A 72,089-nucleotide genomic window follows, 5' to 3' on the forward strand; every position below is an offset into this window, starting at 1 on the left:
GACTTTCTAGCTTACTGATTAGAGCTGTCACTCAGAAGAAAAGACATTTGTGGTTTAGTTTCTACTTCAGTAGCTCTGTAGGTTTCTCACTATTAGTTTTTCAAAAGTAATGGTACACAAGATTTAAACTTTATATTGTCTTTCTGAACAGAACATATTCAAGCAGAAGAAATATTTCAAAGCAAGTTTTTAAATCATAACTTTGAGATCTAACTATTTAGTTCTTGAATTAATAAAAGTGATGACACTGACTTGGAACTTATTTTGATTATAAGTTTCAGACAACATAGGACATACATAGGACATTCAGACAACATAGAAGGATGCTAAGTCTGCAGTTCCTGAGGAAGCTGGGAATGAGTTATGCAGTGGTCTAATAAACTCTATCAATGTTGCATCGAAGCAGTGTTTGACATGCCCAGAAAAGATATCAGTAACACTATAGTGTAAAAAGAGGACTTTTCCAGGATTCAGTGACATTGAATTAGGGATTTGAAGATGGCAGTTTTGGACATCAGTGGCCAAAATCAGAATAAATAGGAATGTAAATGTCTCTATTCTTTTATACCCTTAGCCTTTGACATCTTTAAAAATAAATAATTAAAAAAAAAACCCAAAACATTTCAGCTTTGTTGTGACAACCATTAAAATGGTGAAGAGTCATGCTCTGTTCATTTATTATTACACAGCAAAATCCATGGGAGTTACCCATGAACAGTTGTAAATGTGTCTTGTGAAAATTGATAAAAAAATAAATCCCATCAGTCTGCTCAGCTGGCATGCTTTCTGAGGTGATGTCAATAGCAGAACACAAGAACAGAATAGACTTCTATGAGTCACTTGGTTAAGTGCAGAAGACAAAATAGGTCAATAAAAAATAAGAAAAAATATTATCTAGTAAATTAATTGTAGGAAGCACATTTTCCCAGGTATTATCAGAGAAAGTCCTTATGCCAGTAAGCTTGATATCACTAAAGCAAACCAAACTGGAAATGCACAATAAGAAGCTGGAAAATGGAAAGATAGGAAGGTGAAGTTATTTGCCTATGAATAGGAGATCAGTAGGAAAACTGATCTCTGCTCCAGCCTTGTGTCTGTTGATTTTGTAAATTAGAGGCTTGATTCAGAAAACAGCTACCAGGTAAGGAGAAGACAATGAGAGCCACAGAGATGTGGACCCAAGTAAACTCTAATGAGCTCAATGGCTGCTCTTGGCTCAAGGGTGTGTTCAGCCTTTGTTCTAGCTGACATCTGATTAGGGAGGGTCAAGAACCCTCTTAGATGGTGTTACAGTGATGCCAATAAAAAAAGCTAGGCCATGAGCCTAGTTCCCAGCCTGTATCTAACAAAGCACTTAACAGATGCAGTAGTTCATACAGCAGGGTATAAAAAGGTGGTCTCCTCTCAGTTCATAATCAGCATAATATCCTCAGGTAATCAGTAATATCCTCAGGTGTGGTGGTGGTGGCACACCACACCACACGGCATATTCCTGAGCAGGTGTTGGAGCAGCTATCCCTGTCAGAGCAGAGGTTTCAATCTGACTAGAGCTTCAGATGGAGGATGCAGCCCTGTGAGTCCCAGGCTGCAAGGAGTGTCTGGGGCCTCTCTCTGAGGCTGGAGACAAGGTCCCATTTCCAAGTGGAGGAGTTATTGAAGGGACTGGACAGTCTGCAGGGAACCAGAGGGGCTGAGAGAGAGACTGATGGGATCTTCTTAGAGACCCTACAGCTTCAGAGCCCTGAACTTCAACTGCAGTGGAGACACAGACAGATTCTGTCCCAGGAGGCTGGTAAGTGGAAACATATATTCACTGAAAGGAAAATGCTTTGTGAAAACAAAGATTTAAAAATGCAGTAGTCTAGTGTTGACCTTGACAAAGATAAAAATAAATAAATATGGTAAAACACAAATAAAATTGAGTTATTTACTTTCATTTCAGAAATGGTAAAAATGTGGGAAAATGAATTTTCCTGTAAGCTCTTGTTCACAATTTCTATAAAAGACTTTCTATAAAAGGCCATATTTTGGAAACAGAATGCTATCAGTACATTAGGATACTATGTTTAGGTTTTTTAAGAAAAAAGTTGATGGAAATGGACATCTGTGAAATATTAGAGGATAAAATGGTATGAAACATAGAAAAATGGCCACTACAGTATCTGAAAAGTATAAATTAATCAGCAGATACCTTAAGGTAAAGGGGAAAAAAAAAATCTTCCTAGTAAAGAGCTAGAGCTCCAGTTGTTGTTAATTGTCAATGGTTCTTTTGACTTCACTTGAGGGTCTGGTCCAATGCATTTCCTTTCAATTAATATAAACTAATTTGGTACCAAAACACAGCAGTAAGCAAACCATTTAACGTTAAAGGAAGTAAAAAATTTTTCTGTGTATCAAGAGGCAGAAAGTACTGGAGAACTTCTGGAGAGCCAAATCTTTATTTCTAATAAATGTTGGGAATTGTATACAATTATTTTAAAAATTAATAAATAACAAAATCTGACTCACACATTCCTAGAGATACTAACCACCTTGTATCTCAACTAGGTAGGTCTTCATACTAGATACAGAAGAGCACACTGAACTAACCGTAAGGAAAGAATTAAAAATGACCCTTTAACTCACTGCTGAAATATGGGAACATGAATTTTAGACTCAGTAATGCTTACTATTCCTTCACTGAAAATACAGCATAGTTTCTCTGAATTACTTTATAACAAAGTTCCACCTGAATTTGCCATTATGTCTTCTGTGTCAGAGACTATTTCCACTTTTGCCTCAGAATTGAGGAAGAAATAAATGAATGCTGATATACAATAGCTTTTCAGAGTTCAAACACAGCTGTTCTTACAGAGGGAGTGAATACTTATTACTGTCCACTGCTTCCACTGGAAATGATCAGCTATTTCCTTTGGAGAGTCACTTTAATTTATTTGGGAACATGTTTCTCAAAAAACTTTTGTCTGAATTTTGGAGGACTCTTAGAATTTAAAAGCATGATATCCAAGAAAGAAGACTTCTTTTAAAAAAACGTGTTGGGAGAAGAAAACTGGCTCATGGCCTCTTTAAAGTTTACAAACAAATCCAGATATTTTCTCTCTTTAGCTTCAATCTTGAACATATATTTTGTATGTCATGCTTTCAAGACTCCACACCGTAGAGCTTTTATGTATAGGATATCTACAGGGCAGCATATATATTTCAAGTGCTGTATGTTTCAGCAATTAATTTTCTTAGTGGTATTGTTTCTTACAAAGCTGTTAATATTTTAAAATTACTATTTGAGAAGAATAAAAAGACTCAACTAAGTGGTCAGACAGTAGTAGTAGGCATGGTACAGAACTTAAGGGGGATCATCAGCCTCCTGGCGCAGCAGCTCCAGAGTGGGGAACTGCTAAAATGGGAGAGAAGGAGAGGTACTATCCAATAGCACTAGTCACCTTTCTTTAGATAAATAAATTTAACCCAACTCTCTATCTTGCAAGGTCTATACTGAAGGGGCAGAGAGAAGGTGTTTCACTGTCATGTCTTTAAGATAGATATAAAGTACAGTCAGAAACTTGGGCAGAACCTTGGGTCTGTGACCGTTGATTCTAAATATCATTCATACTGGTTAATGGAGACCTTTCATTGCACTCCCAGCAGCCGTGGAGGACTTTATCAAGACCTTAGAATATTTCTAGAACTTGTGACCTAATTAGTCTTTCAAACACACTTTCTGCATGATAGTTGTCTAGGAAATAAGGGGTATGACACATCATGGTGAAATGCTTTAAATGTTGGGCAGCAGGATAACCCAGCTAAAAGAATTGGGTGTATTCTTTCATTTTCTTTGTCTTATTTCCCTTAAATAATTGTAAGAAAAATATTTCACTTTTAGGACCATTATTTCAGTAAGAATAAAAAAGAAAATGTTGCGTTAAAATAAAGTGCTGGGCTTTGTGTTTTTTTTTCTCTTTCCATGCTCCCACCTAAGTTTTCCTTCAGCAACTGAACTGGAAAATTGATTCTCCTCATGTCCTTGCTTCTGCAGTTTAAATCTTCACTCCAGCCACTTTGTTTTGCCTGTTACATATTCTGTGAATATTGAAGTTGAGGTGTCTGTTTAAATGTAAACACAACTGGTGGAAAACACAGGTAAAACAGGCCTTCAGTGTAGATACTGGACTTGAGAAATCTTACTATAGTGTTGCTGCTAAAGGCAATATAAAGACATTTTCTGTGGGAGTTTATGTTACATCTTAGCATTTCTTAAGAAAAGAATCATAAGTGCACCATACTAAGTGACTGGTAGAATTTAGGAAATCCAAATGTCTACCAGGATCTGCTACTATCGGAACTGGAATGAGTTTTTCCAAAAATAGAATATTGTGATGTAATGGAGGTAGTGTCTTGAAGAAGCCTTCACAGCATTCAAGAGAAACAATTTATTAAATATTATTTGCCATGACAATTCTGCATGAAACTGCAGCATCTGTACTGTGCTCTTGTGTGCAGGATGGTTGAGATGGAGTTAATTTTCTTCTTAGCAGTGCATATGATACTGTGGTTTAGGCTCATTACGAAAGCAGTATTGGTAACAAACCAGAGTTCTGGCTCCTGCTGCACAGTGCTTGCACAGCATCAAGGCTTCTACTGTTTTTCAGTCTGACCCCAGCCTGCTTGGCAAGATCTTGGAAGGGGACATAGGCCAAACAGCTGACCCAAAATTATGGAAAGGGTAGTCTGTACCATATGATATCATGCTCTGTAATAAATCTGTGAGTTTGGTCTTTCAGAAGTAGCTGTTGATCAGTGACTGGCTGGGTATCAATATGCTTGTAGGAAGTAGTGAGTCATTATTGGTGTATCACTTGTTGGTTTGGGGTTGGTTATTTTTTAATCTTAATTTAATAAACAATCTTTTACTTTACCCACCAGTTTTCTTGCTTTTCTGATTCTCTCCCACATCCTGCTGCTTGGGAAGTGAACAAGTGGATGTGTAGGTGCTGGCAAGGGTCAACCCACCACAGCTCACAACAGAGATGCAATACAAGGAGATGAAGATGAGAAAATAATAGGCCATGTTTATGACATGCATTGGATGTGAGAGTATTTAAGCAATGTAACATTTTTACTGCAACACTGGCATATGCAAACAGCTCAGAGACAAAAAAAAGGCAAAAATAAGAGACAATTCATGTATAGTTTACCTTTCAGAAAATAATGGGAGGTGTACTGCTTTTGGATGTCTTACAGTTAAATTTCTTCACAGTAGCTAGTATGGGACTATGTAGTGGATTTGTGATGAAAACTCTGTTGATAACACAGGAGTGTTTTCCTCACTGCTGAGCAGTGCTTACAGTGTCAAGGCCTTTGCTGCTTCTCACTCCACTCCACTAGTGAGTGGGCTGGAGGGGACAAGGCTGAGACAGCTAACACCAACTGACCAAAGGGGTATCCCATACCATGGTGTTGTGTTCATCAATAGAAGCTGGGGGAACAAGAAGGAAGGGGCGCCATTTGGAGTGATGGCGTTTGTCTTCCCAAGTAACCGCTACATGTGATGGAGCCCTGCTTTCCTGGGGATGGCTGAACACCTGCCTGCCCATGGGAAGGGGTGAATGAATTCCTTGTTTTGCTTTGCTTCCATGCGCAGGTTTTGCTTTCCCTATTAAACTGTCTTTATCTCAAACCATGAGTTGCCTCACTTTTACTCTTCCGATTCTCTCCCCTGTCCCACCAGGAGGGAGTGAGCGAGTGGCTGCGTGGTGTTTGGTTGCTGACTGGGGCTAAACCACAACAGATGTCATGCTCGGTATATAAGCTGGGGGGAGTTGGCCAGGGGACAGCAAACACTGTTCAGAGATGGACTGGGCATTGGTCAGTGGGTGGTGAGCAATTGCATTGTGCATCACTTCTTTTGTACCTTCTTTTATCATTTTTATTATAATTATTTTATCTTCCTTTGCTGTCCTAGTAAACTGTCTTTATCTCAACCCATGGTTGGTATTGGTTTTGTTTTGCTTGTTTTTTTTTTTTCCTATTCTCTTCCCCGTCCCCATGGGTGGGGTGGGGTGGCGGAGGTTGGGCAACCGGCTGCATGGTACTTAGTTTCTGACTGGGTTTAAACCACAACAAATGGATATAGCTAATTAGCACAACTGTGTGATAGAAGGACCTAAGCTAGTCCTAGATGAGACAGATTGGTACTGCTAACACTCTTGGTGTTTTAGGATGGCTAATTAGGAAAGCACTAACTACTCTTCCTGTAAACAGGGAAACTTTCATATCTGCATGTAATATATTTTGAATTATTGCATAAATAACATCAAGTGCTAGAAGACCAGTTTTTGCATATCAGCATACTCTTGTCTACCATTTAGCTAATACATATTATAGTAGATGAGGAGCTGAATTTTGTTTTTACTGAATATTTACATGTCAGAGGCTACAACAGGAGGAAAAAAAAATCTCACTAAAGTACTTGGAAGTGTAGTACAATCCTGTGCAGTAGCCCAGTTGATGCTGTAAACTACTAGTGTGTATGAATACGTAACTAGACCTGCAGTGAAGCGTTGTACCAATTTTCTGACATAAACCATTCAGGTCATTTTGAGGACCATGAAAACACAGTTCTCATACAAACAAGATCAAACTAGACCTTTAATTCAGATTCCTACTAATCACAAAAGAAATTATAAACAAGTTTAAAGAAGACAGGAAGCTATTCAGAATAATGGAGGGTTTTGTCATAATTAGGCCTGGGAAAATACTTTATTTTCTGTTTTGAATGCCGAACTTGAAAAATTACATAAGGGTTGGTACAATATAAACCAAATTAACTGTTTTCATCTAGTTTCTTTTGATGAGAGAAGTGGTTTGTTTATGCATAGATCTACTTATAACAAAAGATTAAGGTGTGGTTTTTGACCCAAAACAAAGTATTTGGCTTCCATTTGGAAACTTTTAAAAAAATAAAACAATAGAAATTAAAGTGTAAAAATTAAGTATTAATTCTAAGAACAAAAAGCAGGAAAAAAAATTTACTAATTTACAGTCTTTACTTTTTCTACTTTTTGCTTTGTGGAAATAAATCAAAGGAGTTCATGTGAATTAGGTCCTTTAACCGTATAATAACAAGGTGGTTTTCATGAGAATGTCTGTTATTTTTACTCTTTTTGGTTTTCTATTTTGTATTTTGATGTTTGATCATTAATTAAAGACTGGAGTCCATATCTTCTAACTCCTGTGTGACTGTTCTGACAGGAAGGTAAAAATCAATCTTTTTACAAGACTTCTAAATTTCTAGCTTTATGAATAGTCTTGATGCCCTATAAAGTGGAGCAGTGTTAATAACAGAGCTTCAACTTTCCTATCTGTGGTCACCTTGATGCTTGAGAGCTCAGTAGTGGAGATCTCATATTTAGTTTCAGAAACCCTGTTAATAAAGATGTTGAAGCTGCGCTTCAACAACATGTGTCCTCAGCATGTATAATGATCAATGGGATGGTGAAAAAAAGTTTAACTGAGTTATGAATTCATTTTTTCACAGCCAGAATTATTCAGGGAACTCAGCCTAAATCCAGAGGTGGAGTGACTGATACTTCGGAGTATTAGTACACCTCAGGAAATTACTTTCACATCTTGGTGTTGCATCTCTTAAGGAGTTAAAAACAATTCTAGAACACTGAATTAGAAATTTTTCAGACAAGTTAATAAAATTACAAGAGTATTACATATTTTTTCTTTTTTAACTTTTTTGTATTTTTTAAGAAAGTGAATCCTTATGGTTATATCCAATTTACTAATTAATTGCCCTTTCCTGGAGTTTAGTACCTGTAGTGTTACTGCTCAACAGCCATATTTTGAAGGAAAGATGTCTGCGCAGCTCTGCAGTTCTAAACTTCTCATGAATTCAGAGGGGAGGAAGGCAACAGTACTAAGTACTGCAGCCCACTCAGCTATCCCAACAGCCATCATGCATCTCTAAATCTGCAACTGTTTATAAACTATTGACACTGGTTTTTGTCCTCTCTTGCCTTGAGGTCTTTTTGTACACTGTTGCTTCATGAGCAACTCCATCATATTGAGTAGGTATGTTGTAGATGTGTAACTCTAATGTCTTGATTTTCATGTGTTTAGACTGCATTTTTTTCATTCCTCCAGGGATTTTTTAAAATGTTCTATTGTTACCCTATTTACAGCATCTCCTGTAGCCATTATTGTAATAATATTTGACACCCTATACAAAATAACACTTTACACTAATCAAAGAGATTTGCAAACATTCATTGATTAATCAGAAGCATTATCTGTAAATTTAATTAATGTGTGGCATAGCCGTGGCTTCTTCCAGGTTATTAATAAAGAACATACTAAATACAACGGGAGTGAACGCTGATTCCTACAGTGCCCTAGCAAATACTTTGCAGTAAATCTCCATACAGGGTGATTTTTCACACCATCTTTATAGATACTTAGCCAGGTTCAGGTCTGTCAGACTATCAAAAGAGTTTTGTTGGGTATATTCTGATCTTAGATTAACAGGGTTAAGACTTCTTTAGTTATATATGTATAACAGATATATATGAGTGTGTTTGGTGTTCTTTTTCCTTTTGTAAAATCTTTCTATTATAAATTAAATAGGAACTGAGAATGGTTTATTAAAAATAATCAGACCTGAGCCTCTCATTTTAGAAGACTGGAAAGACTGCATCATATTCAATCCTTTCAAGCATTTAGATGTTAACCATCCGTAAACTGTACTTCCCTGAGCATTGATTTCAGAACAGTTGCCTCTTTTTAGGTGAATGCTCATGTTTTAATATTTTGTATTAATTTTTTATTTCATCAAATTATTAATAAATATTTTTTAAATATTTGTATTAATATTTTGCTGGCTGATGCTTATCTTTGTGAGATTACTTTTACACCTCTGTTAACATGCATTTATGAACATGTTTTTTGTCAGTTTTTCCTGAAATGTCTTTAATGAATTATTCCCTTTTCCCTATCCCTTTTTTTTCCTGTCACATTGTTATTCTATTCTATGTTATTCTCCCAGTATCCCCTTAGCTGCTTTTACCAAAGCATCATTCATTAAAAGTATGATGTAACTGATATAACTTCGCCACAGCAGATTACTTTTTCTAAATACTTAGTCCTCTTCGTCTTTCCATCAAAGGCTGCAAGTGATATTTTAGTGTATTTCCCTGAAACAGGAAATCCTGCCTAGAAGCAACTGAAATAGACCATTTATTCATTTCTCATAGGCCACCAAACACTCATCAGACAGTGTTGACAGGAGATATTGCTGAGCTTGGTTGGATTAAGACTGGCAAATTAGAGATTAAAAGTTCTGCATCTCAGATGAATTTACTTTGGTCGTCTTTTGCAATATTTTGTTCTAAAATCATTGACAGTATTATCCTCTGAATATGTGCTTTTCTCTTGGGCATAAGATTTCATGAACAACAGAGGCTAAGACTGATTCTGATTCATAATGTACATATGGAAAGGGTGAAAAAAGAAAATTGTAAGAAGCCTGAAAGCTTGCATACATGCTTCTCTGCACATGGACTTTGTTTCTGACCTTTGCTGCTGAAAATCATTACAGAAACAGAACATACTCAGAAATTGGGGAAAGAAAAGGGGGGGTATTTGAGGATAATATATGGGCCAAATAAAATTCAGAATTTAGGAAGAACACTAAAGATCAACAAACTTTTCATAGTTATAAATGTCTATTTCTGCAAGGAGTGGAACTAAACCATACAATAGATAAAACATCAGCATATTGCAGGGTATTTTTAGAAACATACCAGAACAGTAGGTACACATGATCAGATGAATGCAATCTTTAATATCACTAGTATTTATTAATAATGTTACCCCATTAATGAAAAATAATGTTGAAAGTCATGATGGATGTTGTTCTTTAGATGATAAATGCTGTGTAACCTCAGTACGCCATTATAAACCACACAATTCTAAGAATTACTATGGTAAGTGATGCTTCACATATTTTGGTTGAGAAGAGCTGTTAAAATTGAATTATAACTAAATACTTAGTTCTTGAATAATTAGTTCTCCACTTTAAAAAAAAATTATATATTTCCATTTGTGAAAGTATTTTTGTTGTGATATAGTGATGAGAAAAGGAGTCTAGAAGTGTTGTGTTAAAATATTTTTAAACTCTATTTTTAATTGATTGTGAAGTTCAAAGTTGAGAGGCTCTTCAAACTTGACATAGTTATAATTTATAGTAACCCATATTATATGTAATACTGTCATAAAACTTCATAGGAAAATCAAAAGGTCTTACAAATTTAGTGAAGCGCACTGTTTCCATCTCGATCCAAAAGATATGAAGTACACCACTTGACACTTAAAGATTTCACATTGAATCCTAATTGAATCTATAAAAAAACTTTGTTTCTATCTGTAGTTCCATGTCTACACAAAACTAACTCATGGAATGAAATTATTAATTATCCATAACCTATTAAAATTAATGATTTTATAATTATTAATAGTATTATAATTAATTACAATATATCCATAATCATCCAGACAGTTGGAAGTAGTTATTATCATCATGTGTTACATTTTAAATGTCGCAATTCAGATTTGTTCTAATTATACAGACATCAGTAACATGTAAGAGCTTTACATTAATCTATTTAAGTATTACAATATTGTAGCAGTGTATTCCAATTATTATACCTGATACAGCATGACAGTAGGTAGACATCTCACAAAAATATTTGTTTGTATATAAGCATATTTTCATATTTTCAAAACTTTGTTTCGGGATTCTGTTTTAATTTAATAAAGATACCAAAAAATCTGTCAAAAAGTTGCTTTGAACTTTATTTATTTTACCTGTGGATAATTTACATATATATACATGATATTTTGTTATCTAAAATATGTTTAATTAGTGTATTTTTATGCTGAAATTGAGGAAAAAAATTAAAATATTACATTTTATTAGTGGAAGGTTCCTAGAAATCTTCCATCAATGAAAGGTTAAACATAAAGTTTTCTCTTGCCAGTAACATATGACCTTGATTTTTGATATTTGTATCATTATAATTAGAATACCTCCAGAAGAGAATATTACTTAATGATATTGCAGGATGTACTTGTCCAAAAGTTTCATAAGCCTTCCCAGTTGTACATTTTAAATAGGAAGCTGTTCTGTATTATGACCTTGAGTGTTAAAAGGAAAAAGGAAGCAAAAGTTAATGTTGTATTTTAAAAGGTTATAGCTAGATTTCTTCCTATTTTAGAGGTAAGAAATTTCTCTCTGGGGTCAAACTTTTTCCTCTTCCCAAAGTGGTCTGCAAGAGATTCTTAGGGAAAAGCAAAAAATAAATGTGAAAATAGTTCATCATATGTTTTGAATTCATTGTCTCCAAGTTCTTTTAAAATCAGGAAGTTTACATGCAAAAAACGAAAAAGAAAATTTACTTTTCCATTTCAGTCAGATGTGTTAGATGTGCCCACCAGGAATGAGGCGCTGCTGGACTTGCTATTCAAAAACCGAGAAAGCCTGGTTTGTAATATCTTGGTTAATGATAGCCTTGGCTGCAGTGACCACAATATTGTGGAGTTCGGGGTCCTGCTGAGCATGCTGACGGTCAGCTCTAAGACAAGGGTTCTGGATTTTAGAAGAGCAAACTTCAGTTCACTCAGGGCTCAGTTGGGAGGGGTTCGGTGGGAAGCTTCCATGGAAGACAAAGGAGCTAGTGAGTGCTGGGAGTTCTTCAAGAACTCTCTGTTGGAAGCACAAAGCCAATTTATCCCCTACAAAGGAAAAGGAAGTCAGCAGAGCAAGAGGCCCCCTTGGCTCAACCATGACCTCCTGGGCCTACTCAAATCCAAAAGGGAGGCACACCAAAGATGGAGAAGTGGAGGATTATCTGCCGAGAGCTACAAGGGCATAGCCAGAGCGTGAAGAGATGCAGTTAGGAAAGCAAAAGCCCAGCTTGAATTGAAACTGGCTGTAGATGTCAAAAATAACAAGAAAGGTTTCTTCAGGTATGTCAGCCATAAGCAGAAAAAGAAGGAAAACATTGGCCCACTGTTAAACAGAAAAGGAGAGTCAGTCACCAACGATGCAGAAAAAGCAGATGTCCTCAACACTTTCTACACCTCTGTCTTTATCAACGCTGTTGGGTCGCAGACTTTGGGAACAAAATTCCTGGATGATCCAAACACCGACCCACCATCAGTGAAGGAAGAGTTAGTATATGAATTCTTACAGGAGCTTGACTCCTGCAAATCAATGGGCCCTGATGCCATCCACCTGAGGGTGTTGAGAGAGCTGGCTGATATCATTGCAAGGCCACTCTCCATAATCTTTGAGAAGTCGTGGAGAACTGGGGATGTCCTAGAGGACGGGAGGAAGGCAAATGTTACCCCTATCTACAAGAAGGGCTCGAGGGAGGATCCAGGTAACTATAGGCCCATCAGCCTTTCTTCAGTCCCTGGGAAAGTTTTGGAATGAATCCTCCTGGGGGCCACCACAAGTCAAAACAGATTTTCAAAAATTTCAGATAGTGATAGCAGGATTGTTGTATGAACACGAGCGAGATCACACAACAACTCTAAGACCCCACATCTGTCTGTTGGCATGGCCCACTGACTGAGCAGTCATTGAGTAATGCATCTCAGAAAAATGCTGGAGGAGATTGCAGCATGTGCTGCCCTCCTATTTCACTCTGATCCTTTCACTTCAGTGGGTTTCATGGTTTTGTTGCTCCATCTAGTTTCTTCTACTTTGAACTTCCATCCTGCAGTATGTAGAAACTATAGTTTCTACGCCCGCAGATAGCGTTAACCTCTGCATCTGAATTGACATCAAAGGCACAATTTATGACTGTGGACATTGCCCCAAGGTAGGTTGTAGGTAGCATTCTGGCACCTACTCAGACCCACCTACACAGAGAAGTAACATTTGCTACAGAGAGTGAAGAAGCATTTGCAGATGTCAGTCAGCTCCCTTGGCTCTCTGCAGCCAACAGAGAGAAGGTTGTTTCACCACCAATGTAGTTCAGACCTTGTAAAGCTCAGTTCCTGCTTTGTCTTTCCTTGGAGGAATATACGTCTTCCTACTGAATGAAAGAAGTCCTTGAAGGGGTTAGTTTAGGCTAAAGTTAGTGATAATGAATGTCAAACATAGTAACCTGGTTTTTATTGAAATCACAAAGACTATGAAGATGACATTCTGGAATGTTCCATTTTCTCACTGAAGCTGTCTTGTTTGTGTGGAACAGGATTACCGAAAGGTCAGACTGTTTTCTCACCATGTCTAAATATTTATTTCAAATTGCTGATGTGTTTGTGCAGAACAAGGATTCAGAATTCATCACCATTCTAAGTTCTTTTTTGGTTATGTATTGGGTCTGGCTGAGATGGAGTTAATTTTCCTCATAGCAGCCCTCATAGTGATGTGCTTTGTATTGGTAGCTAGAAAGACGTTGATAACACACCAGTGTTTTGGCTACTGCACAGCATGAAGGCTGTCTCTCCAACAATCCCCTCTCACCAGTAGGCTGGGGGTGGGCAAGTTCTTGGGAGGGGGCATAGCCAGGACAGCTTATCCAAACTGACCAAAGGGATATTCCACATCACATGACATCTGCTCAGCAATACAAGCTAAAAGAAAGAAGAAGGGCTGAGTGGCATTTGTTATTTATGACGTTTGTTTTCCAGAGCAACTGCTACACATACTAAAGCCCTACTTCCTGGGAAGTGGCTGGACATCGCCTGCTGATGGGAAGTAGAAAATAAATTCCTTGTTTTCATTTGGTTCTGTGTGTGGCCTTTGCTTTATTAAACTGCCTTTACCTTGACCCATAACGTTTTTTCCATCATATTTTCTCCCTGCCTTATCATGCTGAGGAAGGGAGTGATAGAGCTGCTTGGTGGGCATTTGGCATCCAGCCAAGGTCAACCCACCACAGGTAAAAATAAAATTGGTAGTATATGTTACAATTTACATAAAGATGCATTTTAAGCATATAGGATCAATATGACAATTGTAATAATATGTTGACTTAAATAAACAAACAAAATTATACTTAGACTTGTATTTCATCAATGATCTGAGAGGCCATAGCTTTGAATTCCTAGAGGTTACAGTGTTTAGGAAAATGTTAAGCTTATAATGGAAAGTCAGTTCATTACAAGTCAATTAATTGATCGACCATGGCTAGTTACAGAACAGGCTAGGATAAGTTTGTAGGTTTAACTTCCAGTTTCCATCCTCTGATCACAGATTTTCTGTAGTCTGTCTTCCAACCAGCTGTCACACAGCCAGTAGTGTATTATGCCAGCTTTTAGGCTGTGATAACTTCTGTGCATGGCCACAGATGGGTGATGGATGGTTCCTGGCACAAACTCCAGATGATTATGTATTAAAAAAAGATAATGATAATTACCTAAGCATTTGGGGGATCTTCTTTCTTCTCTACTTGCCAGAGGATTGAAGGAAGTTCCTGATCATCATTACTGTGATGTGTCAGTTGGAGAATTCTCTCTTCTATATTTTACAGTTGTTTCTCAGGGTTTTTCTTCATCAACTCTAATTTAAAATATTATTTCACAGTATTCAATATCCTGAAATCCATACTTCCTCCCTTATGTCGGGAATAGTGTTATTTACCAGAGAGGTCTCTTGATGCAGGTTAAAACTTAGAAGCAGATTAGTATTTTCTCAGCCATCCATGTTACAGTATCAGATAATCACAGGGGTTGGAAAGAGCATCTGGACATCATCTTCTCCAACACTCTTGCTTGAGCAGGTACACCTAGAGCAGGGTGCACAGGACTGTGTCCAGGTGGGTATTGAGTATTTCCAGAGAAGCAGACACCACAACCTCTCTAGGCAGGCTGATCTACTGCTCTGTCACTCTCAAAGTAAAGATCTTTTTCCTCATGTTTAGGTGGAACTTCCTGTGTTCCAACTTGTGCCCATTGCCCCTTTTCCTGTCATTGGGCACCACTGAAAAGAGTCCAGCCCCATCCTCTTGACACCCTCCCTTTAGATATTTATAAGCATTGATGACATACCCCTTCAGTCTTTTCTTCTCCAGGCTAAACAAACCCAGGTCTCTTAGCCTTTCCTCATAAGAAAGGTGCTCCATTGCATCATAATGTTTTCCTGAAGAAAGCAAAGAGTTATTGACTGAACTACAATGAAGCCTGAGTAGTATATCCTCACTGATGTTAACAGATCTGAAGTCTTCGAGTAGTAGTGATTAACAATCACAGATTTTCTGTTCTGAGAAGTAACTGTGGGATGGTCTTATCAAAACAAAACCTCTCTGTCTCTTGTAAATGTCCAGTGGCTATTGCAGTTATGACCATTACAAATCTATTCCTGTTCGAGTTATATTACTGTTTGGTAAAAAAATTCAAAATCTCTAGCAGCTTGTAAGACATTAACAGGGATGTAGAAGATTTCAGATTCTAAAATAATCTGTTTCTTGGGTGAAAGTTCATCTTATTGAGAACGCTAAGGATAGGATTTGTCTAATTTTGTTATGTGAAAATTAGACATCAAATTCACCTTGGTAATTGGTCTTGTCTCCCTAGGTGGTAATACAGGGAATCTTCAAAAAGGCAATTCATATATTGGTTTCAGTGTGAGATAAATCGACCTATATATTCATTGACTGTACAACTAGATTGGATTCCCAATTTCTAAACCTAGTAAAGAAGAGTCTTATCCCTGCAAGTAAAACCTTTGAAAAATAATGAACCCCCTGAAAGTTCTACTACTGAATGGTAGAGTCAGGATTTTGATGTTTTCTTTTACCTAACAAGCTCCTTACTTCAGTGTTTGGGAAGTTAAAATGAGTGTTGCTCTCAACAATATCTTGTCTGAATTTTGTTTAGCAATTTCTTATCTCTTATTTTAAAGACAGCATGACCAAAAAGCTGCTCATCTGTTTGATTTCTTTCTTTAATGAATACTAATTCTAGAGACACACAACGAGCAATATACTGATGTTTTGACACAGGAATCTAAGTCCCTTTGAGTACATAAAAAGAATGGATTAAAACCAAAAGTGCCTTTGGACAGCAATGAAACTAGGTGATTGTCTCCCAAACCTGTCTAACATCAAGCATTTAAATGAGAATATTGAATTAACTAGAATTCAGACATCACATTTAGGTTTTCCTTTGATTTCCAGGTAAATCAGTGGGATTTTTGTCACTAACACTTTGGGAGCAGCACCTAACAATATACAATAGACCCTTTTTTTGCATCATTTTTCAAACTTTCTGTTCAAGATTAATTTAAATGGAAAGTCATAGATGTAATTTTATCTCCTCCACACTGTTCAGTCATCGTTCCCTAATAGATTAAGTTTCCAGTCATTCATTAAAAAAAAAAAAGAAAAGAACAATCTCTGCAGATTTGCTTAGATGGTGCTATATGGCAAATAAACTCGATGCTCCTATTTGCAAGTAACAGTATCTACTGGATATTATTTTCCTCTATGAACTCCCTATCAGCAAAGAATCTCTTGTTGTGACACAAAGAATTTTAAAATATATAAATATATAAATTTAGCTCTTAACTAGTTGTCACTGTATATAAGGTAGTTATTTTAGCTAGCATTCTGTATGATTTTTTTTACATTGTTTTTCACTGAAGAGTATGCTGAGCTATCCATTGCATACTGAAAGATTTTAATACAATAGAGAAAATTCAAAAATTTCAAGAGGTTAAACTTTTGACTACAGATCTATGTTTTGATTGATGATAGCTGTCGGAGAAATGTGTAGAAATTTACTTTTGACTTGCTGTAAGACAGCAAGTTTTTTTTCAGTATGTCATCTACATAAGTAGAAAAAGTGACAGTGACTTTAAACCTGCATGTGCCTTTTTAGTACAGTTCTTCATCTCAGTTGTAAGCAGTCTTGAAAAAAAGAAAAAAGGTAATTTTGTCTGTGATACTCTTAAATAATTATTCCAACAGTATTTGAATCAAGCTTTAGCTCAGTAAGAACAGACTACTTTTGAGATCATGCAAAAAATATGGGCTGCCCAGCATTTACCCTTACCTAGGCTGTATATTGCACATTCTGAAATACACATGGATGCCACTTGTAATTTTTGCTATCCATTGTGTTGAAAAAAGTCTTTCCAGGGAATTATCATGGAGGACTGTAACAAAGTGTTGGCCATTTGCTTTTAGAGGTGTGCTTGAGGACTCTAGGACAAAGTTAGGCCCTGAATACGTTTGTCTGTTGTCATATCTCTACACAGACTTCTTCAAGCTTCATTCATTTTCAGTTTTATTTACCTTGTTCCTTTAGGATGTTTGAAATCATCAAGCACCTAACTGAAAGCCAACTCAATCTCTCAGATAGGAGTCAGTTCACATATTTTCCTTATTCTTTGTCTATTCCTTTGTGAGTCCATCATCATCATCATTATAAGTTTTCATGTTTGACATATGTTATGACATGCTAATGTACAGTATAAACATGTTGCACATTAACCTTAATGGCACTGGGTCTAGTATGCTAACTGATGACATTAGGCAGATGAAGTGCCAAGATAATGTCATTGAAAAGACAACAGGATAACATTTTATTTTAATAGCATTTTAATTGATGCTTAATTATGTAATGGAATTGCGCATAGTGCCCAGTGGAAGTGTAATGCTCCCTCTCAACTAAGGCTATTCAAATTCGCTATCACAGAGATGTGTTAAACTGCATTTTCAGCCTCCTGCTGCTGTCATTGGTAGAAAAGTGTTATTGTGAAGAATCCCAGGTATAATGTCACTAAGTGAGCATTATTCCCTTTGACTGAAGAATCAAAGACTAACGCCAGATTTGTTCCAAATAATCCTAGATTTCAGCATGCAATTGACTCTAGATAATTGTTTTTCATGAATACATGGTAGTCAGCTTATACAATGTGACACTTTCAAGGGTGTCATAAAATGAACAGGACTTTGTACACCAAATATTAACAAATTATACGTCTTTCTCTGCAATAAAAAAAAAAACAACAAACACACACAAAAAAACCAAACAAACAAAAAAAAAAACACAGGAAAATATCCATGAGCAGCTGTGTAGATAAAAAATCTTGTAATTGTACAAGGCCCCCACTCTGTATAAGTGGAAGGGGAATATTTGTTTCTAATAGGCAAAAGAAAAAACGCCATTTTGAGAACAAATCCTGCTTACAGTACTGTAAGACTTCTACCATTGTCAGTTGGATTTTGAACTATGCAGAAAAGGGTTGAATATAATAATAATAATTAGTCTAACATATTCTAAGCTATCACTAAATATATCTATATTAGAAAGAATGTTCATTGGATTATAGTAAGTAATGGAGTTTGCCAAAAAAGTCTAGTGTCATCTGTCATGGAATTTCAATGGGCCTCAGGATTTATAGATTTTGTGTCCAGAAGAGACCATAAATTCCTCCGTTCTGATCTTTTGTAGGCCATGTTGCCAGTACATTCCCCATGTTGTTCTCATATTAGGTTCCCAAAGTTGCGTTTGTAAATCTTACAGACTGGCAACTATTCTTCCATTAAAGAAATCGAAAGAGAGATCATTCAATCTCCTAGACTGATTGCCCCATAACTCTTAAAAGTTTGTATTTTGCTTTTAATCTTAATTTGTTTGCCTTTAGACCCTAGTCACAGATTCTTGCTATGGCTCACCCTACTGCATCACAATGGGGTGCCTCATCAGGCAGATCTAAACCCATTAACATGTATTTTATACAATTCACATAATTATTTTTGTCAGAATATTATGCAGAAGTAAACAGTTTAAAATATATTGTTAAATACTTCCTATGAAATCTTGTCTTTAAAAAATTTCCAGCTGCTGACATAATGATATAAAAACATTATGCAGAAAATAACACCATGGTGGGGAGAATTGTTTGATTTGTGTTGAACCCTGTGTGACTTTTGCTGTATCTGTTATGTTGAATACTACTACTAACCAGCATTTATTTTTAAAGGCAAAAACTATTTATGTGAATATTGTAAAAAGAATTATTCTATAATATTTTAATATGTATTAGAATATTATTCTGTAGTGTTTATATATCTTATATATATAATCTATTACCTGTAAAATATAATATCTTATAGAAGGTAATTCTAATATCTTAATTATGGTTTTCAAGTGGAGGCGGGGGGTGCCAACAGGTAGAGTTGAGATAGAGTTGTATTGATATCTGTTTCTGCTTTTAAAAAGACCCAGCCAAGCAGGCAAACACAGTATTCCATATAGGTTCTGTACTCTTTCCTAGTAGACTATCATTCTTCCTACTATGGAATCTCAACACATTAAGTTAGTTTCTAAATAAAAGCTTGTTAATGCATTAAACTCGTGAAAAACAAATCAATATAATACTGCTTATAATCACTGTGCTTTTCTGTAAATCAACAGATCTTCTATTAATTAACCAGTGATTAAAGTCAGCTTGTGAAAATTAATCACAGCCTGGAAAAACCATTTGTCCTTGTGTGCTTCATTAGGATAGTGTTTGCCCTTCAGGCAAGAAAGCAGCAAGTAAATGCCAAAGAATGCACTGATTAAACTAGAGCTGCAGTGAGCTGTTTGCCAGAGACTCAAGCTCCTACAAATGCCCATTTCTAAGTTACAAGCTTTCTGCAGTTTGCCTGTTGGGCAGGGGGTAACATAACAAATGAAAATTCCTTGTAGATCCCCATAACATTTCAATGTAATCCATAGAATAAACACTTTGTACTGCTCAAGGCATAAAAGACAGGTAAGTCCAGAAATGTTGTGAAACTTGAAAGCTGTAAAGCTCTCCAAATGCTTACAGACCATTTATCAAAGTAACATTTCACATAAAATTGAACATTTCTTTTAATTTCAATCTAATTACATAATAACATGATTTTGATTAAAGTACAAAACTTTGTTAATTCATGCCTACTATACTTTAGTCCTGAAGATAAGTATTATGAAATGTATTTGTATTTTGGAGGAGAATCTGGCAGTTATTACATTCAATAAAGGGTAAGAGAGCTAAGGTCCCAAGATCATGAATTACTGCCTTCTGACAGCTCATAAGAAAAAGAGTTAAAAATAAGTGCAAAGAATAAATAGCAATAACAAAAAGACCTACACCATGTAAAATACAATTAGTCTTCACTAGAGTTAATTCTATTTCTTTACCTGTTAAGAAACAGAAAAATGTGCTTAAGAACTGATGAGGAACATACCTTGATATGGTTTAAGCATCATGGAAATTAATTAGGAAAAAAAAGGTCTCCTTGTAGAAAAAGACAAACGGCTCTCCCCTTCCCAATCCCACCTACCTTTGTTTCTTTAATAAGAAATAAATTCACTTATACTGTCAGAAGTTACATTAATGAAGCCTGGTTTGTCCTATATAGAATTGTATTCTATGTGTCCTACAGCATCTGTGACTCTCTTCCGGCAGATACCTAGGGGTTACCTTACAGTGGTAACTGTAATTCTCAGATTCCTTTTATACCCTATGCCCTTCACTGTGCACCATGTCATTCCAATGTCCTCAGATGCTCCTTTATCCTAACAGGTGTTTCTTTTCCTCTCCCTAGACTCCAGAGGCTTCTGCCTATTCTCTTATTGTGTTTCTACTGTCTTCCATGTTCTGTGGTTCAGACATGAGGCTTGGGCTCACCTGTCCTAATTGGTTTGTGCGTCAAGGCTTGGTAGCAGGGGGGCTACAGGGGTGGCTTCTGTGAGAAGCTACTAGAAGCTTCTCTCATGTCTGACAGAGCCAATGCCAGCTGGCTCCAAGATGGGCCCACTGCTGGCAAAGGCCAAGCCCATCAGCGACAGCGGTAGTGCCTCTGTGATAACTTATTTAAGAAGGGGGAAAAAAAACCTGCTGCACAATAGCAAAGGTGCCATGGTTTTAGCTGGGATAGAGTGGATTTTCTTCACTGCAGCTGGCAGAGTGCTGTGCTTTAGACTTAGTATGAAAGCAGTTGAGATGACAAACGGACGTTTTGGCTGTTGCTGGGTAGTGCTTGTACTAGTCAAGGACTTTTCCAGCTTCCCATGCTCTGCCAGATACACAAGAAGCCGGTAGGGGAGGGGGCACAGCCAAGAGAGCGGATTCAAACTGGCCAAAGGGATACTCCGTATCATGTAACATTATGCCCAGTATGTTAACTGGGAGGAGCTGGCCGGGGGAGGGAGGCAGCAGTCGTGGTTCGGGTACCAGCAGTGTCGGTCAGCGGGTGGTGAGCGGTTGTATCGTTTGTGTTTCTGGATTTATTTCCCTTTTCTTTTTATTGTATTATTGTTATTATTATAATAATCAATATTATCATCAATATAATTTTATTCTAATTATTAAACTGTTCTTATTCAATCCAAAAGTTTTCTTTCATTTTTGCTTTTACTCTTCTGATTCTCTCCCCCATCCCACAGGGATGGGGGGAGTGACCAAGCAGCTGCATGGTATTTAGTTGTTGACTAGGGCAGAACCATGACAAAAAGATAGAGGAGAGAGAATATGTAAGAGAAACAACCCTGAAGACACCAAGGTCAGTGAAGAAGGAGGGGAGGAGGTGCTCCAGGCACTGGAGCAGAGATTCCCCTGAAGCCCATGGTGAGGAAGGCTGTGCCCTGCAGCCCATGGAGCTTAACGGTGGAGCAGATATCCACCTGTAGGCCATACAGGACCCCATGCTGGAGCAGGTGTATGCCCAAAGGAGGCTGTGAGCCCATGGGAAACCCATGCTTGAGCAGGCTTCTGGCAGGACCTGTGGCCCCATTGAGAGAGGAGCCCGCACTGGAGCAGGTTTGCTGGCAGGGCTTGAGACCCCCTGGGGGACCCACACTGGAGCAGTCTGTTCCTGAAGGATTGCAGCCTGTGGAAAGGACCCATATTTGAGAAGTTTGTGGAGGACTGTCTCCTGTGGAGGGGACCCCAGGTTGGAGTAGGGAAAAAGTGTGAGGAAGAAGGATCAGCAGAGACAAGGTGTGATGAAGGGACTGCAACCCCCTTTCCCCTCCCCCTGTGCCACTCGGATGGAGGAGTTAGAGAAAATCAGGAGTAAAGTTGAACCTGGGAAGAAGGGAGAGGTAGGGGGAAGGTGTTTTAATATTTGATTTTATTTCTCATTACCTTACTCTGATATGATTGGTAAGAAATGGAATTAATTTCTCCAAGGTGAGTCTGTTTTGCCCATGGTGATAATTGGTCAGTGATCTCTCCCTGTCCTTATCTTGACTCACAAGCCTTTTGTTACATTTTCTCTCCCCTTGTCCAGCTGAGGATGGGAGTAATAAAGCAGCTTGGTGGGCACCTGGCATCCAACCTAAGTCAACCCACCACACCTGTCTCCTACCTGCTGATGCTGGTCTGGATTTGCTGGTGATTATTGACTGACGAAAATTGAACAAAATAAGACCTGAGCTCTTCAATTTTCTCTTAAGAGGAATACTAGCAGGATGTGTCTCCTAAGCAGATTGTCAACCTCACCAAACCTGGAGAAACAATATTTCTGAGGTCTCTGTCCTGCACTCAAATTTGGTTTCAATTAGCTTGGAAGATTAAAAAGTTATTAGTAACACTAATAGATATTTCTGCAAAAGCTTCACTTCCACAGGAAGTAAGCTAAAAGTGAAGAAGGGAATAATGCTTCCTAACTTCGCTGTTATTAGAACTGGAATGAATGATGGAGACTCCAGGAAACAAGGCAGGTTAGGACAGCCCGTGTGCGAGAGCATAGTTAGGATATATGCAACTCACTAAGCAAATACACTGTGATGTCTAATAAATACTGCATAAGATCTTGATATGAGTCCTTTTATCTGCTGAAAATAATGTTATAACTATCCAAAGATTTTAATCAGGATCTGAATGAGTACACATTCTTATTTTATATTAAAACAAATATAAGTAAAATTGTCTCATACTAATAATATTAATTATAGTATGAGAAGTATTCCTAGAGGTTAGGAAACAAGACAAGCTGATCTGAAAAAGTATAGAAACCCAGAGTCTGGTCAACACATTGCATGTCTTCCAAGGAGCCTTAACACAGGGAGTTTAACGAAAAAGAGTGTCAGTCTTCTAATTCCTGACTGCAAAGGCTCAGAGTCTAAGTGTGTAACTTGCTCTTGAAGCATCCTGTCTTCTTTGCTAATCACTTGATCAACTCTCTTCTATGCACTTTAAACTCCAATATAACAGACTTGTTTAAAAGTTAATTTCTCTGTGTATGTATATGGCCCCAATTGACACAAAGACTACTGAGTGGTGTCAGACATCACAAACTAGAAACAATAAACTCTGAGTACGGTATGATTTGAAGGCGAGAGCAAGAGTACTAGATAATTTGGGATTAAACATCTAACTACATCACTGATTTGTTGTAGTCCTTAGGCAACCATTTTTCTGCAGTCCATATTTTTGTATGATAGACATAAAACCAATATAGGGAAATGTAATGACATTTTTTCTCCACTTCCTAGTGCTTTCTATAAATATCCTGTATGTTACCCTTCACTACAGAAATTTTAAGGCTGATGCCTTCAATTGATTCATTAATCCCAAATATTATTTTAACCCCTAAAGGAAGCCTAGGAGCTTGCACAACTTTGGAGTGCTGCATTTTCAAATAATTATGGTGCTTCAAAAATAACAACAAAAAATAATGCAATGTGACGGGTTTCATACAAATCACATGCACAGAACATATCGGAATGCTCACTTATGAAAAGATAGATCCAAAGACATGGAAGGGAAAAAAATATAGCAACAGCCTAGCTTGAAGTTTTTCCATTCTATTAGTGACACAGTAGACCTTCATCTAAGCATTTTAAACATTTATCAAAATGAGGTCATTATTTACTTCTTAGGGTAAAGTTGTATTCTTTACTCCTATTTTGTGAAACTAATAGCTATAAATTCTCTATTTAATCCCTGAAGGAAAACAAAAAGCTCATTCTAGTTGAATAATTAAAAGTTTAATAAATGTAGTCCTTTAACAAAGTGACTTCTGCACTTTTCTAGCGTATCTGCTCAGAGAAAGCAAGAGAAAGAAGGGGACTGAATAATAATTTCTTGTTATGACATTGTGTTATTAATTATGGTTTCTGATGAACACTTATGCAATTTAGATATCTTTAATGTTTATTTCATTTATTACTTTTGCACTCCTGTTTTAATTTATTAGATTTAATAAAATCTTACTCTAAGGTTGCAAGGCTGCAAGAATACTACCAAGGCTGCCAAATCCCACTGAAACTTAAAGGACCTCCCAAGGTGTAAGAGTCATCTGCACAGATGCATTGAATGATTAGGTTTGGGGCATTATCTGAGTCTTAAATTGATGGGGAAAATTCCTTGTGGTAAGAATGATGAATGAATTCAGAAACAGTTCAAAACACAAACAAACATGGTGTTACCATGAGAAGCACAGGGACGTGTACCCCTCCTTCCTTTACACGAAAGTAAAAGCATGAAGGAGGACAGGAAACAAGCCTAATAAAAGTTAAGAGAGATCTCTTCCTTTATTCCCTCTTTCCACTCTTACTATGTCTTTTCTGATTGATGGATTCAATCTCTGGTGGGTTAGTAGGGTCCAGCCCTGTCCTTGTAGCTGTATTTCCCATCTGTCACCTTTTACAAGCACACTGTTATACTAATAAGTTTCTGTGACTATGGGGCTGCTCTGGCTTCAGTAAAGCAGTGTTTATTTAATAATAGATCACGGACTGTAGATAATTTAGTAATGGAAGTGTTCCAAAGATGCACAGACATATCTATAGGACCAACAAGGTACTTGTAAAGAGAAATGGATTCAAGTGGATAAAAGGCAGTGGGGATAACCATGAACTCTCTAGATCATGATGGAGTGAATAAAACAGTCACTTAAAACCTTGGGGAAGCAGGATACCGCTTGAAAGAGCAAAAAGAGTTCTGAATGCTGGAGTTTTTAATCTTTATTTTCTCTGTTCATGACCTTGAGTTTTTTTGCTTTAGTTTTCGTTTGTCTTTGTTGAAGTATAAAGAATAAGAAAAGAAGTATAAAGAAAAAAAGAACCAACAAAAACCTGTTTTCAGCTACACATACTGTTTTTCACCACCAGGAAAAAAGCAATCAAAAAATAACTCAAAGTCATCCATCGCCTAATGCATCAAACCACTGATCATAATAGAGATCCTTCAAGAGATATGACATATGACACACTACGCTATTCACAATTTGGTTTTAACCTGTAAACTGAAAACTCTGATATGGTAATGATTTTCCAAATGATATATCAAATAAACTGCTTCATTGTAAGAGAAAGAATCATAGAGAATGATAAAGCCATAGATTCAGGTGATAGGCTAGACTTTCAAATTGCAGATGAACAACCCTTACCTCTAAAGCAAGCAAAGAAAAAATAAGCATAGCCAACAGACACAGGCAGGAAAAAATAACAGGAATTAAAGCAAGAGAATGTCTTGGACTCTAGGGAAATTTCATGCATTTATCCTGCTGTATCATGATTCCAGACTTCTTTAGGAGTCTTTTCACTAACAAGGCTTTTGTTCAATGAAGATACGCATTCTAAAATATTAACAAAATTTGAGCAAACACAAATAGTAGGAGAAAGAATTACCTCCAAAATATTCTGTTTTTTACAGAAATCAATCACAAATCTTTACCTGGAATCATTTGACAGTTCCAAACAACTGATGTCAAAACTTCCAAGGACCTAGAAACAAACCAAAATAACGAGCGTACCAGAACAAAAAAAATGCATGGAATTTCAAAAGTTAATATTGTTTTGTGCTGATTTTGGCTGAGAAGGGGTTAATTCTCTTCACTGTGGGGCTCAGCTACCTTTCTAGCAGCTTCCTGTACTCCACCGTGTCAGCAGGAGACTGGGAGGGACAGGGCCACAGCCAGGGCAGCTGATCCTGACTGGCCAATGGGATTTTCATTGCATACCATGTGACACCATGACCAGTATATTTAGGGGGGGAGTCATGGTGTTGGGTTGGTTGGCAGTGAGTGGCTGTGTTGTGTGCAGTTTGTTTTGGCAGTTCATTCCTCTTCCCACCCAGGGTTTTGTGCTTGTTGTTTTCCTTTACATGGAATTTCTCTTGTTTTTTTTTTTTTTTTAAAATCTTAATTATTAAACTGTTCTTATCTCAACCCATGAGTGTTACCATTCTGATTCCCTCCCCCATACTGCTGTTGGGGGAGTGAGTGAGCAACTGTGTGGGGCTGAGTTTCCAGCTAAACCACATCATCTTTAAACAAGAATTATTGTAATAAGTAAAAATATACATGGCAGAGTGCAACAGAGTATTAAATGACCTTGAGAAGGTAGAAGGAAAATATGTACCTATCTTCTTTTTTTATTTTCTGCATCTGCAGATCTGTAACTGCAGAGTATCTTCAGTGTCCTAGTAGTAGGCCAGAAGGAGGAAACCATGTTTGAGATAGAGTCAGAGCCAGCAGAACCTGAAACACACATCTGCATCAAGACAACGTGATCAGTGCTAGTAGAGGGAGACTCCTGTGGGGATAGAGGGGACCCATCCATCAACCTGACTTGCTATATTCAGCTCAGATCTGGGGCATCCTGTTTCCAGGGACTGTGGTAAAACTTACCAGTTTGTAGTCCCTGGGTTCTTCTTTTTGCCTTTCTGAAGACAGCAGTGGTATTTGCTTTCTTCCAGTCTTCATGAAGTACTCCACAGTCACCATGAACTTTTAAAGACAATTGAGAGTGTTCTCATAACAACACTGGCCACCTCCCTCAGCACTCATGGGTATATCTCATCAGGTTGTTGTGGTTTTGTGTATGTCAAATTAGTTCAAATATTTTCTCCACTTAGAGTAAGCCTTTACAGGTCTAAGGGGCTTGAGATTCTTGAAGGCAAATATTATTAGTAAAGACAGAGTTGAAGAAAGCATTGAGTACCCTGGCTTTTTGCATGTCTGTTGTCAACAGCTACTCTGCCTCATTCAGCAGTGGGCCCACGTGTTCCTTAGTCTTACCTTTCCTACTGGTATAGTTACAGAATCCCTTCTTGCTGCCCTTCACAGTCCCTACCACATTCAACACCAAGTGGGATCTCCTAACCACTTTCTGATCACTTGCACATTGTCTCTAAATTTCTGCTTGTTCACCTGTCCCTGTTTCCACCTTTTGAATGTTCTTTTTTGCATTTGAGTCTAATCAGGATCTTCTTATTGATCCATGCTAGTCTCCTGCCACCTCTGCTTGATTTCCTGGTCTTTGGGATAAACCATTGTTGAGCTTGGAGGAGGTGAACCTTGCAAATCAACAAGCTCTCCTGGACAATCTCCCATGTCATTCCTGCAAGCAGACTCTTAAACAAGACAGAATCTGCTCTTTTCAAGTCCAGGACTGTGGTCCTTCCCTTTGCTTTGTTCCACACTCTCAGCATCCTAAATTCCACAACCTCATGATGACTACAGCCAAGGGTGACCCTGATCTTCACGTCCTTGACCAGCTGTTCCTCGTTTGCAGGTGTGAGGTCCAACAGCACAAGTCTTCTCCTTCGCCCCTCCATCACCTGTATCAGGAAGTTGTCATTAAATTTCTTCACCATGAGGTGAAGTATGCAGTATGGCACAAATTGTCTCATGCAGACTTAAATGTCAAGCACAGCAAGATCTAATCAAAGAGAATGAGTTTGATACCTGGAAAGGAACTGTGAAAGTGAGATAAAAAAATCTAACATGCAGTGGGATGAGATTCTTAGTACAGCCCAGCTATTGGATAAGATGACGTCTTCCTATGGCCAAGAATTGCCTTTCAATGGAGAAGTTCATCAGGAACAATTTCTAATCATTTAATCATTTCAAAGAGGCAAAGGTGGAATTTGGACTTCCTTACACATGAAAAAGTGATAAAACGACTCTGACAGCAACTGCTGTCTAAATCATTCCATAATCTTGAAATGTTTAAAGTGTAATTCTTTTGAAAATATTTGTATGGTGAACGTGGTGGGAAGAAAGGGACAAAGATCTGGCAGAGAATGCTAAGAGTTGTGCAAGGGACTATATACACCCATTAAAGCATCAACATGAAATCCCTTGTGCTGAGAAGCAGCCACTGATCCAGTCCTTGCTGCCTGGATTTTTGCCTAGCTGGATGGCTCCTTTTCTTTTATCTGTATTATCTCCTCACAGATTCATCACTCCAGGGAGCACTGAGAGCACAGCTGGAGAGGAAATACCCCACAGGTAGGAAAGGAGGTAAGAGGAGAGAATTCGAAGGCTCAACACAATAAAGGAAAAGGATTTAGGGAACAAGAAGCAAGTAAAGAATACACATCATAGAGAGAAATTCAAGGGAAAAAAGTACATGCACAGGAACTATGCAGCAGGAATTTTTTAAGTAGAAATTTTTAAAAAAATAGTAATAGTTGCAGAGCTCTTTGTTAAAAATAAAATATTATAAGGTTGAACCCCAGAAGGACAATGCAAAATTTGAGGTTGTTAGCTAATCTGAATGGGTTTTGTTTGTGCAAATACAAATACAATCCATATCTTCATCTCTTAATTTTTAAGTACAATTTTTGCTTACATGAAAAATGAATATTATTATTATTATTTAAATTTATTTTAAATAATTATTTTAAAATTATATTTTGTTTAACTTTTATTTAACTTTTTATTAAAATAATAATAAATTTATGGTTTAATTTTATTTTAAGTTAATATATTAATGGTTTATTTTATTATTTTATAATATATAATATATAGAATATATTATATATTACATATTATATTTAATATGTTATATCATTTATACAATGTACAATATATTGTGATATATTTATAAAACATATTTGTTTAATGTATAGTATGATATATTTTTAGTAATTTAATTACATTTTAAATAAAATAATAAAGATAAAATAAAAATTATTTTATTTAAAAATATTTTTAAAACATGCTTACATGCTTTGGGTTCTGTGGGGTTTTTTCCTCCCTATAGCACTTGTGGTGGTGGTGGAGAGATTTAAAATGGCACATTTTGTAGGTTCTTTATACCATGTATACAGGATGAGGAGGAGAACTGCTGTGACAAGAAAAGTCTGTCTGTATATTAAGCTGTACTAATTACCTGGCACTGGATCATCATACACTTTCTACTTCTCCTTCTGCAAACCCACATCCCCTCTCCCAGTCTCTTTAGCTTTTTTCTGTATCCTGCAAAAGAGAACAGGCAATTTTTCTCTTGTTTTTCTTAGCATCTGTGCGTTAATCATCAATCTAGAAGAGATACTCTTCCTATTTTCAGTCCTTATTCTTGACACTTAAGCTACCCTACCTGCAGTAAAAATGACATGCAAGGACAGACCAGTCTAGTTTCTGCAGGCTCATGATCCATGTGTGCTCAGTTCCTTTATAAGAGGAGGATACGTACACTCTAGCTATAACAAAGCTGTTTGGGTCTGGAGCATCCCAAGTACAGATGAATTCTGAATAATTGATATTCCAAACTCCAAATCTCAACATGAGTCATTAGAAATTTTCTTAGGCTGAAATCTTAGCTAAGTTTTGGTTGAGTTTTACAGTAAGAGCGGAAAATGGTTATTCAAATAATCCCATAGCACAATTTCACATATTCAGTTATCATAGAACCAAAGATATCATGAAGTCTCAGGAAATGCTCTCAGTGGCATGACGTGTCAGGCTATTGCTTCTAGTTAATATTTACTTCCTTTCTAGGATGTTCTTATTTCCAAATCTACCTCATTATTACGCTGGGCACCTCACATTATGTCATATGCTTAAAGAGTGAAAACCAATACAGTGATGTGAGTGAAAGTGTAAATGCATTTATTTAACTGGAATGTGAATTTTAAGGAATTAGCTTTTGTATTTGGAAAGAGGTATCAATGAAATAATTATGTACTTTTTCCATTTATGTCTTGCTACAGTGTGGTTTCAAAATCATTCAGTACTCTATGTTATTAGCAGACTGTCAAATCCAGACAGCTTCTATAATACTTTACTGGAACTGAAAACTAATCCTAAGGATGTGTCTAAATTAGTTTTATAGTAGTTCTGATCAGGGGCTTGCTTTCAGGCAAATTCTAATCGTCAAACTTACCACACTTCCTTTTGTGTAACAGCCTCAGACCATGCAAACTGAATGCCTTTGGGAGGATGCTGAAGCAGAGGATGTGCTCCAGAAAAGCACACCACCATTGCACTCAGTGAGCACTGAGGAACTGAGCGTAACCAATGAATTCTCAGAATATCCTGTAATGTTATTACTACTTTTTTTCTTTATTAAAAAGGAGAATAAATTGGAATACAACTGGGACAGAATAGGAGAAGCTTGAATCAAAGCTACCAAGGAATTAGTGACAAAAAGGAGTGAAAATAAAGGTTTTTCTGACCTCAGAGTTATTCTTAGACTGCTTTTTTCCATACCTATATAGACAACCCAAAATACATTCCATTTGTTTATGTAAGTGAACGCCACTGGTAGTGGGATGTGCACAATTAATTTCTTCATAAATATTGCTATAATGCCAGGGAATGACTTCCATCCTTATTACAGAATCATAGACTAGTTTGGGTTGGAAGCGACCTTTAAAGACCATCTCGTCCAAAACCCCTGCAATGAGCAGGGACATCTTCAATTATATCAGGTTACTCAAAGTCCTGTACAGCCTGACCTTGAATGTTTCAATTATAAATGTAATTTTATAATTAAAAATTAAATAACTTTAAAATAAATTATAGAATTATTAAAATTTGCTTAACTTACAATTAAGTTAAATTACAATTTCATTGATTTGAAAACATTTTCTTAAATCTAAAATGGAGCCTGTAGAAATGGAATACTGCTTGAGACAATAAATATGTACATATTGGAAGTCAGGAGATATTTCCAAGTAGTAGCATATGGCCTGATAAAAGTTGTCAAAGCTCAGCAAAGAGTTGTCACTTAAAGAATCACTCCAAAGAAAAGCAAAAAGAGAGAGATTCTGAACTTTTCTCACAGTCTGGATATTTTCATGTTCACAGAATGTAACAGTCACATATCTGTAGGCTCTGAGAGGATGACATGGTATAACATTAACAATGCTATGGAAAACATCTGTACTATTTTACTGTTACTTTTAATTTTCACATTTGGTCATCAAGAACTGCATGGCTAGTGATTTTTTAATTTGGCATCTGTGTAGAAACAGCTAGGGAGAAAAGCAAACAGCATAATCCTGGTCAATCTCCAGAGACCCATTTTCCCAAGGAATTAATAAATGTCCAGAGTCTTGCTTCTACACTAGCAAAAAGTACCACGGATTGTAAAATCTCCTAGTGATAGAAATTCTCTTTGGAAATTCAGTAATTCTCTTTGGGAAAAAAAGGTATTTGTACTACATTTCTTTCAAAAATCTTTGGGAACCGGTATCATTCCTCCTGCCTCTCAACGGACAGCCAAAAAAGCATGGGTGTTGGAAAAGGTGTATCAGCAACAGGAATCTTTATTTCATACCAGGGAATTAGAATGGGCTTTTTAGCCTGTCTTCTGAAAAGAGGGAGATGAAGTAATTCTGAAGCTCCATCACAAGTCAGGCTTTCAGACTGTCTGCAGTCTGCACTTGAAAGTGCAGAAAGGTTGGTTTCAGCCAGAATTCTTTGGTACAAAGACCTCTTTTATAGTTTTCTACATAGGTAAATTAGCAACATGAGATGACGTTTCCTAAATAAAATGTCTGGGTTCTCTTGAAATATTCAGGTAAACCAACATTCCTGTAAAATATTTCTGTTTTGTTAGACTAGCATATTTCCAGAGAATAAAAACTTTCTTTTCATTAGCTTTCTATCAGATATCTTATCTCTCTTACTGTCTTCCAAGTGTCCTGTCTTATTAGTCCAAATACATTCCACTTAAGCTAGAATTCAGCAGCCTGCATTCCAGCTGCTGCTCTGACAACTGTCCAGCCCCCATATATGCTGGCATTGCCTAATCCTGAAGATGCTAAAATCCCTTTGCACTTTGCTGTTTAGCTTGTAAACTTCCTGATTATATAAAAAACCATGGTTCCAAAACCATGTAGATATGCCCAGTAGTGAGGAGATAGGCATCTACCCTATGATCCTGTATATTTCTGGCTTTGGTGAAACTGCCTACCTTTACCATAAATGAAGTAAAGGTCAAACAAAAAAATCCAGGTTTTCTGCTTGCTGTGAAAATGTTTTAATAATTTAGATTAATTTAAAAAGTAGGTATCCACCCACACACACACATACATATTCACATGTGTGTACATGTGTGTATCTTGTATGTATATGCATATGCAGGGCTATTACCCTTGTCCTCAGAACAGGCAATCTGGATGCCAAGTGAAGGAAGATTTTTTGCCTAATATTTTTCTAAACAGCTAGTGGAAGCAGACGCTTAACTTCTGTGATCTGGATTGCAATGTCAGAAACCATATCTTCCTGGTTTGCTTTTATTTCCTCATCTTTGGTATTATTTTTAATTAATAAGATTATATATATCACTTACGTTGTCTCCAGGTAAGGATTATCTTTCAAAAGTCATTGTTATTGCTATTATTATTACTAACAGGTCACATATGAAAAAAATAAATAGTCCTCCCAAACAAAAACAGAAAGAAGAAATGAGGCAAGGTCAGCTGTAATATCATGCAAGGAAAACCAACTAAAAGCAGAATTCCTTTGTCTACATTGTCATTAGCTTCCTGTTTTGCTAGTTTCAAAGTCACATTTTGAGATTTCTTTAGTATAGTCATCAAGGTGCAATAAGAAGAACATGGAACAGAGGATGCCACTATCATCACAGAATAGACAGAATGCCTTTGATTTAGCAGTAGTTCAATAACTGAAGCCAAAGCCATAAATTTTTTAATAACTGGCTCCCCAGAAGCTCCTCTGAAAATACAGTAAAGAGACTGAGATATATATTCTTATATAACAATATATTTCATGTCTCAGGTTGAACTGAAATCCCATTTTTATGTATTGTTCACAAACCAACAAAAACACGAGAGTAACAAAAACAAAGACAGAAATTATATCAGAGCAAAGAATTCCTCACGGTGCAGTAACCAGTAAAGAAATGATAGATGTGCTTTCTTTCCTGATAATGAGCCTACTGCAAATATGAAACTAATATTTGAGTATGAGGAGAGTGTTTTAGCAAAGAAACAAAGAAAACTCTCTAAAAATTAGCATTTCACCTTGCTGACAAGTTCAAATTTGAAAATTTTGCTGGAAGCTTTTCATACTGAAAGACAGTTTCTTTTTTCTCCCCGCCCCCCCCCAACCCCCCTCCCCCAAGTTTTAAGTTTTGGATTTTTACCTTAAATAAAGATCTACAAGAAGGCAAAATAGTCACACCCAGGAAAATGTGTTGTTATTATGATAGCTTATATCTTCTGTGGTCCTCTTCTTCCAGTATCTCTAATTTCTTGTGTTTGCCTACTCTATAAGCCCTTAGATCTCTTTAGACTGCATAACTGTACATAGAATTTATTTTCCCTAAAGTAAGCATTAAAAAAATCAGTCACCATATGTCCTATTTAGACTTAAAAAAAAGAGTAGTCTTTAAAAAGTTCATTGCAACCTCAGAAAGATCTCCAGACAGGTGAGGTAAGTCACCTGTTGGACATAAAACTCTTCATTGGTTATAAACTGACAGCAGGTTTATTAGGTCACTGATGTAAGTACAAGTAGCTTATATTTAAGACTACCCTTCAGCCAGCATTCACTGATATGAAGATCTCCCTTTCAGTTCACCGTGCAGGCAAATAAGCTGGAAAGCCTATCAGCAGGTGACAAATAATCTATAAATAAAAAAAAAGATGGGCATGGTCATAGGAATCCAAGCAGAAGCATTTTGAAAAAATTAGTTCTGCCTACTACTTTCAGCAACAGTAAATACAAATATACTCAGAAAATAGAGCAACCTGGTGTTCTCAGAAGAGTAGTATGTCTCAGAAGAGGAATCAGGCAATCATCATCTCTGGAAAATCTATGACATTGAAGAGACTTAGGTGACTGAAGCACTAAGAAAAGGGGAAAAAAAATCAGCCAGAATCCATGTATCTTTGAAATCTACATAACTTCATAAAAATTCTTTTATTGGTCACAAAATATCGTAAAGAACCAGTGAGACTGACTCATACAGAACCTTGCACAAATGTCCATTACAACAGAAACCCTTTAATTTTCTAGGATTTCTGTGACGGCATATTGTAATAACCATGGTGCTATCTGCTTTTGTTAGATCTTTAGTGTAGTCGCACTAGTTTGCAGTCAGATGTACTGAGAACTGTTGACTGACCCAATGGAATAGAGAGATATGTTTATCCTGTTTATCTATAGTCTAACTAGGTAGTTTATAATTTCTATCTTCCCTGCTACTCTCCCTCTGCCTTGCTGCTCTCAAGCATCTCAGGATCCATCTCCTATTGGGAGAACCAGTAGATATGATTTCCAGCACAAGCAATAAGTTTAGGATGTTAAGCAAGAAAACTCAGATTTTTTCTTTTCTTTACTTCTGCCATGCGTTTGTATTTACCATTGAAAGGAACCAGTGAGCAGAGTTAATCACTTTCACATGCTTCTATTATACAGACCAAAATCAAAGTTCCTTAATACTCTAGTAAATCATCCTGGTTTTTATATTAGTGTTGAAGAATTTATGGTTTTGCTATTTCCTCAATAGCACTGTCAGCACATTAGAACAGTTCAAACTGAAGACTGGATACTCTGTCCTAGACAGCTTGTGCAAGTATCATCTGATAGAAGAAAACTTGTGCATATGCTCTTGCTTCTTTTTATTTTTGTCTTTATCTTTTGTATTTTTTTTTTTTTCATTAAGCACCTGATTGTAGAAGACAAATTTGTGACTTACTGTCTTGGGATTCTTCTAAGCAGATGCTTGGACTTTTTTAGGAGGCATCCATGTGGACTGAAATATTTCTATTTAAAAACTGTGACATATTTATACTCAAAAATAATTCTCCATATTTGGTCAGGCTAATTAAAATACTTATTCAGGGTTGTCGTGGTTTATCCCCAGTTCGCAACTAAGCACCACACAGCCACTCACTGGCTTTCCCCAACCCAGTGGGGTGGGAGAGAGAATGAGAGAATTGGAACAGCAAAAGTAAGAAAACTTGTGGGTTGAGATAAGAAAGGCTTAATAATGAAAATAAAACAGTAATAGTAACAGTAACAACAGCAATAATAAACAATGATAATATAATGAAAAGGAAAATAATGAGAGACAGAGACACACATAACCTGGGGAGATGGAAAAAATCAAACCAACAAGCGATGGAACCACTTACCACCTGACACTGCTGGACCCTGAGCCACGATTGCTGCCTTCCCCGGCCAACTCCCCCCAGGTAACATACTGGGCATGACATCATATGATACGGAATTTCCCTTTGGCCAGTTTGAATCAGCTCTCTTGGCTGTGCCCCCTCCCCTACCGGCTTCTTGTGCACCCGGCAGAGCATGGGAAGCTGGAAAAGTCCTTGACTAGTACAAGCACTACCCAGGAACAACTAAAACATCAGTGTGTTATCAACATTATTCTCACAGTAAGTCCAAAACACAGCACTATGCCAGCTACTGTGAAAAGCTACGTGACAAGGATCCAAAGAAGGAACTGGAAATACATTAATCCAAGAAGCATCCAAATTATTCTTGCAATATTTCTGTTGTAGCATTTTAATACTTATGTCATCCATGTAGGGGAACAGATTATGTAGCTGAGTATTCTCTGAATTTGGCTAATGGATATAAAACTTAATGTTCTGTACTGTATAAGCGTATATACATATATATAATTATGATACGGAATTAAAAACTCTGTACTTCATTTCTCAAGGCACTATAAGACATCAAGCATCATGAGTTCACAAATAGTTGTAGTTCCTCAGTGGAAAAAAAATAAATGAAGAAAGAAACAAACTAACACCATATTAAGCAGCATAAGCTTGCTGAGTGCATGATGATCAAAGGCTCCATTGCTCGGACTCTTTAATGAGTTGTGCAAGTTTTGGTTCATTACAGTTTCTGTGCGTTTAAGACAAAGCACAAGTTTAAATACCTTTTTGAATGAATCCCTGATGAAATCATCTGATTGCAGAAGACAAAAAGAATTGGTAGCATTTTATATTTTCTTAATACTGCAGGAATATCATCAATATACTTTCATAAAATTAATAATAGATAAGATTTGCTGTTGTTGCTTTGTCTTAGGTTGCAGGTTTTATTTCAGTACCTAATTTTACCTGTTGAGAATTCCTGTGATGTTTACAATGACAACTGACACACACATCCAGAGAATGTTTCATTCTGTCTTTCCTAGCCCATAGTTCTCATTTTAGGATCTAACACACTATCATAAGGGATGGGGAAGGGCTGTTTCTGTTCACCGACTCTGAAGATAAATAGAATTCTATTCTATTCTATTCTATTCTATTCTATTCTATTCTATTCTATTCTGTTCACCATTTTAATTTAGACCTGCCTCAAGAGAAATCTGTTTGGTCTGATACATCAGCTTGATCTGAGTATCACCCGTGCAATATAAAGCCAATTGCTCTTTAACTCACTAAACAGGTACATGTTGTGACTCCTGCAGTCTTGCATTTTCTGCTCTTAGAAAAAATAACAGAATACCAAAAGAGTGTATTATAATAAAATAAAAATAAAAATGGAGCTCTCCATTTGAACGTCTGAATAATATTTATTTCTCTAGTCAACACAGATGTTCCAGCTGACACTTTTCTCCAATGACTTGTGAAATGGATATTATTTTATCCTATGCAAACTGAGTATATAATGTTACACAACAGAAAGTGACATTTAAACAAATTTTGCCTGCTGTACTATAAGAAATTCAGTATAACTTTCTACAGACCTTAGAATTTAAATTACTGATTTTTTTTTATGTTCATGAATCATGACAGTAAATTTTTTAAAGACCGTTCAGTAAATTTATTTTTACAAACTATATTTTTATTGTTATTTAATGTTTGTTTGCTTATTTCATGGTTACGCAAATTTTTAATTAGCCAGTTCTGATTACTTAAGATGTTGAATGAAGACAAGATGGTTCATCGTATTCATTTTCCTTGGCTGGCAAATTTATAGATTACCTATAACAGCCCAGGAAATATGAATTAGTCAATGGGACTAAGTCAGCAATAAAGGAAAATTTTCACTTACAAAAACATAACAATGTATAAGAAAAATTTGAGAAAGTTTAAATTGTTATTAATTCATTATCTTGATCAGACTATTAATTTATTAAATCACAGGAATGTAAACCTAAGAGGATTTTCATTTCTTTGAGGCTGAAAAGATTTTAATCTATGTAGACTTTTGAATATTTTTTTCTTCACGAAATTTAGTTATGGGATAGAAACAAACAAAAAAACCCACCCTATAAGCCTACCAACTCTTCAACAGCTATTCAAAAGATGTCTGAACATCGTCCTTGGGCAGCCTGCTATGAATGACACTGCTAGAACAGGGGCATTGGACCAGATGACCCTGAAAGTTCCCTTCCAACCTTAACCATTCTGTGATTGTGTCAACCTTTCTGGTGATGTATGAACAGGTATACATATACACACACATAAAGAATATAAAAAGCCAGTTACATAATTTTTAAATATTAATAGATGACATTAATGAAAAAATAGAGAAATAAATTGGAGAGGATGCAAAAATTATGCAAGCTGAGAACATCCATATGTGCAAAGTTAAAGTATTATTAGATCAGAAAGAAATAGCTATAAAGCTAACAAGCTTACTCTGAAGGACAGCTTTGCACACAAATACTTCTCAATGCCAGATTAATGTTTCAATAGAAAACAAAGATAAAATTTATGGGCAGTGCTCTGTTATACACTTTTAAAACTCAGAGAGCCTCTCTTGTGTTATGTGTAAAGGTTTAATCACAAATGCACAATAAACATCCTGGCCTCTTGGGCTTTACATAATGGTACTGGACCTTGGGTGTTTCTTTGGACTCCTGAATTTCTTTGGTATCAAATGAAGGAATAGGTCAGTCTGTATTTCATTATTTTCTGCAGATTCCCAAGAGCAACATAACAGACATTAGCAGCCACAGCCTGCCATGGTCTTTACTGAGGTTATGTACAAATGATGCTGAGTATTCATTGAGGTATTTAACTAGTGAGAAAAAGGAGAGGACAACTAGAAAAACTGTGTAAGATTAACCTCAATCCCTCTTTGGCCAACATTTGCATGAGGAAATGGAAGAGAATTGAAAGTGGAAGTGGAAAATATAAGTCTACCATACTAGAAAATTTTCATATTTTCTTGCTTCTAACTTCAAAAAAAAAAAAAAAATTTACATTAAAAGCTGTTGTAGTTTCCTGGTTCTTTTATGCTTTCTAACAGTTTCTCCATAGGCAGAAGTTTTATCACTGTAAATTGTTAAGAAACAATCTGGAAAAGCTGTACTGGAAAGAAGTAAAATGCACTGGGGTATTTTAATACTGGCTCTCAGTACAGCAGTAAGAAGCATAATAACAAAAATAATAAAGCGGGTGCTTGGGGGTTTTTGTATCTTCTGTTAAAGTCATGTCTAAAGATCATAATTTTGGGTGGAAAAAAGTCTGCGGAGTTTCAGATTTATTTTTCTTTCATGGTACCATCTGTACCTGCTCAGAGACAGTACATCTCTACATTTTGTGGTTTTCCAAAACAGATTTTTTGTAATAATGCATCTAGTATTATGTTAATTATTGTTTTACTTCTGTTTAGTGCTTGGATGACACCAGTAAAATATTTCAAAAGATTTAGATGGTGTTTTTCTCAGGAGAGCCGTGTGCTTAATTCAGAGTTTTAAGGAAGGCATCTTTTTTGCTTTGCATTCATATAGACCTCAGATTCCTCCTGATTTCAGCAGTCTGATGCAATCCTTCTATCAGAGAGAAGACAAAGATACATACACACAGAAAAAATTATTACAGAACCTTTTACAGCCACCCATTTTCAGCAGAGGTCTCACCAGGGATGAATTATATAAAGAATTAATCATTCTGGGTCTGATGAGTTTTGGACCCATGTCTTCCATATTTCAATAAATTGAAATAACCAGCATTTTCTATAAAATTATCCTTAGGGTTTGGTCTTTACCTATTTTATTGAGATCCATCTTCTCTACTTAAACATTCATTTGAGCAGTGACAAGGGATTTTCCAACAACTCTGATGGTTAATGTATCAGGATGAATATGAGAAGTAATAAAAAGCACTGTAGTCATGCCTGCAGGAAAAAACAAAACAAAATAAAACAAAACAAAACCCCTCTGATTTCTGTTATACTTATCTCAGATAATATTTTGGTTTATGTTTAGAATACACAGACCAAAGTTTGTATTCACTGAAAATGATACAAATATGTTGAGCTCAGTGGGGTGGCAGAGGCTTGCTGTGAGCAGAATCAGGTCTTGTGACTACTGTGCCTCATAAAAGATAAAATATACTATTCATAACACAGTGCTATTGTGCTTGGTTGAGAATGTCTAAGTTATGAGAATTAAGATTAGAATCTTTAAAACACCAAAGGCATCAAACTTTCAGTGTAAAATTAACGGATGTAGGATAACCAATTCCTACAGAGGTTTTCATGTAATTGTATGCATTTGCCAGTACATTCTTTGCTTGCATATTTAATTATCTTATCCAGAATAAAAGAAATGTGGGAACACCTATCTGACTTCTGACTTCTATTAATATGCTTTTTCAGGATGATGGTGTTTGAAAATGTAGTTAATAGCTTATCAGTAAACATGAAAATCATTTTGATGACTCCTGCTTAATGATGAAATATTACAATGCTGAAAAGTCAGTTCTGGACACAATTCTAAGATGATAATGGAAGGGTGATACTAGGTGTCTGAGGGGTATTTTGTTAATATCATCTAAACACCCAATCGGTACGTAACACAATATACAACCCCAGATACCCAGTATTATCCAAGCTGTAATAATGAGTAATGGCAGTTTGAATTACATTGTCTGCAGACAGTTAATTTACAAAGATTCATCAAGTGAATTAGATACTCATTTTAATAATTAATAAATTCTGTCTTACACTCTATATAATGCATTTGACTTCATTAAATGCCTTTGTATAATTGCTAAAATAATTTCCTCCTTTTCCCTCTGCCTTTTTGTTTCTTATTGATTTTATGTTACATTTGAAAAAAAAATATTTTGCATACAACCTCTAAACCAAACTGATTTGGGACATTTGCATTGGTTTTCCATTTGGAAACAATGAAGGCTTGATTAAAACAATTTATACTTAGGAAATTTTGAACTAAATGTCCAGTTACAGGAATTAAATGTGAGCTCATTCAACATTATCCTGTACCAATTATGTGTAGTCAGCTCTACAGAATTACAGAATGCTTGAGGCTGGAAGGGACCTCTGATGATCGTCTAGTCCAACTGCTCTGGTCAAGAATGTTCACTTAGAATAGGCTGTCTAGAACAATGTCCAGACAGCTTTTGAATACCTCCAAGGACGGAGACGCCACAAGCTCCTCAGGCAAGCTGTGCCAGTGCTTGCCCTCACAGTGAAAAAGTGTTTCCTGATGTTCAAACACAACCTCCTGTGTTTCAGTCCATATCCATTGCCTCTGGTCTTATCACTGGACAGCACTGAAAAGATCCTGACTCTGTCCTCTTTGCATTTCTCTGTCCTCTTTGAGTTTCTTGTTCCTCTTGTGTCTGCAAATGTTCTACAGGATTAGCTGCTCTATCACCTTCCCAGGGATTGAGGAGAGGGGAGGGGAGGGGAAGGGAGGAGAGGAGAGGAGAGGAGAGGAGAAAGGAAATGAAAATAACCTTTTCCACTTTTAAGTAAGATGATTTAACTATTTTTATTTCTGGAGAAGGGAGAGAGAAGCAAATGAAAAGAACCATTTGAAATTTGCATCTAAAACAAATTAAATGAGCTACATCTTACCTGTGTGCAAATGACCAGAACAGCAATCAACAATATTTTATTGAAAGTAAAACTCTTCTGGGCAGGGAACATAAAGAATTTGAACATTGGCTAGTTTTTCAATTATTTTGAAATAGTATGAAAGATTTCCAGGCAGATTAAATGGGAACTATGCCAAGACATAGAACAAAACAAGAATGAGCTCTTACATAGTCAATTCAAGTTATAAAGCAGTAGTACTTACAAAATTTGATGCTCCCAGGAGTTATATTTTGAAGGATCAAACTGCGCTGTTTTGTGTAGATGTTTATGAATGACATATCACGAGTGCTTTTGCACTTGCAGCAGTACATTATGCTTAAGTACATGACAATATTCAAAAGGGAATATTCTGACCAGATATTAGAAAAAGAATTCCATAGTAAGTGTAGTCAAACTTTGAAACAAGTTGCCCAGAAATATTGTGGAATCTCCGCTGTTGTTCGTATTTGAAACTCAACTGGACAAAGCCCAGAGTAACTTCACCTAAACTGGTCCTGCTTTGAGTAACCAGTTTAACCACATGACCTCCAGAAGTCACTCCCAGGCTATATTATTCCAAGAGTCTATGTTTAATTAGCAACTATTTCAGCATCAATGAACTTCTCAGTTCCTAAGTTTAAACATATTTTCAATTCAGTTTCACTTTTACACACTAAAAATTTTCATAAGATGGACCAGTTTTAAAGTGTGTATGCTTTAGAATGGCTAAATAATTGCAGTGTGAAAATTATTACAGCTTTTTTTGATACTTCCCCTAATTATCACTTCTGGACGATATTCATAAAAAATGACACTCATATATTATTAATGTAACTCCTCTAATTGCATTCATACATAAGTAATTATGAATTTTAACTTTTATTCATTAAATGGAAAAGGTTGAGAGAATTGCTGACGTTCAAAGAAGTTTCACATGGCTGTTTTAGCAGCAGCTTAGGCAAAAAAATATATATGAAAATCTACAAAAATTACTAGTATTTGTTATGTTTATTTCTTGAGATACCTTCAGCATAAAATATGTATAAAGCTTTCTTGTTATATTAAGAAATCTTCTCTGACAAAACTCCCTACTGCATTACTAAAATAGTTGATATGTTTTCTTTTTATGGGCTGACAATTTTTATATTCTAGGTAATATTTTTCCTACTAATTAATTAAATACAATTTTAGAAATCTTAGCTGTAAAAAAAGGGCTGAAATTGAAGAGAAAAAAAATCATAGTCAAGAAAAACATTAAGAAAGCATAGGACCATTATAGTTCTCTAGGGTCTTCCATACAGACAAGGAAAATCTCAGCTAGAGATGTGACTCAGAAAATTATTTAATACAGAATTAGTTTCCTTGGGTTGGGTTCAAAGCTACTTAGTACAGTAGACTTCTTCCTTTGTTAGTGTCGGAGGAGGTGGTGATTAGCCTTTCCATCAAGGGCACTTTCCTCATATTTGACCAGCTGGTTTTGCTCTTGCCACAGACTCAGCTGTGTGGTATAAAATGGCATTCCTTGTCCCTTCACCTCTGACAACAGGAGTAATAGCTGTCAAGAATCCCTTGCTTTTGACTGGTTCTGCCTTTTCCATCTTTCCTGTAGCTGGTGCATGCCATGGGACTTCTGTTTCCTCTTCCCTTCTGAAAAGAAGGGAAAGAGAAAGAACAAAGACCCCTCCCAGGGGTCATCTTCCCTATTTCTGCTTGCTCCCTTCATCCCATTGTCCTGTTTCACCTGTCCTTCTGGAAATCTTGAAAGCCTGACTTCAACTTCCTAAAACATAAGCTGGCCCACTGACCAAGTTCTTTTTCTATGACAGCCCTCCCTTTGCTAACACGCTCAGTGGGTGCACTGCCCTAATGCTTTCAGTTCATAGCCTGTGAAACTTGCTCTGGCAGTGCCATCAAACCAAATTTTACTCCTTCCAAATATTCGGATTCTCACTTACGTCTGCTGTTCGTAGACCTAATTCAGCAAAGGATCTCTATTTCAGTGTACACTTTAGCACATGTTTAAATTTAAAGACTGTTACTTACAGAACAATTAGCCTAAATTGGTGCTTTAACTAAATACCTGCTAACCTCCTTTGCTGAACATCAACCTAAGACTGACATTTGTCAGGGGAAAAAAAACCCTGAACCTCAGAAGAGTTTTACTGTGTTGCAAATGAAGCTCGTATTTGACTTTGGCAAATGCAAATATATCAGACAAATAAATGAAACATCTGACTCTCAAAAAGTCAGAGAAATAAATATATAATGGATGAAATCCAGGTTTCATTGAAGTCATAGACAAAATTCCTATGGAATAAAATAGAGTACAGATTTCACGTCACATCTTTACACTCACTGATGTGGACAGGGCATTAGGCATCTGACTCCTCTCTTCTCGCTTGTGTTGAATAGTACTTTATAAATAGACCCTCTGAAGCCAATAGCATGATTTGAAGAATGGCATTAGTCAGCATGAATAAAGGTAATTGAAATGTAGCTATTTTTACTAATGAACATGTTTTTAACTGCAAGATACAGACCTAAGGAAATTAAAGCATATAGAAGATACTTTTGCAAGTGGAAATATTCCTTTTATAAATTTATTTTTTTGCTGAAAGTAACTAAAAATAAAGACAAATTACAAATTACAAAAGTGGAAATAATAAGATTTTCTATTTTGCTCCACTTTATGAAAAACTATAATTATTGTCCTTACAGAAATTGTTAGACACATATGTCTGAGAACCCATCTTCTATTTTAACGTATGCTCTAACAAAACTTGTTACAAACAGCACACTTTGATGCATATGTTTTTATATTCATCATCAGCTATAGTGTCTTTTCTAAGAAATAAATAATATTCTGATTTTTATTAAATAATCAACCAATGCAATTATATACATAAGCCCTATCCTATAAGATATTATATAAAAAATATATTAATATACTAATCTGTCAAGAATGTTAGACATCCTTAGAAAATACTTATACACACAAAATCTCATAAATCAAAAAGTAATATTCCATAAGTAGGACAGTCCATATTGACAACTCTATGCTTGGAACTACTTCAACTGTTAGCAGGTTCCATGGCCTCCATCAATATTTTGTGCAATGTTGTACACATTTCACTGTAACAGAACATGTAAGCTATATCCACAATATAGTTGCTTACTTGAAATGTGAACTTGACATCATTATCTAAAGCATGGAAGCCAGTAACTGGTGGTGTACCCCAGGGGTCAATATCAGCTCAAATCCTGTTCAACATCTCCATTAATGATCTGAACGATAGGGCAGAGTGTCCTTGATGAGTTTGCTGGTGATGTAAAACTGGGAGGAGTGGCTGATAGACCAGAGGGTCATGCTGCCATCCAGGGGGACCTTGATAGGCTGGAGAAATGGGATGACAGAAACCTCAACAAGGAAGGTCAGCAAGGAGAAGTGCAAAGTCCTGCACATGGGAAGGAACAGCACCATAAGCCAGTACATGCTAGGGGCCAAGGTATCCTTGGCTGCAGTAGGAAGGGTATTGCCAGCAGAGTTCAAAAACTGTATGGACATGGTCTTGGACAGCCTGCTATAGTTGCCCTTGCTTGAGCAGGGAAGCTGGACCAGATGACCTCCTGAGGCCCTTTCCAACCTCAATCATTCTGTGATTCTGTGATTCCATGATTCTATGATACCATTTCTGGGAATATAAAAAATTAATACTTATATATATTATGCATTATATATGATACATTTCATATTACACAGTACATTATATACTATATACTATATTACAAGTTCTAGAAAATTTATTATGTATATTATTTTAAATATATCCTACTAAAATTATTGTATATTTAAATTATATATTTAAATTATATATATTTTTATATATATATATATATATATATATATATAAAATTAACAATCAAAGGTTCTTTTGTTTCCTTGACCAAGAAGTACAATTAGATCTAGTTTTGGAACTGTTCTTACAAAGGAAAAAAAACCCCATTCTTTAATGTCACAATTAAACTTGTTGCAGGAATTAAAATCTACACCAGTTTTTTGCTGGTTTTGTTCATGTTCTGGAAAATCTGTTCCATATTTTCTTCAACAAATAAAAGTATGTATGACAAATTTATTTTCTTCTAAATTCACGGAGCAACAAAAACGAAGAAGTGGTGATGTTGATCTAAGCATTAAAAACAGGAAAATCTTTAAAGCAAGAATGAACAGGAGTTAGAGAGAAACATGAAGAAAATAGAAACAAAGAAAATACTTTGTTATCTTTTCTAACACATCTAAAATTGGAAGGTAATTGCAAAGAGTAGGAGGAATATTCCCTTAATAGTACTCTATTAAAGTCTTATGAGTGATTTTCTGTCTTGTTACACTGATACTCAAGCACTTTAGTTAGTGTTGTGAAAAGTAAGAGATGTCTCCTTAAAGAGAAAGCTGTATACTGTTATGTAAGAAATTAACAGAATATGAAAATACCAATTGATGGGAAAAACAAAAATAAAATTTCTTTATAATTTTCAGTAGAATCTCCAGTGAACTGTAAATATTGCATAGCAATAAAAAATATGCTTTAGTGGTATGACTGCATACTGAGATAACAGAGAGATGTGATGACTCACTAAAAGCCCCAGCAGAAAAATTAGGGTAGGATTTAAGACATCTCATTGAAACTGTCAACAGTACATAAATCCCAGGTTTAGATTACTATCAGATCTGTCTGTCTGTCTGTCTATCTATCTATCTATCTATCTATCTATCTATCTATCTATCTATCTATCTATCTATCTATCTATCTATCTATCTATCTATCAATCATCTATTTATAATGATTAATTGAAATATTTACTTTTAGAGGGTTATTCATAGGACCTATATTTTGGACATATACTTTATGAGAGGAAACACTATAATTTTGAAGGTACTTCCTGGAGCTACCTGACACAAAATTCTGCGATGTTTGTACTGCGTGTTTGGCAGAGGAAGTAGTAGGAAAAACAAAATGGGGTTTTCTTTCCATCTTCACTACTGTTTTCTGCCTCAAAGTTTACACACCTCTGTAGCCCAGCACTTTTGCCTCTCAGCTTCTTGGACCCTGGTGAAGTTGCACTGTAGCCTGAATAGATATGTTTCTGGGCAAGATACAAAGAGTTAAAGACAATGCAGTTGATATTATTATCAAGAACTGATAGGTGTTCATCAGCTTGTTTGGAAATGGACAAAGCAATGTTCTACATTTATTTCAGATGTTAGAAATGTCAGTGGTACCCGCCTGAAAGACAAATAACTCTCAGACAACACAGTGACCAAGATACTAGTTATTTGTTGCTTGTTTGTTTAGTTTTTTTCATAAAGGAACTTTGTATTCACATCTTTTCTGTATTTCCGGAAAAGTTCTGCATTCTGCCTCCAAGGGTATTCCTTGAAATGGTAAAACAATTTGGTCAGAAAAATATCTTTCTGCCTGTCCTTCAAGGGATACGGTTGACAGATCTGTTAAAATGAATACTTCAGCTTGCTTGCAGACTTTGGGCAGAACTCGACCTGCCAATCACCTGTCATAAAATGCATCCTAAATCACAGAATAATTCATATCTACTTCTTAAATTAGAGATTGTTTTAGTATATATTGAGGAAAATCCATAGTAACTGCTTCTATGCTAAAGCATAGTAAATTCCACCTAAATATATTCATAAATCTAAATATTTCAATAAAATTTTCTATAATTATGTTGCATTAACTATTGATATGGAGAGTATGCTGTATCTGTAGTTATTCTTACTTAAAGAGAAAGAAACATTTAAGTAAGCACACCTATCCTGCACTTTATGATAAAATCCACAGATGCATTACAGGGCAATTTTTAATGGCAATGATGTCATATCTTTGTGTGGAGTCTTAATCTTTAAATATAGGCATCTAAATCACTTAGGTAACATAAATCTCTCTTCTACTATCTCATGAGCACTAATATACATGGAAGAATTCCGTTAAAGGACAATAAACAGAATAGGGTAAGATCAGAAGATCAATATACGCATACTGCTGAATTAATGGATATTTGCTAGCTCTCAAAAGAGGGCACGTAATTACCCTGCTTTAAAGAATGACTTTAAAGTTCAACTGAAGGAGAAACTGAATATGCTTATGTTAGCAATGGTATAACACTTGTTAAGGACTATCTGTCCAAATTAAAAGTACAGTATCAGATCTCACTAAAAAAGTCTCCCAAGTTTCAATTTAAATAAATAGACAAAAGTTTAATTTATACTGGTGCACATAATGGATAAGATGCTATTCTCCATCCCTAAGTCCATCTGGCACAATATGACTCATGCTCATGCAATCAAATTCTCTTACCTCACTAAGACATGTATGTATAGCATATTCCACCTACCTAGTAGGGATAGCTCTGATCTGCATTAATTTCCAAAATTTTCCTGTGGAATTTTTGAGACATAGCTAGTTGGCCAAGGTCAAACTGGTAACAGAGACCAAGCTAAGAATTAAACAGTGTGAACAATCAACACCAGCACTTCAACCTGTTTAGATTACAGTTAAAGATATAAATGCACACATACAAATCTGTTAGGATGCCTGTCATAGATAAGTATACAAATATATTCTGTAGAGACTTCATAAGGTGCAGAATGACTGCCCAAGGACATGCTCTTTAAGCTTAGAGGTTTGGAAAGTGCATATTCCAAAGATGTGTATGTTTGTAAGGATTGTGTATAATTTCCTTTCTTTTCTAGGCTGAAAACGTTATATCACAGAGACATGATTTTTCACTTGGACACTTCTATATTATCACAACGATGTCTTTCTGGAGAAACTGGAGTTCATTTCTCTGCTTATTTAACAAGGTTCTTCTTCAGCCAGTGAGATATGTTCTTCTTATTGAATTATCTTTTGGGATCATCAAAGGCAGGAATTACCTCATATACTCATAAAGGGGTAGTATAACCCTTCTGTGATGCTTGGACATATAAAGCTGTAGTGTTAATAAAGCTTGAAAACAATAGCTTTTATTGTTAGAAAGACAGACAGTAACAGTTTGTCTTTCTATTCCAATCTTTCATATTGTCCAGCTACTCTGGTACAGTCAGATCCTGCCCTGAAGGGTAAACAAATCCTTTATAGACTGTGCTGTGTCTTAATGAAATCAGGAGATGAGATGTTGTACCTCTCCCGCCTGGTTCTAGACATATGTCTCTTGCACCTGTGCTGGACCTAACTGCGAAGGCTATGCAGAGGAAGTATCATGTGAAAGTCTCTCTAATCATTTGAACCTTGCAGGAGTAAACTGAGGCTTTTGTAAGAAGTGCACTTATAAGAAGTGCACATTAAACATGTCAGAAAGGGAGCAGACAATCCTAACAGATAAATTCTGCAGAAGTGAAGAATGTGGTCCAAGGAAAGAAGTCTTGATAAAGAAGAAAGCTGCAAAGGGCTTCTCAATGTAATCATTATTCTACATTCTTTTTAGTCCAAAATCACATAATCCTCAAGTATGAATACTCAAGCCCAACCTATAATATCACATAATCAGAAATATTCCAGAAATTCTAAATCTGTCTTTACTCGTTTACATGTACAGTTAGTTGTCATTACCAATACACCTACAGGAATGAAGGTCTGCAGGGACTATCTACCTGAGTTTGTTTTCATTAACCATGATCCCTAGGCAAACTGCTTTTGTTGGTAGACCATTCTCTGACCCTGTAAGTACAGACCTCTTCTCCACTACTTTTTGGACATGCAATCATGGATCACCAGAGAACAGCCACTCTCCAACTTCTCCTCTGAACGATTTTCCCATGGCTACTAACAATGCTAGTGTGCTGGTTTTGGCTGAGAAGGGGTTAATTCTTCTCACCTTGGGGGGTCGGCTACCTTTCCAGCTTCCCGCGCTCTGCTGCGTGGCAGGGAGGGGGGGCTGGGAGGGGCAGGGCCATGGCGGGGGCAGCTGACCCCGACTGGCCAATGGCAGATTCATTCCGTACCATGTGACACCATGACCAGTACATTAAGGGGGGGCAGGTTGCGGCTCGGGAGCAGCGTGGTGTCGGGTTGGCGGGTGGTGAGCGGCTGCGTTGCGTGTGGTTTGTTTTGGCCGTCCCTTCCCCTGTCCCTTCCCCTTTACATTGCATTTCTGTTGTTGTTTCTTTTAATTTTTAATTATTAAACTGTTCTTATCCCACCCCACGAGCGTTACCCTTCTGATTCTCTCCCCCATCTACCAGTGGGGGAGTGAGCGAGTGGCTGTGTGGGGCTGAGCTGCCGGCTAAACCAGGACAGTCAGTTAGAAAGTCAAATTAACATGGCATTTGTAAGTGGTTCCTATTTAGCAGTTACAGACACATACAGAATTCAGAGAAGAGAAAGCTTTTTTTTTTTTTAAAAAAAATGTATGATTTATTTTACCAGGAAGTGCACAGTGGTCAAAAACTGCTTTAAATATCAGGGGACAGATCTGGGAGATGTTGGTAGGGATATACTCCAACATGTTCCATTTCTGGAGTTGCTTTACAGTTAGACTACTATTTAACTGCACTCACTAATTTATATGTCCTTCTGGGTCCCTCACTTTAGGTGTAGCCAAGAAGACACATATCACACCTGTGTATGACTGTCTTCTCAAATCTAGGAGGAAAACCTGATTTAGCCTAATTCTTAATGTACTATTACAACTTGTTTTCTATAGTCTGTGTCATCCTACAGTGACTGATCACAGTCTTCTCTACCTCTCTTTACTAACGAACTTTCTGCATACCTGCATTCCTTAGAGTCCTTTTTAATCACCCTTGGCAATACTCCTGTTCACAGGACTAGCTGGTGTGATGTCTCCTCATCACCATAAACCCCATGTTTGTACCTGGGTGCTATAGGAATGTTATGTAAGCTCCAGACTCATCCCTCCCACCTTATTTCTGTAACTCTTTTTGATATAACAATACACATTTCTATATAACAATCTAATACATTAAGAAATACTAACAGCATATTTTCAGTTGTCTACATGAATTCAAAGTATTCTCTGAAGTTTGACATTCTTACTAGTTAGGACTTAGAACTATCCAATTTTAGGTCTTTGCAGAATTATTTTTTAGTTCTTATCAAAAAGACAATTTTTTTTTAATTAGGATATTATGGGAACACTGATAGAGCCTTAACAATAGCATTGTGACGTGAACTGTAATTATTGATAATCGGTACTGCTACATGTAAAGTTGTCTGCTTATATGACACAGCAAAATCTACAGAAATAGTTCTAATATATATGGAGTCATCTAATAACTTCTTTGGATGAGTAAAAAAAGGTTGTGGGGTTGTTGGTTTTTTTTAAGATATAAGTAAAATTTAACACTAAGTAATGGTTCTTTCTTGCAAGATACCAGAGTTTGTGTGCAAGAGTGTTTTTAAAAGGAAGCTTTTATATCAAGATTGTCTTTAAAATGTGTTCAGAAAATACGGATCCATTAAAGTTTTGTAGGTATTTCACCTTCTTTCCACAGTGTTTCCTGATGGCTTAGCTCAGCTCTCACAGCTACTTCTCTAGCCAGGCAAGGCTAGTCAGGTCTGAGGTCAGTAGAAATGAAATAAGGAGCTCCAGCCCACTGTTGAGAAAAATACTGATCTAATAGGAAGACTGTTCCACCATCCCTTCTTGTCAGGAAGATCAGATAACTAATGCTAATATAAAAAGCTGGCTGCTATCCTCTGGTCAGGAACAGTGCTACTTGTAGAAGAGAGGAGGACAAGGAAAGAACAACTCTTTAAGCTCCTCCCTTCTCCCTCCCATTTTTCCTTCTCTTTCCCTTTTATTTCTCTTGATCCTCATCCTTTTGCTCCTTTAAAGCCAGATGACTACTTTGTATTTCTCTCTCCTCTGTTGCCACCTAGAGGAGAGAAGAGCAAAAAGCTGATGCCAGGACATACATGAGGATAAACCAGGACAGGGTCCAAAAGGGCTGGAACTGACTGGAGCTGGGTGGGCAAACTCATGTAGGGATGTGGGAGGACATGCCCTAGTGGACACAGAGTTGGGAAACAGCCACCGCAGCACAGGCTTTGCATGTATAAAATCTCCTAGAAGTCCAGGCAGGAAGAGCTCAGATATTAATTCACCCATTCATTAATAATGGTATTGTTCCTGAGAAAAGTCTAATCTATATACTTACAAAACAAGAGATTTACATGCATATGTACTGTAGTTTTAATCTAAGATATAGACTTACATGCCGATATATCTGAGGAGTTCAAAGAAGCTGCATAACAAAGGTTTTTGCTGCTAGCAGCCTGTATGATAAGTTAATACTGCTAAGTAAAGGGGGTAGATTAATTTATAATTAAAAGAGCGCAAGATAATCTGTAAGCAACTCAGGAATCATATCAGAAATAAACAGTTGTATCCTATTTTTACTGGAAAATAAATATTCTCAATTAATCAGCTTCTTACCACAAGACAAGAAAATATAAAATACGTTAAAAATTTGAAGTATCCACCAAAGAAAGCATTCAGCTTCTGTCCAGATTTCAAAGGCAGAAAATCAATGAATGCAGATACCAACAAGAGTTGGTAGGTTGCTTTTACGATACAGAAAATATTAGAAACAAAAAACTAAAAGGAATATTGAGCAACTGAAGAGGAAATGCTGTATTCTACCCAACAGCTACAGAAATATCTCACCCTGTCAATGGGTGAAACTGAATCATGTATTTTTACGTAAATTCAGAAAACTAGTGTGTTGCAATCACTGATTAGAATACTGAAAAATAAACTTCTGCTTGATTTCAGATCTCAACACTTTCTAGTCTTGTAGTGGTAGAGGAAGACTCAGTGTATCTGCTATTTTTGTTGTTGTTGCTGATGTTATTTTAATTACCATGATTTACCGGAATCAGATTTTAACCTGTGAGCTTTAAACATCAAACATTCTATAACTTCCACAAACATTTTTTTAAAAAGTTTTCTCTTTTCGAAGTTCAATTTCTACTCATCACTTAATCTTTCATGGAAAACAAAGTAAAAATTAGACATAAGCCTAAGTGAATTTAACACCCATTAAAAATTTTGCATATGCCTTTCGTGTTAAAAGAGAATATTAATTACTATAGAAACAACATTTTCTGTTTCTTTATAGGAAACAAAATTGGTAACTTCTCATGTAAAGGCAAAAAATTATCTAAAAATTTAATAAGACAAAAGCAAGGAGGTCAGTCAGAAATGTGTCCTTTCTGCATCCAGTCCTCCCTTTTCTTGATGTGTTCAAGAAACCCTAAGGGCCTGATCCAAAATTCACCGAAATTAATAGAAAACCTTCACTATCTTTGGAACTGGCCTCAAACATAGAATTTTGTTTCCTAAACAAGGTTTTATAAGCTTCTGCGTATGGAATTAAGAACCCATTTTAAAAAACTTTAACAAAGTAATCTATATTGAATAAGAGTTTGTTCTGGGTTTTAGGGTTGTTAAACACTTTAAATTCAAATGTCTGACAGGAATGTTAATGGGTTGAATGCCATCAGATTCGCGGTTTATGGTAGAGGAATGAGTTTGACTTCTTTTTTTAAACAAATTGATATTTAACCTTTACAGCTATTCAAGGCCTCCTATTGCTGACAGTTGCACTTGTTCCATGGTGCCTGAATTTTAAACAAGTCAGTAATACTTCAGATTTTATCGCAGCTATTTACTAGAGTGCCAACACTGACCTCCACATGACAGCTGCAGAAAGATACTGTTTTGAGCCATTGATGCTAGGTTGCACACACTAAGCTCAGCTTCTTAGAAGTACTTTGGCAGTGCAATATCTAACATTTACTGTGTTTTTCTTCAGTGGAATTATCAGACTCAGATCGGAAGCTCAGACTCCTTATGTGATTTGGGTGTTTAATAAGATTTGTAAATGACTGATCAGTTATGCATATTATCAAGGGCAAATAAACAATAAAAAATACATTTAGTTTATGAAACCTCCAAGTTGACTGGTGCCTAAATTTACAGCAGTGTTGACTTTTTTCCAATACCTCAGATAACTCTAAGTAAGCTACAATATTTGCACAGCACGATGTGATACAGACATGCTACCTTGATCCTTGATTTGTGAAGAAGTGGCTTCAGGCTTCTTAGATCTTCTTCAGCGGAAGTTTGTTTCCTGAATAACCTCCTAAAAGGTCAAATGGAGTAAAACATGTTTTAGGAAGGAGGTTACTAAATTTATGAAAAGAATTATATGCAGTTGTGCCTGATAATGTGAGGGGACAGTATTCAATGGTCTAAGATCTAGTTTCCTTGAGAACACACTTCTGCCTTGTGTTAGTGAATGCTCATATTACTTAGCTAGTCCAGATTAAGGCATTACTATTTTTTTGAGATGGCTTAAATGGGCCTGAAAATGCCTTAGAATTAGGATCTGCTGGCATGATAGAGGAACAGGAATCCTGTTGCAGTTTGAGTTTGGTAGTTGCACAGTAGCTCTGGTGTGTGCTTTGCCTGAATATGCCACTTGAAACTTACCTTCTGACTGGATTGTAGCAGCTAAACAGTCATGCAAGTGCATGATTTCACAGAATCACAGAATCACAGGTTGGAAGGGACCTCAGGGATCATCTAGTCCAACCTTTCTAGGAAGAGCGCAGTCTGGACAAGATGGCCCAGCACCCTGTCCAGACGAGTCTTAAAAGTGTCCAACGTGGCCGAGTCAACCACTTCCCTGGGGAGATTATTCCAATGGTTGACTGTCCTCAATGTGAAAAATTTCCCTCTCACATCCAGTCGGAATCTCCCCAAGAGCATCTTGTGTCCATTCCCCCTTGTCCTCTCCATGGGACTCTATGTAAAAAGGGAACCTCCAACTTCTTTGTAGCTACCTCTTAAGTACTGGTACATTGTGATGAGATCCCCTCTAAGCCTCCTTTTCTCAGGGCTGAACAAACCCAGCTCTCCCAGCCTATCCTCCTATGGCAGCTTCCCAGTCCTTTGATCATCTTGGTGGCCCTTCTCTGGACCCCTTCCAGCCTGTCCACATCCTTTTTGTACAGTGGGGACCAGAACTGTACACAGTACTCCAGGTGTGGCCTGACAAGCTCTGAGTAGAGCAGGATGATGACTTCTTTCTCTCTGCTGGCGATGCCCTTGTTGATGCAACCCAGCATCCTGTTGGCCTTCTTGGCCACAGCAGCACACTGTTCCCTCATGTTGAGCTTCCTGTCCACCAGGACCCCCAGGTCCCTTTCCACAGAGCTGCTCTCCAGCCAGGTGGATCCCAGTCTGTGCTGCACTCCTGGATTATGTTTTCCCAGGTGCATGACCTTACACTTCTCCTTGTTGAACTTCATAAGGTTCTTGTGTGCCCACTCTTCCAGCCTATCCAGATCTTCCTGCAGAGCAGCTATCCCTTCTGGAGTGTCTACTTCCCCACTCAACTTGGTGTCATCAGCAAACTTCATCAGGCTGCACTTGATGCCGTTATCCAGATCACTTATAAAGATATTGAATAACATTGGGCCCAATAGTGATCCCTGGGGGACTCCACTTGTGACAGGTTGCCAGTTTGAGAAAGAGCTATTTACCACCACCCTTTGGGTGCGGCCTGTCAGCCAGTTCCCCACCCACTGCACAGACCACTTGTCTGGGCCATAATGCATCCATTTCTGCAGGAGGAAACTGTGGGGAACTGTATCAAAGGCCTTGGAGAAGTCCAGGTAGACAATGTCCACTGCCCACCCCATGTCAACCAGGCAAGTCACTTTGTCATAGAAGGCCACCAGGTTTGTCAAGCACGATCTGCCCTTAGTGAAGCCATGTTGGCTTTTCCCAATCACGTGCTTCATTTGACTTGTGATGGCCCCCAGGAGGGTTCATTCCATAACTTTCCCAGGGACTGAAGAAAGGCTGATGGGCCTATAGTTACCTGGATCCTCCCTCGAGCCCTTCTTGTAGATAGGGGTAACATTTGCCTTCCTCCAGTCCTCTGGGACATCCCCTGTTCTCCACGACTTCTCAAAGATTATGGAGAGTGGCCTTGCGATGATGTCAGCCAGCTCTCTCAACACCCTCAGGTGGATGGCGTCAGGGCCCATTGATTTGCAGGAGTCAAGCTCCTGTAAGAATTCATATACTAACTCTTCCTTCACTGATGGTGGGTCGGTGTTTGGATCATCCAGGAATTTTGTTCCCAAAGTCTGCGACCCAACAGTGTTGATAAAGACAGAGGTGTAGAAAGTGTTGAGGACATCTGCTTTTTCTGCATCGTTGGTGACTGACTCTCCTTTTCTGTTTAACAGTGGGCCAATGTTTTCCTTCTTTTTCTGCTTATGGCTGACATACCTGAAGAAACCTTTCTTGTTGTTTTTGACATCTACAGCCAGTTTCAATTCAAGCTGGGCTTTTGCTTTCCTAACTGCATCTCTGCACACTCTGGCTATGCCCTTGTAGCTCTCGGCAGATAATCCTCCACTTCTCCATCTTTGGTGTGCCTCCCTTTTGGATTTGAGTAGGCCCAGGAGGTCATGGTTGAGCCAAGGGGGCCTCTTGCTCTGCTGACTTCCTTTTCCTTTGTAGGGGATAAATTGGCTTTGTGCTTCCAACAGAGAGTTCTTGAAGAACTCCCAGCACTCACTAGCTCCTTTGTCTTCCATGGAAGCTTCCCACCGAACCCCTCCCAACTGAGCCCTGAGTGAACTGAAGTTTGCTCTTCTAAAATCCAGAACCCTTGTCTTAGAGCTGACCGTCAGCATGCTCAGCAGGACCCCGAACTCCATGATATTGTGGTCACTGCAGCCAAGGCTATCATTAACCAAGATATTACAAACCAGGTGTTCTTGGTTTGCGAATAGCAAGTCCAGCAGTGCCTCAGTCCTGGTTGGCACATCTAACATTTGTATCAGGAAACAGTCCTCTATGCATTCCAGGAACTTGGTGGATGACATGCGAGCTGGTGTATTGTTTTTCCAGGAGATGTCTGGGTAGTTGAAGATACCCATCAGGACCAGGTTCTGTTGGCCAGAAGCTTGCTTTAGTGCCCTAAATATTGCTTTTTCGGCTTTGTCACCGTGGTTAGGAGGTCGATAGCAGATGCCCACTGTGAGGTCCTGCTTGGAGATGACCCCTTTGACTTTAACCCAGAGGCATTTGATAGAGCAGCCACAGTCACCATAGTTGACTTTGATACATTCAAGGTGTTTCCTGATGTAGAGTGCAACTCTTCCACCTCTTCACCTTGCCTGTTTTTACGAAAGAGCCTGTAACTGTCCATTGCGATCCCCCAGTCATTTGAGTTGTCCCACCGTGTTTCAGTTACTCCTGTGATGTCATACCCTTCTGATTGGGCACAGACATCCAGTTCCTCCTGTTTGTGATAGACTGTTTCATAAGAATATTTAATGGTCTGATTCTACAAGTAAGCTCTCTAAAATGAATTCCCACTTTATGTTTCTGAAAGACAAAAACCAGCTGCAGGGTCTGAGATTATTTTTTCAGGTGATCAAACACCAAGCCTTCTGTCAAGAGGGACATGTCTCCAAAGAATTACTCGTGGTTGCTCCATGCTGAACAAGCTAATGACTAACAGGAATACATGTTGGAAAGCATATTTCCAGCTGTAGTTAAGCTTTAGGAGTATTTCCGCCCCACACCCACACCCCCCCATTGCGAGTAACTTTGCAAGATGAAGGATAAGACAGATATCCTCACTGAATGTTTAGCCTTTTTTAAGAGCTTAAGAACTTGCCTGAGACTTGTTAATGATCTCTAGACAGGTATGATCTGGTTAGTGGAGTCCATTCCTAAGGGCAAGGACTTAACTAAACATAGCCTACTTTTTAATCTGTCAGTACTGGTGCAGAGCTACTCCTCTTTTGAACAGTTTAATAGTTAGAACACTTGCCTAGGAAATAGATGTATTAAATTTCCTTTTCAGCTTCCTCTCCTGCTTCAAAAGGTCCTGTTCACTCTGGTGGATTATATAGAACAAGACAGAGTAAAAATGGGAAAAAGATAATAGAAAGTTACTCTTGGGTTGGGTCACTGTGCAAGCAGAAATACAGGATTTATGAAGACAAAGCAAGATCAAATAAATTGAAAACTAAACATCTAGTGGCTATAGTTTTTAAATCCCTTAGGTTGAACCCTGGTATCTTCTCTCACTTAGAAAGTGAGTGCTAGCCAGGCTAGCATATAAAAAGTATGTGTGAACCTTGTGATATGTTTTTAGGTGTTACTGTGAGTAGATTTTTACAACTTGGGATGTAACTAGAATCAGACCTAAATAGCTCTATGAAGTCTTAGTGCATGACGGAAATTACTTTGACTGGTTGCAGTGCGCCTGACTGTAGAGCAATAGATTAACCATACTGTAAAGATACCTTTTTTTCTTTTAAACAGCTGTGTAAATTGACTGGCCCATTAATAAAGCAGCATCTCCACATCAGGGGTGATCACCAGCTCTTAAGGAAGGACAGGTAGTTGCTAAAATGCATGCACTTTGGGGTTTTGTCTGGGGTTTTGTCCATTGCTTTCCATTCTATATTCAAAGGGCAGCAGGATTTTGAATGCCAATGCAGATTGAAGTCATCACTAACAGGATAAGCATTTAGAGTGACACTCAGTGAATGATTGACATTGGGTATACAACGAGTTCTTATTCTGTCAGAATTTGGCGTGTTTCTAGGTGTCAGAGTTAATCCACTGCCAGCTATTTGACAGGATTGTACTTAGTGCCTGATGCCAGTCTCCAAAATGTTCATGATGAAGGCTGCATACAAATGCTGCTTACTCAACTGAATAAATAACAGTTCCACTCACATGAGAAAAGGTGGACTTTCCATACAGACATATTATTTCCACACAAGTAGTAAATTGTGGCACAGGCTGCCAAGGTGTTTGTGCTGAGTGTGTGAATTGGCAACCACCTTTGCAGGCCTGGCAGTGGTGAGAAATATTCTACCTATGTGAGGTGTAATGTCAGCAGGAGAGCTCTGGGAACATAATAAGCAGCAGTAACTGCCCTGGCTGTACAAACGGAAAAACACGTTGTGTTCTCAACATTTTGGCCAACACATAGAGGGGTAGGACCCTAGAATATCTCTTTGGAATTTGTAATGCTTCCAGCAGTTCAACAGCTGAAAGCTGTTCTTCCCACTAACTTCTGAGTTCATGAAATGTAAGTTTTCTAAAGAGGGAGAGAGGTAGAGGTGACATCCTGCTTTCCCTCCCCAGGGTTCAGGCTGCTTGGAGCTATGCATTGTCCTGTACAAACATCTCTTTCATACTTCCATAGTATGCCTACATTTGGCATGACTAAAACAAGTCAGTGTAAGCATAGCAGAGCTGTAAGTAATGAAATACTATCCTTCTCTTCCTTCACTCTCCTTTATTCTTCAGTCTTATAACCTGCTTTCTGTATAACCACACACTGCTTTTTTATGGTAACAAGTAGAAATATTTGTGAAGGATTTCAAAGATAGCAAAGCAGAGAAGGCAAACTACAACCAATGCAAGGACAGCAGCCAAAAAGATGGGAGCATAAAAGAACAAGAAAGGAAAAGCTGAGGCATGTAAAATGACCATGAGAGAGTAGAAAATGGATGGGATGAGGGGATGAAAGAAAAGACAGTGGTGATATTGATGGAAACTTCTAATGGGACATTTTGTACCCTACAAACAGATATTTTTTAAATCTCAGACTTTCACCACCTCCTGTCATATGCTTTTGACATTTCTTTGTATTTATCATCTCTCATGTAAAAAGTTGTAAGCTCCTTGGGACAGAGATGTCTTTTCAGCTGTGGAACCCCAACTACTGACTGGGCCTAGTAAGTATTTCCATACATTGTAAAAAGTTCTGGTATTCTTTATCATCTGGAGAAATTTATTTTAGTTGGATAAAATTTGTAGATTTCTTGAATATTATTTTCATATTACCAGCAGGAAAATAGTTACAGAGTAACTTGGTTTGGGTTCTATAACTTAATTCAAAATATTTCCTTTTTTGAGCTGATGGAGAACTGGTCCTGTCAGAACCTCATGAGGTTCAACAACGCCAAGTGCAAGGTCCTGCACCTGGGTCAGGGCAACCCCCAGTATCAATACAGGCTGGGGTATGAAGGGATTGAGAGCAGCCCTGCAGAGAAAGGCTTGGGGTATGAAAATCTGGACATGATCTAGCAAAGTGAGCTTGCAGCCCAGAAGGACAACAATATCCTGGGCTGCATGAAAAGAAGCGTGACCAGCAGGTTAAGGGAGGTGATTCTGCCCCTCTACTCTGCTCTGCTGAGACCCCACCTGCAGTAATGCATCCAGCTCTGGAACCCTCAACATATGAAGGACATGGACCTGTTGGAGAGGGTCCAGAGGAGGGCCACAAAAATGATCAGCAGGGTGGAATACCTCTGCTGTGAGGACAGGCTGAGGGAGTTGGGATTATTCAGCCTGGAGAAAAGAAGGCTCCAAGGAGACCTTATTGCAGTCTTTCAATACTTAAAGGGGGGCTATAAGAAAGATGGGGACAAACTTTTGATAAAGTCTTGTTGCAGTAGGACAAGGGGTAATGGTTTTAAACTAAAGGAGGGTAGATTTAGACTGGTTATAAGGAAGAAATATTTTACAGTGAGGGTGGTGAAGTCCTGGAGTGGGTTGCCCAGAGAGGTATGCCCCATGCCTGGAAACATTCAATGTCAGGTTGGACAGGGCTCTGAGCAACCCGGTCTGGTTGAAGATGTCCCTGCTCACTGCAGGGGGTTGGACTAGATGAACTTTAAAGGTCCTTTCCAACCCAAACTGTTCTAGGATTCTATGATTCTATGACATCTACAGGCTACTACAAGTTCTGTTTTAGTTATGGGAGTAATCATCATGTTTTTCAGTGATTTTTCATTGTATCAATTTTTTCATCCTCAACTTTCATCCATTTTCCTCCTAAATTTACCTTTGATCTATCTTATTTTCTCCTCGAACTTGTGTCATGCTTTCTGGCAACCATGTAAGAATAGAGTTAATACTGGTATCAAAATGGGAAATGGAGGTAACACTAAGAAATGCAGAACTGAAAAGAAATATAGTTATTCTTACCTTAGAAGTATCTGAAAATTATTTCATTAAACAGGATTATTTTTTATTTTATTATGCATAAATTTGCAATGTTTCAACTCTTCAGTCCTGTTCTGTGCTGAAAATAACACTAAAATGTTTATATTTCCCTGGCTTTAATAGTACCACATTGGTCTGTTACTTGTGATGACATTTCATACCTGGATATTCTCAGAGAGGTTTCTTTCTCTAAGACATAAATTGAGTTGGCTTTTGGGCATTTTTTATATTTGTCTAATATTTCCAGATGTCTGGCAGCCGTATCAGTTTGGTTGGTACTACACAGTAGCTCAGAACAAGCAACTTGTAGACCCAGAGGTACCAGGTAGGTTCACAGTCAATAAGCATCAGTTTGTTCAATAGGTGCAATACTTACTAAGGTAGAAGCATTTCTTATTCAGAAGGGTCTTTTCACACATAGTCATTCTCCCCATTTGAACAGGAATGTGGCCTATCCTGTGCACTCTGTAGAGGTGATACAGGTGTATAAAAAACCTGAAACTCACGTAACTTGAAAATACTGGATACACTGAACCTATACTGTTTAAATGGATTTCAGCACACAGTGATGGTTTTTTTCTCTTCAGGAAATCTCAGACAAATGAATGATAGCCACTGTCACCAACCTGTAAAACAATAACAGTTTTACCTGCTAATAAGTTCCAAAGTGTTTCCCACATGAAAGAATTTAATTACTCTGTATATTAATAGGTATAAAATTTGGTACAAATCATATGACTTGTTTATAAGAGGGTTGTTGCTACGCACAAAGCAGTCAGTTTACCTCAATCTGTTGGAAAATAAACATTACATTACTCTCTGGCTTCTTTCTTTCTTTGTTTCTTTGTTTCTTTGTTTCTTTGTTTCTTTGTTTCTTTGTTTCTTTCTTTCTTTCTTTCTTTGTTTCTTTCTTTGTTTCTTTCTTTCTCTCTTTCTTTCTTTTCTTTCTTTCTTTCTTTCTTTCTTTCTTTCTTTCTTTCTTTCTTTCTTTCTTTCTTTCTTTCTTTCTTTCTTTCTTTCTTTCTTTCTTTCTTTCTTTCTTTCTTTCTTTCTTTCTTTCTTTCTTTCTTTCTTTCTTTCTTTCTTTCTTTCTTTCTTTCTTTCTTTCTTTCTTTCTTTCTTTCTTTCTTTCTTTCTTTCTTTCTTTCTTTCTTTCTTTCTTTCTTTCTTTCTCGTGAAGTGATGCAGTCTCATTTGTCACAGGTGACTGGTTGTAGTACTTCCTAATCTTAGTACTAGAAGTGAGGTAAAATTATAAGAATAAAGATGTAGATCTGTTTACTGAAGGTCTGTAGTGGCAGTTACGCTTTTACCCTTTAGCAAGTGGTACTTGATTCTCTTAGTCATTACACACGCAGTAATTTTTAGTAGATTTCTAGTCAGAACAGTGGGGCAAGGGAAACAGCATGGTTAAGTATTGGAAAACCATATCAAGAACATCTCGATTACCATTCTTTGCCTTTTTCCTCTCTATTTTTTGTTGCTCAGCTGTGTGATTTTTCACTTGTACAATGCTGCTTAAAAATGCAGTATAAATTCCCAGTGGAAAAGCATGAGTTTTAAGGTCAGGTTAATAAAACATTTTTTATATATATATTAAAATTGATGACTCAAGCAGAGAGCTGAATGGAAGCCCTTTTGGTATATGTATTCTTAATATGCTAGCCCAGTGTTATTTTTATTATGGGAAAAAGGGAACACACTATATATATGCAGCCAAAAAATTATTGTTAATCTAACTAATGTTTTAACAGCTTAATAGTAAAAATAAACAGAAAATTCTCACTAAAATACAGCTAAATTTGTAATATATAAACTTCCTAGTATCTCTGTCTTTTCATCAGTTTTATATCTATTCTTCTAATGTTCCTCTAGGTCGTAAGATTTATAGTCAGTCTTCCTCAGGAAGACTTTCTCAAATACTGGAGATTCTTTAAGCCTTCTTGGAAATTTCTTTCCAGTGTTTGACAACTTTAGTATAAATTCTGTTTTCCTAATGTCTAATTCAAATTTCCCTTCAAACAACTGGTGTCTGTTGCCTTTTACCTTTTTATTATTCATCTCCTGGAAGAGTCTGGCTTTACCTTCTCCAATATTTTCCATTAGGTAGTTGAAGACAGCAACACAAACAACATAGCTTTGCCTTCTCCAAACTGAGCAAACTTTCCAAGCTTCCTTTCATATGTGCTCCAGCTCCCTAATAATTTCAGTGACCCTTTGCTGGACTTGCTCCAGTACAGCAGTTCCCCTCTTGTATTACAGAGCCTAAAACTATGTACATTCTCCAGATGCAATCTCCTAAATGCCAAATAGAAATAAATACTTTAAGGGAAATCCTTCAAACTCTTGGCTACATTTTAATTAATGCAGCCCCATATGTGGTTAGCTTTCATCATTCCAAATACTACCACTGATTCAACTTCATGTAACAATTTTTGGACAATTAGTTGTGTGCTTCAAAAAGAAACTGAATCAAACCCTAAAATTTAAATTCTGTAATATTTCTCCTTGTCTCCCCACTCCACAAAAGGTTTGTAAATTAAATGCTTGTGAATATTTAGAAACCTCAAATATAATGTAATAAAAGAGAAATAAAATACATCTGAATATTTTTGTTTCCCAAGTGACAGATGTTTTAAGAAATGCTTGTCTGCTCCCTTTCAGATTTGTTCAAATTCAAGAAAAAGAAAATCTTTAATGCAGAAAAAGCCCCAACTTTCAAAATTAATACTTTCTCTGAGGTATCTTTTCTGAGTGTTAGACAAAATACGTAACATTAAAACACTTGGATAAAGATTAATTCACTTTGTCCTTTAAATAGCATCATCGGATTTTGATCAAACTACATGTCTAACAGATAACATCCATTCTTTAATCCATTGTTATAAATTAAAATTTAAATTTAAATTCATAAGAAGAAAAGGTGAATTAATATAATCAGAACCTTTAAACTTCCTTTTTTAATTATCTTTAGTGTCATAGCAATAAGCGTGCAAATTTCTAACTGGTGATTCTTTAATGCTGCCAAGGGGGAGAACTGGTTTGGCTTAGTTCTGCTAGGGTTTTTAAATTTTGTTTGTCTGAAAATTTTAAAAGGTGCTGATGAAATCTGTAGGCCACGTTATTTGCATGAGTAATAAGTTTAAATTTGACACCATAACATTGATAGATGTTAATTTTCAAATATCTGTCATGTATGTAAAGGTAAATGTCAAGCAGTACTTATTAAGAAAAGACCTTACTACTGAGAATTATTATGAATTTGAAAAAAGAAAACAAAATAAAGTATAGCAGACATGTCAGCAATGAAAAACTACTGTTTCTAGAGACACATGTAAGAAAAGGCCCACATTTTGCATTTTATGACTATGCTCTCTAGGAGAGACATTTAAATTTCTTCCAGCTGCTATCAGAATTTATTGACAGTCACATTTTATATGTAAAATGAACCTTCATATAGTTCATAAATAATTAATATATGAATAAAACATCTATAATAAACATCCCTTCAGTTCATATTTTTAGTCTGACAAGAAAATAGGTGCTCATACTATTCCTTATAATAATGCAACTTTGATGTTATTAGTAAACCTGTGTTACTTCTGTTTTTAATATCTTTTTAAACTTCTATTCATAAATAGAATAAAAATCAAAGTACTGCCTATTATGTATTACAGATTAATTTAAATGTTTCAAAATTACTATTCCACTGTATGAGGTATTGCACAAATCCAATCCATTCTCCACCCAGATTGCTGGTATTTTTCCCCAGCTGATTTAATATCTATTCAATGTTCCTGGGAATTTGCATCATGAAATCTAGTGTTTATTAAATCCAGTACTGATTCAAGAAGCATTATATGTGTATACAGCTTTGCATAAACCTTTACAAGAAAGATGCATAAAATGAGATTGGTCAGAAGTGCGAGTTGGCTGTTGATATATTTGGGAGAGTGTTACCTTAAAGCAGATGCTGGAATTCCCCAACTCCTTTATTATGTTCAGTACAGTTCTGATTCTGGTGGTATAACTGTGATATTTATATTACCTAAATCAGATAGTTTATGAATCACATAGAATTAGTTGTACCAAAAAAACCCACTTAGGAGATGTTAGAAGTTACTGCAGTGGGTGCCATCTTTATTAAACAGATCTTAATATGATTTAAAGTATAAAGACATAGTGAAGGAAATGAGAAAGCACACTTCTGAGCTGACAGTACGTGATCACTCAAACTTTAGAAGAATAAAAATAATTTTAAAAAGTTATGACACCTTATTAAGAAAGGTGAAAAAAAACCCTGAAACTTAGCTAATTTCCAAATAATTTTTCAGGAGCTTACAATTAAGCAGCAGCGGATGTTAGTCATTATTGTAATTATGGTGTCTAAATGAGATTGTTTTTGTAACAGGATGGGTACCACCACTCCTGGACCATACCTCAGATAGAGATGAGATGAGTCCTGACATTTAAACTAATCTAATCCATTTAACTTTGATTGAAATGGAGAAAATTATTGAAATGTATTTTGTGGACACAAATTACTGTTTTAGCATTATGGCAATTAGAAAGGAAAATGATGAACATTAAAAATTAACAGCATGTTCAAAAGGTGTGTCAAGGAACACACTTTGTACCTTGCATATTGCCTGCATCTCAGTCTTTGGAACCAGAAGGCATTTATTCCTCTTGGGGTATCATTTCCCCTCAGACAGAAGCTCCCTTGTTCCCTTAACACTGGCACCTTTACCTTTTGATGGAAACGGCAATATGAACAGGACCCAAAAAGGTGTCTGAGGGCTTGGAATCTTTGTCAGGTAAGCTTTTGATAAACAGCAGGGAGAAGGGGGAGATTGTAACCCAGTTTGCCCTTAGTTTATATTGGCTCAAAGACATGGTGACTGGAAACAAAATATCAGACCAATTATAAGCTCTTTTGAAAGACAAATTGAACTGGATAAAATGAATATAATTATCCTCACTGACCCAACTTATTTTCATTTCATGATTTTTTTTCTGTTTATCATACAATTTCAAAGGTGTCATGTCATTATCATTAACTGAACATTATTGCAGTCAGATAATAGAAATTTATTATTTTCTTTAATCTCACTTTGATCAGTTATCAAAGGTACCTCTCAAAGTATGTATAAATGATTTGTAATCAGAGGTCTTATTAAACAAGGAGAAAGAAACAAAGGAATGATTTTAAAATAGAAATTTCTCCCTCAATTTTTTAATTCAAAGCACCAATAGACATAAGCACACAATACACACATATACATTTGCTTAATATTCAGAGTCCAATCCTATATTTATTGTAAAACTCTTATGCCGCCCTTGCAAAATAAGGCATCTCCACAATGATCCAGAAATGAGACCATTATGTTTTAAAATACACAAGGCTTGTTATACCTCATAACTCATATAAAAGCTTCACTTTATTCTTCCAAATGTGTTATTCTTCCTTTCTTTGTTGCATATTATCTCACAAATTATTTTTGTGTGGAAGAGACAGGCAGAGAGAGGGCTATGAGTGTGAAAGGTGAGGAATGACGAAATCTACTTAATCTTATTAATGTAAAGTTTTAACTTTTTTTTTTTCTAAATAACAGCAGGGACAAAAAAAAATCAAAAAACCCAAACCCAAACAAACCCCAAAAAGATCATCTCAGCCTTTACCTTTAAGGTTATAGTTTATTATCTTCCTGTGGCAATCACTTTGATGAAGTGCACTTTTTTATTGCTTTTTAGATTTGTAATAAAAATCAGTAAATTTCTACTTTCACTACATTAGCTGCCATTTCTAATCTGAGAAACACATAACTTAACCAGTTGCATTTGTATAAATAAGGAATCCACACACCAGTGGTTTCCCAGTGGTGGAAGTGTTATGTTCCTGTCAGTTTTGAGGTTACAAATGCCTTTGTTACTGTAATCTGGCAGTAACAAGAAGTTGTTATTTATAAAGGCAATTAGAAAAGACCAAGAGACCTATCCAGTTGCAATGTTGCACTGAATATATTACTCAACATGAGTAGTTGGTCTAACAGGAACACAAGACTGTAAGAAATATTTGCAGATACTCTTATTTTTTCTTGTACCCACCAATCTAATTTGAAGGTTGTTTTATCAGCTTTACAGGTGTAATGATTAGGAAACACTTGTCCTAGAAACATGGACTATTGCTAAGGAGGAATTCACCTGAATGTATATAACATCCTAAACTTCCATTATGTTTCAAGAAGAATCATGATTCATCTCATGGATAAAAGTAGACGTTCAAAATTTGCTAAGTGAACTAAATACTCAGGTGCTTGCATTTTCCTACTGACTATAGATTGAATCTACATACCTAAACTCAGACACAGATGTTGGCATGGCAGACATCTCAAGTAGCTTAGCAGGATCAGTACTTCTTGCTTATTTTTACAAGACAAACTCCTCTTTATAATAATGAAAATCCTTGGTCTGCCTTTATCCCTAGGGAATCATGCTGTAAATTATTTTTTTAAAAGATTCTCATCTGTAGAGCAGATAGGATATGTTCCCTGGTGGAGAAATATATTCAGTTGTACTCATTTCAGTACGTTGCTACATTTGTCAACAAAAAATTCTGGCCTGTGGTCAAAAGAGACCACATCCATACTCCCTATGTCAGTATTTTGAGTGAATAACAAGGTAGTGTAGATGCATTGTCTAACCTGGGGCATCTAGCATTGATTGTGCAGACAACACCAAGTTGGGTGGGCGTGTCGATCTGCTGGAGGGCAGGAAGACCCTACAGAGGGACCTGGACAGGCTGGATCGTTGGGCCAGAGCCAACGGTATGAGATTCAACAAGGCCGAGTGCCTGGTCCTGCACCTGGGTCACAACAACCCCATGCAACACTACAGGCTCGGGGAGGAGTGGCTGGAGAGCTGCCTGGAGGAAAAGGATCTGGGGGTGTTGGTTGACAGCTGCCTGAACATGAGCCAGCAGTGTGCCCAGGTGGCCAAGAAGGCCAACAGCATCGTGGCTTGTATCAGGAATAGTGTGGCCAGCAGGAGCAGGGAGGTGATCGTGCCCCTGTACTCGGCACTGGTGAGGCCGCACCTTGAGTACTGCGTGCAGTTTTGGGCCCCTCACTACAAGAAGGACATCGAGGTGCTGGAGCGTGTCCAGAGAAGGGCAACAAAGAAGCTGAAGGGCCTGGAAAGCAGGTTTTATGAACAAAGGTTGAGGGAACTGTGGTTGTTTAGCCTGAAGAAGAGGAGGCTGAGGGGAGACCTTATTGCTCTCTACAACTACCTGAAAGAAGGTTCTAGTGAGGTGGGTGTCGGTTTCTTCTCCCAAGTTACTAATGATAGGATGAGAGGAAATGGCCTCAGGTTGCATCAGGGGAGGTTTGATTGGATATTAAGAAAAATTTCTTCACTGAAAGAGTGGTCAGGCATTGGAACAGAGAGGCAGTGGAGTCACCATCCCTGGAGGAGTTCAAAAAACATGTAGACATGGCACTTCAGGACATGGTTTAGGAGACAGGATTGTTGGGTTGATGGTGGGACTTGGCGATCCAGAGGTCTCTTCCAACTTTAATGATTCTATGATTCTATCACTCTGAACTGCTCCCTGCAACATCCTACACCTCTTCCTGGGCCAAACATGGAGTCTGGCCTCCTGAGCATGGGCACTTTGAGACCTATGTGAGATGTTTAAAGTGAACCTGAAGTAGAATTGAGTCTCCCTAGATATGAAGAATAATTCATTATCTCCTTGGAAATTCACAGAAAAAACATCCTCAGGAATCAGGTTCAATTAATTAAGTACAAAAAGCTATATATCTTAAAGCAGTTTGAGATAATTCTATGCAATCTAGTTAAGTATTTTAATTTTTTATATAAGTATTCCAGATATTCACTTGTTAATACACAGTCCAAATTATTTGGTACTTGTTTTAGAGATGATGAGGGACAGCGCTGTACTGATAAAATATTTTTATATATTTATATGCTTTAATGAAAATTTTACAAAATATGCAGATCCAGCCCATTCATTTTCAGGAAAAGGGCATTAATCAATGCTAGACTTGCAGTTTGATAACAGGGGACCTGAGAATCAGCAAGTGCCAGATGTATAACCTTGAATATATTTCAGTTCTATTTGAAGTGTAACAATTATTGCTCTACAATACTCTGGTAGCCTCCTGTCATGGTTTCAGCTGCAATAGAGTTAATTTTCTTCACTCTAGCTGGTATAGTGCTGTGCTTTGAAATTAGCATGGAAAAAAACCTGTTGAGATAACACACAGATGTTTAGGCTGTTGCTGGGCAGCGCTGATACTAGTCAAGGACATGTCTAGCTTCCCATGCTCTGCTGGGTGCACAAGAAGCCGGGAGGGGAGGGGGCACAGCTAAGAGAGTGGATTCAAACTGACCAAAGGGATATTCCATATCATGTAACGTCATGCCCAGTATGCTACCTGGGAGGGGCTGGCCGGGGGAGGGAGGGAGCAATCGGGGCTCGGGGACGGGCAGCGTCGGTCGGCGGGTGGTGAGCGGTTGTATCGTTCGTGTTTCTGCGTTTTTGTTCCCTGTTTTCCCTTTCCTCCCTTTTCCCTTTTATTATATTAACCTTACTGTCATTATTATCATAATCATTTATCATCATTATTCTATTGTAGTTATTAAACTGTGCTTATCTCAACCCACAAGTTCCTTTGCTCGTCCGATTCTCTTCCCCATCCCACAGGGGTGGGGGGGGGGTGAGCGAGCGGCTGCGTGGTGTTCAGGTGCCAGCTGAGGCTGAACCACGACAGTCTATTTTTGGCGCCCAACGTGGGGCTCGAAGGGTTTGAGATAATAACAGTTGCTGGTCACAGCATTGATTAATCTGCTCGCAGTATTAGCTTGTCCAGTCTTTACCATGCTGATTGTAAAGTACATGTTAAAACTTGCTGTTGGTTCTGTCAGCTGGCTGTGCTCTGCAGTGATTAGAGATATTTTGCCTAGGAGACTTGTTATTAAAACACTGGCCTTGACTGTTATCAGTTATTTAGGTTTTGCATGGAAGCCGTTACTGTACTACAGCTACCACCTCATGGAGGCAATTAGCAATTACACCTCCTCCTCTGAGGAGTTTTTTATGGAGGAAATACAGAATGGCACCGTAGCTAATATCTTATGTAATGTCTCCTCCCTCCTTACAACAACTTTTCAGTATCTTGAACATCCTTGTGTAGTTAAGATACATCTGTTGATATTGCTTTGGCAAGTGGTATCAGATCTGTCTAAGGTTAGTAAGCAAGTTAAGAATATAATCCAGAGATCTGTCCCAAGGCTTGATAGCTATGCGTGGCAGGGTATGTGGGAAAGTATGGGCAAATGCCTAAGACGGTGGGCACCCCCCATGGTGTGGGACTTCACCCCTGAACAAGTGCAGAATCCTGAAAAATTAGTAGAACATTTGGAGGAAATATGTTGTCACCCTGGCAATTCCAGAGACATACAGATCACTGCCATGTGCTGGGGTCTGGCTTATGCCTATCGAGCCCTATTTAACACTATTCAGTACCCCCAAGGGAAAGAGAAAGGAACTACTCCGACCCCCGTGACAAGTACTGCGGCCACCCAAACCCTCACGACAGACACTGCAGCTACTCCAACCCCAGCGACAAGCACTGCGGCCCCCCAAACCGCCATGACAGAGACTGCAGTTACTCCAACCCCGGTGATGAGCACTGTGGCCACCCAACCTGCCGCGACAGAGACTGCAGCTACTCCAACCCCGGTGATGAGCACGGCGGCCACCCAACCCGCCGCAACAGAGAATGCAGTTACTCCAACCCCGGTGACGAGCACGGCGGCCACCCAACCCGTTGCGACAGATACTGCAGCTGCTCCAACCCCGGTGATGAGCACGGCGGCCACCCAACCCATTGCAACAGATACTGCAGCTGCTCCAACCCCGGTGATGAGCACGGCGGCCACTCAAACCCCCACGACAGGCACTGCAGCTACTCAAACCCCAGTGCCAAGCGTTGCAGCTGAACCAGAGGACCAACCTGTGCCAGTATCAGTCGCCCCTATACGCAAGAAGAAATCATGGAAGAGAAAGTCAACTCGTTTAGAAAGAGATTACGATGAACCAGGGCCATCACGAGAAGAGGAGGAGGAGGAGGAACCATGTGTACAAGAAACGGAAACTACCCGATCTCTATCCTTGAGTGAGTTGCGGGATATACGGAAAGATTTCGGGCGTCATTCAGGTGAGCACGTTATCACCTGGCTGCTCCGATGCTGGGATAATGGGGCCAGTAGTTTGGAATTAGAGGGGAAGGAAGCCAAACAACTGGGATCCCTCTCTAGGGAAGGGGGCATTGATAAAGCAATTGGAAAAGGAACACAAGCCCTCAGCCTCTGGAGGCGGCTCCTGGCCGCGGTGAGAGAGAGGTATCCCTTCAAAGAAGATATTGTATTTCGCCTAGGAAAATGGACGACCATGGAGAAAGGCGTTCAGCATCTAAGGGAATTAGCCGTGCTTGAGGTGGTTTATGGTGACCTGGACGATCAACGGTCCTCCAAAGATCCAGATGAAGCCGAGTGCACACGACCCATGTGGCGGAAGTTTGTACGGAGCGCACCATCCTCGTATGCAAACTCATTGGCAGTGATGTCCTGGAAAGATGACGAGACACCAACGGTGGCTGAGTTGATTGATAGACTCCGGGAATATGAAGCGAATCTCTCTTCCTCGCTCGTCTCTGCTGTTGAGAAACTGTCCCGAGAGTTCCAGCAACTCAAAGAAGATATGTCCTACTCCCCACCAGTACGGACCAGTATCTCAGCCATTAGGAGTAATCGTCCCTTGGCTCAAGAGAAGGGATACACACGACGGGGCACCCTATGGTTTTACCTGCGTGATCACGGAGAGGACATGAAGAAGTGGGATGGAAAACCTACCTCAGCCTTAGAGGCACGGGTACGTGAGCTGCAAGGGAGAACAATTACTCAGGGAAGTTTCTCCAGGAGAGCTGCTGCCCCAGTTTCCCGTAAGCAATTCTCTAGGCAGAGGAGCAGAAGTGCTGATGGCCTGACTGATCTTAACAGAGACACCCGTGATTCATATCTACCGGAAGTGAGTGATGAATACTATGATCAGGACTAGGGGGGCCCTGCCTCCAGCCAGGTGGAGGAAAGGGATAACCGGGTTTACTGGACTGTGTGGATCCGATGGCCTGGCACATCTGACCCACAGGAATATAGAGCTTTAGTGGACACCGGTGCACAGTGTACCTTAATGCCATCAAACTATATAGGGGCGGAACCCATCAGCATTGCTGGAGTGACAGGGGGATCCCAAGAGCTAACTGTATTGGAGGCCGAAGTGAGCCTAACTGGCAATGAGTGGCAGAAGCACCCCATTGTGACTGGCCCCGAGGCTCCGTGCATCCTTGGCATAGACTATCTCAGGAGAGGGTATTTCAAGGACCCAAAAGGTTACAAGTGGGCTTTTGGTGTAGCTGCCTTGGAGACGGCGGAAATTAAACAGCTGTCTACTTTGCCTGGCCTCTCGAAGGACCCTTCTGTGGTGGGGTTGCTGAAGGTCAAAGAACAACAGGTGCCGATCGCCACCACAACAGTGCACCGACGGCAATATCGCACCAACAGAGACTCTCTGATCCCTATCCACGGGCTCATTCGTCGACTGGAGAGCCAGGGAGTCATCAGTAAAACCCACTCACCCTTTAACAGTCCCATATGGCCAGTCCGGAAGTCTAATGGAGAGTGGAGGCTAACGGTAGACTATCGTGGCCTGAATGAAGTCACTCCACCGTTGAGTGCTGCTGTGCCAGACATGCTAGAACTTCAATATGAACTGGAGTCCAAGGCAGCCAAGTGGTATGCCACAATCGATATCGCTAATGCATTCTTCTCAATCCCTCTGGCAGCAGAGTGCAGGCCACAGTTTGCTTTTACTTGGAG

Source organism: Phalacrocorax carbo, chromosome 1 (assembly GCF_963921805.1).
Source record: "Phalacrocorax carbo chromosome 1, bPhaCar2.1, whole genome shotgun sequence".
Lineage (NCBI taxonomy): Eukaryota > Metazoa > Chordata > Aves > Suliformes > Phalacrocoracidae > Phalacrocorax > Phalacrocorax carbo.